Genomic DNA, 72,089 nt, shown 5'->3' with positions numbered 1-72,089 from the left:
TACTCACAATATTGGCTAAACATTTGGTTTCTTACTGATCTGATTGAATGGAGCTTCTAGTTTCAATATTTATTTGGTAGAATGTATAATATGCGGTGCCACTAACCTAAAGTACACCATTCTTGAGTATTTGGCTCTCACAGTGACAGAGATGGGAACTCTTTGGTTATTGGCCTTGCTATCTCTTTCCCCAAAAGGATCCTGCAGGAGGCAGGAAGGACACAGCTTCCTACAAGCTCCCCCAGCAGAAGCTCCTGGAAAACCAGAGGATGATTCCCTCAAAGTGTTGTGGATAACTCATCTTAGTACCCTTCTGTCTCCACCTGAATAGATCTTACCCATCTAAAATGGGGCCCACCCCCCACTCTCCCTCCCTGAATTTCTCTAAATCCCACACCTACATTCCCAGAAATACAATAAAATTAATCCAATGGCCTCACAGGAACTGTGTAAGTAAGATGAAGCAATCAGTACAGACCAGAATGGTCTCAGGGTCAAGCTGTAATAAAAAACCACCCTGGCTGCCAATGGGAAAACACTGCTTCCAAAACACGGTCGGCATCTTAGTACTCTTTTTCCGAACAGCCTCCAAAACTCCTTTTAAAGATGAGGCTGAGAATTGAAATTCATAAAGCCGCTTGATATGGAGGAGCACGCTCTCAATAGATGTGACTTTTATGATTAGACTCTCCTCCTACTCACCACGATTGACTCTTGTTCCCCAGGCTATAAACTACCTGTCTCTTCTTCCCCCTAGGTGACAAGCAGCTTCATTTAACTTTAACTTTCTCTGTCTCTCACTTTTCCTCCCTCTTTACCATCCTTTCTTCTCCACAGCTACCAAATATCTTCTCTTTAAACAAAGGCCTAATAGATACATGCCTAATTAACATCTGAGCATTTGTTCTCAGCTTGTATTTAGCTCTGAAAATTGCTGCTTCTATTTCAGACCTGAATAAGGGCTTGCATACCTGAAAGTTTGCCTAATATTTCCAGCAATTCCAGCTGATGCAATAAAACTACCTCTACCTGCAAACTCTTTCCATCTTAATACACACACACTGTATTTCCATCATCCCACCCACCGGGACGTCAGGAGGACACTATGCAAACCTCAACTGACCTCCCTGAACTGCTCTTGGGAAAAATTGGAGAAAGAAAGAGAAGCCAAGTGGTGTCCACGCTGACATGTCTGCAGCAAACCTCCTCAGCCAGTGGAAAAGTTAGCTGTGTTGTTGAGAAGGTGGGATTTGACCAGGGGTCTCTGCATTGCTGCAGTCTGTAGCTCCGAATGATGTTCCTGCCCTTCTGCCCTGAGGAACTCAGTTTTCTCTTACCCATTCGTCACCCTGCTCTGTTCTTTGGGAGGTGCAGGCTCATAAAAACTCCTTTACATTAGCCTGGAAATCATGGATTATTTATGCTAGATTAGCACAGATAGTTATTTAAATGAATATGGATATTTGCTGGCTCAGAGGAATATTGAAATAGGCTATTCCTTTTCAGCTCAGAGAATTAATGTCTGGGAGCTTCCAGTGTCATTAGGCATTAGCTCTCATAGCAGAACACACGTCACACAAATGTTATTTATATTGTTTATTTTCTACTGAGGTATGATCACTCCCTCAAATGAGGCTTGCACTAAGTGCTTTTTTAAAAAATCATGTTCCAGCAAAACACTCTGTTTGTTTTTGTTTTGGGGAAGGAATGCCAAAATCCAGGGAAAACAATAATGAGATGTTTTTATTAGAGAAGCAAACCAGATCTATCTCAGCTCTGCCTCCAACTCATTAGCTTTCCAACAGAAAAAGCCTAGGCTCTGCTCTGATCTTGGATCGGGTCATCTGTGCTATTGATCCCTTTAGTCCCGATGACTTTCCAGTCAGATACTGATGCTGCGGTCTCATCTCCACTCTCTTGGACCACATATTCGTGCACCCTGGGTCTCTCTGCTGCAAACACCAGTGTTGTTACCACCCATTTTACACCAACTGTGAAAGGACGAAGGGAGACCTGTGGGTCAGACCTCCTGCCCCACAGCTGACAGTCTGTCAGAGATGGTGGCAGACTGAATTTTTCTTTCCCAGAGGAGGAGGATTCACAAGGTGCTGTGAGCTGCCAGATGCTGGGACTATTCCGCATCACTCTTCAGAGACATTTGGTTTCATTTAGATCTTACCCTACTGTCCTTCTAAAGGACAGGCAATGAATCCCCCTTGATGAGGAAATACATTTATTTGGTATTACTATGAAGCCATACAATTTGTTAAAATAAATGCTACACCTTTTACTTTTGTCTCAGCACTTCTCTTGCATGCTGCAGCACCTATGCAGAAGCCAGTAATCTTCATGATGATTGCACCAAAAAAGTGATGGGGTAGCAATTCCTGCTTGAAAACTAGATTTATGTACTCTGGACTGTGTTATTTTTTGGTATAGAGCAGTCAGACACACTCAAACCATGCAAAACAGAGACTGTTTTGTTAAAATACAAGCAAATTTAGCAGCCATTTTTGTGGAGATCTGCGTCTTGGGAATTTGCAAGGCTTCTCCCTCATCCTCTAAAGACATCCTCACTAAGATCTGCTAATCAGCTAAGCCCTTCGATGCTGCCTTTGAAGAGGCAATACCTCAGCCTGAGCTCAGAATAAGTTTGATCACCGCTTCATGGTCTCCATGTGCGAAATGAACAACTCGCAGAGGACAAAGAGAGACACAGTGTCTATGTCGAGCCACCAGAATTCATCGGGGAGGCATCTGGGCTGGCAGAGGAACGGTTACTTTCCTCTACTCCCTTTATCCATTGCCAGGGCAGGGGACAAACACAGAGGGGTGACAAAGGTAGAAGTGCTCACCGTCAGAGTGGAACACAGCAATGTACCTTGAAGAACAGCTGTAACTGCAAAACAAGTTAAAATAAAATCAACCCTTTCTTCCTTAAAATTATATATGATGTTGACATCATGGATTCTGTCATATCGGGGCTATAGTTGAATTGTGCAATACTTGAAAGCATGAGGCAAGGTTTTTCTCTGGCACTGTGTTCCTGTGGCACAGTGAGGCAGTGTTCTGGTGAAGAAACATCAGCTGAGTATAATCAACTGAAGTATCAGCAATATGAACACAGCACCTAATTATTCATTACCTTCCACCTTAAGATCCTGAAAAGAACTGTGACATTCTATATTGTATTGTGCAACCAAATTTGAGGAAATTTTATAACTTTGTATTAAATTACAAGTCAAGATTCTGTTCCCTTTGCTCATGCAAAAATCTTTGCTGATTTCAGTGGGGTAAGTCTATTTTAAAATTATAATACCTTTCTTATTTGGTAGGACTGTCCAGAGTTCCAAATAAACATATTCCTTCTGAGGCTTCCATATTTTAATTTTTTTTTTCCAATGTATAAAGATTAGCTGTGTGCATTAAATGTGTTTATGGAATGCATGTAGTAAAAAGGATGGAACATTGGGAGGTGTCAGGGCTGGAAAGTACAAGGTAAAGGAGGCGGTGGCTGTGGTAGCACACCTATATTTCCACTGCTCTGATCTGGTAACTAATAGCTGAGGTCTTGGGACATCTAATGAGAAGACTTGGATGTCATATGTAATTTTGATAGCATTCATAAGAAGTTTGTCAAGGCCTTGAATATGTCAACAGACTCTGTAGCCACCTTTCTCTGCAGTGCTCCTCTACAGCCTCTTCCACCCCACACACCTAAGGGTTTACCTGCCTGCCTTTGAGCTCTGCTCTGATGTGGTGATGCTGTGTGTCTTTCCATCACGCTCCTGTGAAAACAGCTGAGTTGTGGGAAAGAGCCATAAGAAGCCTCATGTGGGCCCATTGCTCGTGCACCCCATGCTCCCTGGCTTGGGAGCTCCGTTACCCACCCCACAGGCAGGTAGACTGCCCAGCCCTTGCACCTCGCTGGCCCTGCCCTGGCTTCACTTGTTGGTGGGACCCTGCCTGTCACCACAGAGCTGTGTGGTCACCTGCTTTTGGCTGACCTGGTGATGGTCACTGCAGCTGCTCTGCCCTTTTTCCCCGGGTCCCATGGGGCTGGGCACCTCACTGTGAGGACCTGCCTGCCCTGCCCAGCTCGCAATGTGCCTGCCTGGTGGAGCAGCCCCACGCTGCTGCTCCTGACACCATGTGCTGCTGCCAGGCCCTTTCTGAGCTGCATAGAAGTCCTCAGTTTCCTGGAAAAACAGCTGTAGGGATTCATCGGGTTGTAAGAAAGATTATTTTGAGGGCAGATTTAAAAGTTGTTTTTAGAGATGCCACACACTAACTGGGTAGGATACCTCGTGTAGTTTCCCAGTGGCTGCACATTACAAAAAGGAACTATTTAGGAACCCATTTAGAAGTCCTCAGTTTCCTGGAAAAACAGCTGTAGGGATTCATCGGGTTGTAAGAAAGATTATTTTGAGGGCAGATTTAAAAGTTGTTTTTAGAGATGCCACACACTAACTGGGTAGGATACCTTGTATAGTTTCCCAGTGGCTGCACATTACAAGGAACTATTTAGGAACCCATTTAGTGTTCCATTTAGTCCACCCATTTAGGAACAGAGTTACTTGCAGATATGAGCGCAGTCCCACCATGAGGCAGCAAGGCACAGCATCGCCCTTGGGTGGTCCTGGCACAGGGGTCCTTCCTGCAATGACCACAGCACTGCTGCTGCTCTACATCACTCCCAGACCACAGGTGGGAGCATCCTTTACCCCAATGGAGAAGCCGGGCAGCCACTCGCTTTGTCCCACAACATGGGACCTCAAATAGTCTACCAAGTGGTCATACAGGGAAGAGAAGCCATTTGTCTTTATCAATCTCCATATTAGTACAGGACGTCACACCGTGGTACTGCTCCTAAGCAGATGCCTAAAGAAAATTTGCTGTGCCCGGAAAATTTTTAGGTGCAAGTCCTTTCCTGCTGAGCACCTGCAACAAAGTCACATCTGAACTATGCATACCTAAGCTGTGCTACTGCAAATAATGTTTTATTCCCCTCCAGAAAAGTTTTTTTTTTTCCCCTTCTTTGCAGATGCTTCTTTTCTCTCCCTCTGCCCTCAGTTTGTTGTCACCTCTCACAGCTTTGCTTGTTTAATCAGGAACCCAGATGCTTCAGAGCAGGTGCCCTGACTCCGCAGCTGCCAGTGAAGCTCCATGAGCAGCTCCATGGCACTGCAGAAATAACAAGGAAGGAAATCTATATCCCTTTACCCTCAGTGGCCAGACAAATTTTGCCCTGCATTGCAGATGTGATTCAATTATTGCAATGAACCCAATCACAAATAATTAATGAAGACTTTCTAATGCATATTGGGAAGATCATCCACCAAACCAGGGAGGTTTTCTTTCTTCTCTTGCTATATTGCTACACTCAGCAGCTTCACAGGTAATAAGTTACAAAGCCTTAGTTCCTTAATTTCAGCTGCTAATCTCTTTTGATAGGGCAGAGTTAGATACAATTAACGTCAGATGATTATGAAGTCATTGATGGTGCTCTGAAATGGAAACTGTAAGAAGAGCCATGAGCTATGGTTACCAATGTTACATTGCTTGAGTCACTCCTTTGCTTGTATTTGTTAATTTTGCCGTGGGGTAAGATTTGCCTGACAGATACCTATGGCTTTTGTGCCCTCTGTAGCTGCTTAATGATAAAAGTTCACAGTGGGCAAGTGAGTGACAGTGCATGCCAGCTCTCATTTTCTGTGTGTTTATCTTCCAGGGAAGCACTGCCTTCAGATACACTCGTGGGTCATTGACCAAGTTAATTCAAAACATCAGCTAAATAGCCTGTAATTGCAACGATTTACACGTAGGTGCCAGGCTGTAACTATACTGTTTTTCCTACCGCAGGTGCAGGGTGCAGAATATTCAGCTCACGCTGCCCGAGTTGATGTTATGCTGGAGACCTCATAGGGAAGAGTTCATTGAACTCAGTTTGCTCTGTTTTCTGTGTTTTCTGCTTTACAAACACAGTTGTCAAACGAATATAATTAGTAGCACAGGGTTGTTGGTTTTTTCCTGTCAAGCAGCAAGAAGACTTTATGAAGGCTTAAAGATCTAACTAAAAGGTCAATTGGCATAATCAACATTTAAAGTAATAAATCTATTATCAGGCTTTCAATTTCATTACCCAATTAATGATTCCTTCCCCTGGGTTACAATTGGTATTTCAATGTGCAGAGCATGGCAATTCTCAATAGCCAGGTAAATTTTTAAATGTACTTTATGGCCAAGATAATTTATAACACAAAAACTCCAGAGGACATAATGGTTACTTTTGTTCTCTAGGCATCAGTCATGTCCTCCTTTAAATTATAAATGTGTATAATGAACAAGGGAAATAAACATCTAATATGGAAATGGACTTGAGCTGGGATGTTTATATGCTTGCACATCTCTTTGCAGGATACTTATTGAAACCAGCAAGAAACGTATTCTGGCAATGCTCTTGGTCCCAGTCCAAAATAGTTGCCCCTCTTTTGCAGCAGTGAAGGAGGAAGGTGAACAGGGAGAAGGAGGGAAAGTTATGTTTCAGCAGCAGAAAGAAGCTGACTCTCATGTCTTTTCTGCTGTTGTAAACCGAACTTCATTCATTTGAAATGATTTTGTTTAAAGACACTACATTGAAGATCCTCTGGAGTGACTGAGACAAGGTGCTGGCCTATTCTGCTGATGGCTCTCCCAGGAGTCAAATCCTGCATTACCTTTTTTAGTAATCATAATTGCCTTTTCCCACTGAACCCCATATAGTGCTGATACATGGTGCATAGGTTAGCGATAGTATTTTGTCACTGCTTTTTAATACTGAATCTAAACGTGGTCTAAGCAGATAAGTAGCAAAATGTTTACAGATGCAGTACTGAGAGTGTAATTAACCATCCTGCTTAATGAGGTATTAGTAAGTATCACCCAAGAGCTCGAGGATATGTATACAGTATGCTTTCACCTACTCTCAGTCCTTGCCCTGATCAGTGCCTTGTCAAATTGAGCTCTCAAGAAAATCCCATTAGAAAGTAAAGCTTCAGAATTCATTAAAGATCCTGACTCAGCCCTACAGGCTAGTGCAGGACTGGCAGGGTTTTCGAGAGGTCTCACATTAGGCAGCCCTTGCCCTCAGGCCCTGCATTTGAAGGTTTTCTGCCTCCCAGAAAACCTGGGCATACCCCAAAGCCGAAGAAGTGCTGTGGCCTCTAGAGATGGACCAGTAAGAGGCATGTGCAGGGGGAGATTGGCACAGCCGTGTTCTGATATGACTCCACAACTAAGTAACTACATAGGCTGGTTCTCCACCCAAGGAGCAACTTGGGACCAGATGGCAGTGGGCACCCTGATGGTGTGCATTAGGACTACTGAGATATTCCTGCAAATACAGAAAATGTGCTAGAGATGGGTAGTATTTTATTTACTGTACACACGGAAGCACTTTTACTCATCCAAAATTTGTATAAAAATATTTTCCCATCTCTAATTCCATGCCACCTGGCAACATAACAATGTGGTATTGACAAAGCTAATGCACACCTGCAAACAAACAGAAAATTTCCAGGCTCTAGGTCAGAATCCCTTGCACACGGTGTCCAGAAACTTATATCAAATGGTTGCACTATGTTTCCTTGCATGGGCTGTATTTCATAGCTGTTCCTGAGGCAACAGAAGGATCTCACTGACACTGGCCCTCACTGAGCTGGGGACCCTGGTGACCTCCAGAGATCTCTTTTGACCTAAATTATTCTTTCATTCTATGAGCCTGTTTGAAAAATGAAACAAGGTAGATAAATGCTTAACTAAATGGCAATGTCCTCTGTAAAAGCAGCTAGCAAGTTTTTGGCCTTTTCTGGATAAGAGATACGTTATTTAATACCCCTCCCTTCCTCAATATCAGGTGAACTCATCTGTTTACAGTTGCATAACATCATTAAAGTTTCAGCTTCTGAAACTTTAAATACAAAGAGATGATGAACTAAATATTTAAGAGAACCTTGGATTAGATTCCACTGACCTTCACAAACTCCTTCGAGTAATTTATATAAATGAACCTACTTATTATTCATAAAAACAAAATGCCTGCAAAAATGTAAATCCAGGGCTACTACTGAATTCTGCAGCTGAGATCAGAGCTAGTTAGTCCATTAGGGCCACAGCCAGTGCTCCATCATGCTGCCAAGTCCACTGTAGTCCCAGAAGTGATTCTAATTGACTCAAAATTATTTTCTTTCTTATCATTTGAGGGACTACGTACTCGACTGTTGTTTTGGTGAAATCACAGTGTAGTAGTTAACCGCGAGACCCCTCTATGCTTAATTGCACTGGAGCTGCACAGGGACAAACAAACTACGTAAGAATGCATTAAATCTAACTGTGCTTTTTTTCTAGTCCTAAGTAACACAATGCAGCTATTTTTAATTTCTGTGCAGCAGCAAGTGTTAAACAAGCTACAGGTGACATAGCTTGCATTTTAAAGAGGGAGGATGAGAAGAAAAAATTGTAGAAGCTGCACAGTGCCAGACACATGGCGTGTGAGGTTGGAATTGGGGGATCCCACGGCTTGGCCTTGTTCTCATCCTCCCCCATTGCCATTCATAGAAGACTCAGGGGAAGGGCTTCTGCACCAGAGCTTAGGGGTATATCCACAATGGCTAAAAAATGACTTTGGGTGCTTCCCTTTCCCTCATCTAACTAGAAAGTTAAAGGAGAGGCAGCAGGGGAGAGAGAGAGAGAGAGACATGCTCTACTAGGATATAAATCAGGGTGGTCAGTTATGTCCTGAAATTCCCTCAGGGGAAACTTGTCCTTTCGTGGTCCACAAAGGAATCCCCAAGAGCCCAGACCCTGCAAACTCACCTTCTGGCAGTCCTTTGGAAATACCACCAAAGAAAACTCTGTGCTGAATAAAATGGCACTGCAGTGAGTCAGGACAGAGAAACACGTCTCTTTTGTGTTCATGAATCTATTTTAGAGTTATGTTGACCTTTTTTACTTAATAACACCTGAAATAAAGTTACTGGCTCAGAGAGAGAGCACTTTCTAGCAAGTAGAGGAGGTGGACTGGGCTCTCAGAAAAGTCATCAGCCATTAAACTGAAATGTCACTGTTAGCCCATAGGAAACAGATAAACGAGATGTTATTATTGGTAACACAGACATTGTAGAAGAGCGATGAAGGAAACAGAACTAAGTATTTCTTTCTGTTAAAAGTAAGGTGCTTTTAGTGAGGGGTCATCCATTCCCATCAGTCAGCTGGGAGTTGCTTTTATTTCCATCTCCATTTTTTCTCAATCTAAAAAATGCTAATAATTTCATTTAAGAAGTTCCAGCCAAATTAGCCGTACCTATTCATCGGCTTAGGCTTTTAGACGCTGAACATGCAGACCTGGTGTTTTCTTGCATACTTTGTGTCTCTTTTTCTTTCCAGGCCTCATACTCCTCTCAGCAAACTAACTGTTGCTGAAAGGAGATATTTAACTCAGTGGCACGGAAAAGGCTGTGTTAAAGTTGCTGGGTTTGGGCCTCTGAGCGTGCCCATTACTAAATGGGTGTTTCTAGAAGCCAGCACAGTCTTAGTCTGTTGTTGTCCATGAGGCTCAGAAATTTAAAAGTTGCTCATCTTATGTTCTCCTTGACTGTGCCCATTACTAAATGGGTGTTTCTAGAAACCAGCACAATCTGACTCAGTCTGTTGTTGTCCGTCAGGCTCAGAAATTTAAAAGTTGCTTATCTTATGTTCTCCTTGATTAGCTCAGTTTCTGAATATTAAGTAAATATCTTCACCTTCATAAGTGGAAGAGATTCCATTTTGTGAATAAACACAATGTAGGAAATAGGCCTAGAAGGGACCTCTTGAAGTATCAAGCCCACCAAGCTTGCTTCCTACCTCCAGCCAATGTAGTATGTAATATTAATTCTAATCAGCTTCTTTTAAAAACCAGGTACATAAGTGTCAAAAGGCCCCAGAAGCTGAGGTTGAGAACTCCAAAGCTTCACATATCAATCCACAAATACATTTTAAAGAAGGTATTTAGTAGTAGAGACAAATCCTCCTTTTTATTGACCTTCCTATGTGTGAGCTCTAACATGAATAAGGTTTTCCCTCTCCAGCTAAATGCTCGGTCTTGATCCATGCCCTAAGCTTGTCCACCCTGTGCAGCAGAAGCAGGGTCCTGCCCTCTGAGAAAGCGAAGAACCCCAACATGTATTTGCATGAGGGAAGAGCAGAGATGAAGTATGTTCACGTTGTTATCCTTATTTTGGCAGCTGCTAATTATAGACCACTTGACCCGGTGACTTTAACTTCCTTTTACTGGAATGCATTCTGTGTAATTAGCATCAATACAGCACTAAAAGGTTTCTGGGGTAAATGCAAAAAAAGGGTTTGAATGTCTTGACTCTTATTTTTTCCTGTAAAATATCTGGCAAAATTTGGGAGTGCTACGACAAAAAGATCAGAGGTTGTTTTGAAGCCTCTGCTCTGTCTAAAGATGAAAAGGAAATAGGGTAGAAACCTTTCTGAACTTCAGCTTTATACTGTTATAGAGACCAAGAAAAAAATAATAATCTAGTAGCTCCAGCAGTCACAGCAGCGGTGCTGGGTGGTGCACAGTGGAAGGGGTCTTGTAGCACTACCCTTCAGTTTTGGTCAAATCAGTTTTCTGCAGCTGGGGTAGGAAAGAAAACTGTGATCCCTGATTTTCATGCAGAGGTTAATACTGGCAGGGTTGTTACCCTTACAGTACACTTTTGCCCTTTTGAAGCTGGGAGCCTTCTGGAGCCATGGTCTGAATAAGGATTTAGGGTGTATAAAAAGAGGAAAAGGCTCCCTGAACCCTGATCCTGGTGCAATGGTCAAGTACCAATGAGACTGTCCTATATTTCCTTCATTTAATCCAAAAGGCACAGAAAGGGATGCTGAGCACAGGGAATTTTCCCTTAACCATGATTTCCCCAAAGTCACTGAAGTAAAGTAAGTGAAGGATTATACTTTAAACTTCTTTCTCTCTCCATACTGCAAGTTATAATTGTTGTGGATCTTTATAATCACATTAATTCCCTTGTCTGTACAGAGATTGAAAATTGTTAACTGATAATTATTATGTCTTTTTACCTTTTAATTAAAAAGTTAACTGCCATGGGTAAGTGCCAAGTAACATGTGAATGCTCTACATTTTCACATCCTCTGGCTCCTGTAAAACAGAGCCAATCAAAAAGTCAAAACCCACAACCTTCTTCAGGCTTTGAAAGGTTTAGGGAATTTGGCTTAAACTGAGAATAGCTTGCTTTACACTGAAGTTAAGGACACCTCTGTGAATTACATCCTTCAAATTTCTTTGGCCAGACTGAAGAATCCATGCTTATATTTGGGTGGGGTTTTTTGGGGGGGATAGAAGATGACTCACACTGTACAGTAAGTCATGTCATGCAAGTCTCCTGAGAAAAGATTAAATTTTTCCAAATTATACTCGATATTTTTGTGACAATAACAGCGATAAAATTTTTTGGAACCATTGACTCATTCTTCTTGCATGGGAACAAAGGTTAGATTGTAACAAAGGCCTTAGGGCCCAGATCTTCAAAGGTATTTTGTTGCTTAACTACCCACAGCAATTAGATTCCTAATTAAAAGGTAAAAAGGCATACTAATGGGAGTTAAGGCTGTGGAAACTGTCTTTTTTCTACATTTTAATTTTTTTACTTGGGCAAATTAGCTGATATGTATGATACGACCAGTCATACATCATAGAGTGTCTAGGGCTATGCTTGTTAAATCTATTACTATAAAGGAGCAAACCAAAGCCTATAATTACATCCTATTCTCTGTAATTAAAGTCGCGTTCTAGTCCCCTTCTATTTTCCAGTATTCAAAGACACACATCCTTCTGAAATGAAAGCTTTCCATTTGAAATCAACATCCTTGATTTCAGCTGCAAAACAGACTTTTTTTTTTTTTTTTTCCAGAAAGTGTGTGTGAAATTGTTCCTTCTCTTTAAGAATTCATAGAGTGTAAAACCAGCAAGAGGCATAGGCTTCACTTCAGTGTACCAATCTCAAGCACTGGGAAACTTCAGTTTTTGCAGTCACAGCCAAAATTCAAATATATTCTACCAAACAGAGTGGCTCTGCTCTGATGGAATATGGAACACCTTTCAAAGCACAGCCATATTTTCATTTTGTTCTTTTTTGGGTTTAATTTGAATCAAATTTTTGGCTGAAAAATATAGCAGCCTAAGCAGTCATCTTCCTCTGCACTCTGTGTTAGTGTCTCTTCTGCAGCGATTCTGCAGCTAACCATACTTTTAATAAAACCACTTCACTTAGTGGGCACCTTCAGTGGCAGGATCTGAAGTGAAGCAAGAGCGTGCAATTGTGTGTCCGTGCCAGTTACAAAGAGGGAAGGTACAATTAGCTCTTTAGTTACCTATATACAACACACAGCTCTCCAATTAGGGATTGCTCAGGCTTGCAGGGGAGAGCTGTCTTCAGTCCCCTTGAACAGGTGAAACTCCTTGGAAGCCTGCGAGCCTTTCTGTTTCAGGATCCAACTCAGATGCTCTCCTCTCTGCTGAGTTTTTCAGGTAAGTGGGAGTAAAAGGCAGTAAAATTGCAGTCATATGCCAGCAGACAAGATTGAACACATACTGAGTGCAGACATGATGAATAAGAAGGTGGTTTTTTAATAGTCAATTTTCAGAGTATAATGGCTCTTGAAAATAGATTAGAACATTTTCTCTATTTAGAAGTGTCACTGTTTAGCTGTGCACTTAAGTAAAAGCTGAGCTTTGGGGCACCTTTAAGTTAAAGGATTGCCATAGGTTAAAAGGCTGCCAGCAAAGGGGTACCTCAAAACTAAAACCCGATGCCATCAGACAGCATAAATGACAGAATATAAATAAAACAAATATTAAGGTTATCTTTATTCTAAAAGCCTTCCGAAAAATTCAGGTTGCTGATGCGTTTCCAGAACTCAAGATATATCAAACTAAGCTCGCTCATAAATTGAAATGTCAGAGCTCAGGCTGTACCCAAGATTAGGACGTATTTGTGTGTCTGTGCTTGTTCAAGAACTACTAAGTTCGGTCGGTCCACGCTAAGAAGCAGGAGAGCCACGTAACATTTCAGCCCACAGTTTATATCTAGATTGCTTTGGCTGGCTGTGGAAGTTCTCTCCAGCGTGTGATACGCAAACCTGGGAGGCAGGGAACCAGATTTGTCCAGAGGGAGAAGGAGAGAGAGAACAGATGCATCTCTGCAGGTCAAGGGCTTTCATCAGGGAGAGGGGCATCATCTGCTCACTGAGGGTGGCTTAGGCATCTTATACTGCTCCTGCGTGCTGCAAGACGTGCAAGTTGTCCTCAGAGCAGAGAGTCATTGCATGGAGGGCACTGCCATCGCCATCAGCATCATTGCTGTAGAAGAAGAGACCATGCCTGGTGCTGTATTTGAAAAGAGTGGCACCTGGCTATGCACTCAAATTTAACACAAGGCCCTGAGAAGGGAGGGATTTCCACCCTTCTCCGCTTTTCCCACTACTTAAGTTGCTCATTCCTCAAAATACCAGCTCACATCACGCACAGGTACTGAACTGAGACACCAGGGGTGTCCTGCAGAGGGTGGGTGCTGCAGTGAGGGGACAGGCCTGAGTATCATGGAACCTCTGGGCTTCTTCAGACATAGCTCAGTGTGCTCTCCAGTGTCCCTCCCTTGGAAGCTGTGAGCTCCTCAAAACAGGTCAGAAAATAAAAGCATTATATGTTCCCCTGCTGAATCTAGTGCAAAGAGCCTTCTCTGCTGATGTGGTGCTCTGTGCACAGTGGAGTACAGCCTGAATTACCACCAGGAGATTTTCTGCTTCAATTTGACACGCTAATGGGGAAGTGAGACCAACAGGACTCCTATCAGTGTCAATAGGAACTGAAAAGATTTTTCTCTCAGCGGTCTGTATCACTTACCATGTGCTTGTGAGCCCTTTGGTCAGAAATATCCCTTTAATAATTTGTGCCTTGTGCCCATAAGCTGACAGACCAGTGACACTCCTGTCAGAGTTATGAATCCTAATGCACTGTACGCACAATTATTGTTCACTGGACAATGTTGTCACATAATCCAAAAACTTCACTCAGTGGCTGAACTTCATCATATTCACTTTGGGTCCTTACACTGTACTGACACTCCTGAAGCTGCAGAACAAACTGCTACTGGTGCAATGAACTCTTACTGTGCTTATTGAGCACTTGGTCTACTCACCAGAAGGGGACAATTAATGTAAATTGTGAAAAAATGCCAGATACTGGTGGAGGTCCTGGGAATATTGCCATAATAAAAGAGGACCAAAGGTGATATTTAAATGGGGTTTTTCTCCTCTATTTTATTACCATAATTTGGAGAAACCTCAAAAAACCAAAACAAAACCCAACCTAAAAAAAACAAAACCAAACCACAAAACAAACTAAAAAAAAAGGAACCTCTATTCAGGCTTCAAATTCATAAAAAGTCGAGTCCCTGCAGTGTTGTGACCCCCAGTTGTGAAGAGCAGGACTTATACTTAAGCTATAGCTAAAAATCATACATCCATGTATTTGGTGAGATGATTGTTCTCCAACCACCTCGTGCTGTGAACTGTTTTTTAAAGGAACTATGCATATCTGCAAACATGACACTGGCTCAGGTCGAAGATCAAATACTCGTCAAATAATGTCACAAACTGCAAGTATGCCACTATGTTTAACAGGGCAAATGAAAGCCCTCCTCCTGCTGCTGGATCACCACTGCATGGGTTCACACAACACTGTCCACTCCTCTACTTCCCTGCAAGACAGAGATCCCAGACATCCTCACTGAAAATCAAGTCTGTGAAAGTCCTAGTGGCTGGCTCAGACCAGTAATCACATCAGTGACTGAGAATTGTCTTTCCTTGTCAAGAGCCAGCAAGTTTCTCCAGAGCAAGAATAAATCACAATGTAGCATTTTGTTCCTTCCCAGAAGTCAGGGCAGCAAGTTTCTGAGCTGATACAGGAAGATGTTTATCAGTCCAAGTAAATGGATACGAATGCATTCACAAAAGTAGGCAGCTTGGGTTTTGTCAAACTGGGAAATCGAACAAAATAAAAGGCAGCACTCTTTACTCTTCAGAGACAATTTACCTCCTTCTCTGGCTGAGGACTCCAGTGCCCATCTTCAACACATGCCCTCAACTTCCTCTGCTTTCTTAGCACCCTGAAGGAAGCAGGAGGCAAACCACACATCTACTATCATCCTGCTGTCAGTCCCTGCCCCAGCTTGTGTCACCACCATACCCACAGCCCAACGCGGGCCCTGGTAAAATGTCTCTCTACATCTTTCTTATAAGCCCCCTTTAAGTACTGAAAGGCCACAATAAGGTCTTCCTGGAGCCTTCTCTTCTCCAGGCTGAACAACCCCAACTCTCTCAGCCTGTCCTCATAGAGAGAGGTGTTCCATCCCTCTGATCTTCTTCATGGCTTTCCTCTGGACTCAGTCCATGTCTTTCCTGTGCTAAGGACCCTAGATTTGGGCACAGTACTCCAGATGGAGTCTCATGAGAGTGGAGTAAAGGGTCAGAATCACCTTCCTCAACCTGCTGGCCACACTGCTGTTAAATCAGCCCAGGATGCAGTTGACTTTCTGGGCTGCAAGTAAATCTTGTTGCCTCCTGTCCAGTTTTTCATCTACCAACACCCACCCCCTGAAGTCCTTCTTGGCAGGGCTGCTCTCAATCCCTTCATCCCACAGCCTGTATTGATCCTGGGGATTTCCCTGACCCAGGTGCAGGACCCTGTACTCAGCCTTTTTGAACCTCATGAGGTTCACATGGGTCCACTTCTCGCACGTGTCCAGGTCCCTATGGATGGCATCCTTCAATCCCTTCATCCCACAGCCTGTATTGATCCTGGGGATTTCCCTGACCCAGGTGCAGGACCCTGTACTCAGCCTTTTTGAACCTCATGAGGTTCACATGGGTCCACTTCTCGCACGTGTCCAGGTCCCTATGGATGGCATCCTGTCCCTCTAGTGAATCAACTGCACCACTCAGCTTGCTGTCATCTGCAAACTTGCTGAGGGTGCAGGTGATGAAGATACAAATAATACTGGTCCCAGTACAGGCCCTTGAGGGACACCACTCATTACTGGTTCCAGTCGGACACTGAGCCATCAACTGTAACTTGTTGGATAGAGCCATTCAGGCAATTTTTTACCCATCTAACAGTCCACTCGCCAAACCCATATTTCTCCAATTTAACAGAAAGAATGTTGTGGGAGACCATAGCAAAGTTAGATGACATCCATAGTTATTCCCTTGCCCACTGATGCAGCCACTCCATTGTAGAAGGTCATTAGATTATTCAGGCACAATTTGCCCTTGGTGAACCCATGTTGACTGTCATCACTTCCATGTCTTCCACATGTTTTGACGTCTTCTAGGAGGATTTGCTCCATGGTCTTACAGGGCATAGAGGTGAGGCTGACTGGTCGGTAGTTCCCAGGGTCCTCTTTTTTGAAAATTGCTGTGAGGTTTCCCTTTTTCCAGTCACCAGGGAGTTTGCCTGACTGTCACTGTGCATCTCCTGGTGGGTGGTACAGGAAGGTGAAGCTGCAGTGCCTGTGCCTCTGCAACTCAAAGGGGAAAGGTGATTTCCAGAAAGGTCTCCCAGAATTTGTTTTCATCATCTTTAGTAAGACTGGCCCTGAACATAGGTTTTGATGAAGAGAAGAGGCTGCTGAAAGGTAGCTCCTGGAAGTAGAAAGGTTTGGCAAGTTTCTCAGGCTCTCCAAAGTAATGCGTTAACTTTTTTATTGATTTGAGAAAAATTTGAGGGAGTTAAATGCATTCCCAGTGCAAATTGAATCTATATTTCTCCACAGATACATGAGTCAGAGCATCTGAATGTGTATTGCCAAATATAGTCATTGTGCTCCATCAAAAGATGGATGCTGGAGTAGAACAGCACACTTTCCAAAGTTTTGTTTTAATTACTCGTTTAGAAAAATTACCAAAAGGGCTCTTCTCCATATACCCATGAAAGCAGCTAGATGAAGAAAATGCTATATATTTCAACAGAAATGGCAGGGGGACTCACAGTGTGACTTGCAGAGCTCCTCAGTAATTAAGAACAAAGCCAGGTGGTGAAGAAAGCAGCGAAATTTTGACCATTTAATCTGAGCCGTGGGCATTAATACGCGTTTTCAGGCCCCCTCCGGCACACACTATTTGCAGGGCTGCTCCCACCCGGGCCTGGGCGTCCCACTCCATCCCCAGCTCCCAACCTGGAGCAGCAGTTGCTTCGGTGACTGTCCCTTCCCTTCTGCAGGGATGCTCCGGGACCCCTTACCCCCCAAAAAAAAAACCCAGGGAAGCGCTTGTTGCCGGGTCTGTGGGGAGAGCAGTACCCCCGGTGCACCGAATTTACTGAGGATGAGGGTGCAGCGGAGCTCCGGCCCCAGCAGTTTCCTGAGGCAGAGGAGAAGGAGGAGAAGGAGGAGGAGGAGGAGAGGGAGGAGAGGGAGGAGAGGGAGGAAGAAGTGGCGGGGGGGGGCATTGAGGAGACAGGGAACCCCCCTGAGGCGCTGGCTGCCGCGCCTCAGCCGCCGCCGCCACCAGGGGGCGCCGTGCCCTCTCGGATGGGGGGGCGCTGGGGAAGGGGGGCTCGTCGCGGGCGCGTCGCTGATTGGCTGGGGCGGGCCGGGCCGGGCGCGGGGCGCCGCTTCTTAACGGGCGGCGCGGGGCTTCGGTTGGGAGTGCTGTGCCGGGCGGGCGGGCTGCTGTGAGCCGGGTGCCGCTGCCGCGCGACATGAGCGAGGTGAGCGGCCGTTGAGGGGAGCGAAGGGGGGCGAGGCGAACGGGCGCAGCCCCTGTGAGGGCGGCCCGGGAGGCCGTAGGGTGGGCAGCGCTCGGCGTTGGGCGTTATCCGTCCCTTTCCGAAGGGCAGGTGGGGAGGGCAGGGTCGGGTTTCCCGGGCTGGGAGCCCCCCCTGAGGCTCTGCTGTGCCTCCCGGGAGAGCCGGTCTCTGAGTGAGAGGGGTCTCTTTGGGGAGGGTGTGTGGGGTCTGAAATATGTAGCCTTGGAGTAAAACCCCTGTCTTCTCATAAAACAGCTCTCCACAGGTGTGTGTGCTCCTTCAGAGCTTAAACCCAGGTGGTGTTTTACTGTTTGATGGTTCTTGTCCACCGGTGGAGAATCATTTAGTTACAAAAACCCTAGTAATTTAAAGATATATATGATGCCTTCCTATGCAGAAAGAAGGCCTGGCTAAGTTGTGTGAAAGTTATCTGCTGGAGTTTATGGAAAAAAATGCCCTGCTTCTGGTTGGATGCTGATGTAAACTTTATAAATAGTGGCCTGGGAAGGATTACAATTAAGGAAAAAATGTAAATAGTGCCAAACATGTAAGGATCACTTGTACTCTTGTAAATAAATAAGCTGAAATTTTTTTGCTTGTGGTTTGTGTTTTTTTTGTTTTAGCAGTGGAAAAGTTCTCTGGGGCAAACTAGCATTTTTGTTATTAAAAGTGTCATTAGGCAGGCTGATTATTTGACAGTGTAGTCTGTCAAATGCTGGGCAGGTTCAGCCAGCAGATCCCACGTTCTCTAGTGCAACTCTTTCTTTGGGAATCAGTAGAAATGCTTGTCATCATACCATACCCAGCTCCTGGTTTTGGAGACTATTTCCTTTTATAAAAGATCTGTGGTTTCATTAACAAATGGGTATTTTTTCCTTAGGAGCAAGGGAAGTAGCTGTTGTGCAGGTGTTAGACTCTGCTGTACGTTGACATGAGGTGTAACCCTGAGGCAGAGCAATGCAGTAGCACGGTCTCTGGTTCAGGGATTTCGGAGGAGACACTTACATCTCAACTTGCAGGTCAGGCTGAATGGGGAAAGCAGAGGAAATCCTCATTGTGCTTTTCTGCTTGCGGAGATTGGGCAGTCCAGGTGTAACGCACCAGGCTCTTTGTGACTTCTGCCTGTGCTTGTATCAACTGGATAGAGTTCATGCACTGTGGGGTTCTTTTTGCAGTCACTGTCCCTTTGTCACTCCGGCTAGCTGAAGTGTTAGGATGAGAACAGTGATGGTGCATCTCACCTTAAAGATAGCGTTTGGGGAAAAATCTTCTTGTGAGGAGTAATGATTGGGTGATACTGCTGTGCTTAATGTTACTGAGCAAGGCACTCTTGTGATAGCCCCGTATTGGGTTTTATTTGCTCAGTGATTACCCCTTCATAGTTTAAGTTAGGTTGTGTGCCTTGTGGATTTTACAAGTCCCAATGATTATCCTTAATACTAGCATAGGGGTTCTCTATTCATAATACATTTCCTTGAGCCTCACAGACCAGTGTTACTAGCAAACCCTCGCAGGTGGAAATGATGTCTCTTTCTCTGATGCAGCACTAAGCCCTGTACATATGACACTTAACACTGCACTCAATGTCTTTGGTGCTACTGTCACTGTCATTCAAGTGATGATATTGGTGAGTTTATCACTCGCAGCTCCAGGGAAGAAAAGCTTCCTTGCTGTTACTTGCCTGTCAGCTGTTAATCAAAAGATGATTCTTTTCCCAAAATGCAGATGAAAGCAACTGGAGCATCCCAAAAACACCTCGCTGCAAAAGACTGTTGTTAAAAAACGAGGCAAAAAAGATTATCAGAAAGCAAGCTCCTTAGACATCTGTTTGCTGTATTTGGATAGAGGTCTTGGTGGATTTCACTTGTAATGCTGTAACTGAAAAATATTTTTATTTTCTTCGTTCTAATCTGCTAGAAAATCCGAGGACAGGGTGATTGAAAAGAAGCTCATCTAGAGCCATCAAAAGATTATCCCAAATAGAATGGTGTTGGGAGGGTGGGAAAGCTTTTTGGTTTATGTTAACAATCGCCAGGATTTGAGTGGAGCTTGAAATGCGGTTGCAGAACTCTGAAGAGCGCTTTCATAGCTCTCAAGTTATTTGCCGAGACTTTGCACGGATTCTTATTTTACTGCTTCAAGCAAAATTAACTTATTTCCTGCTTATGGGCCATGATTACCAGTCTCCTGGTAGAGAAAGCTGAACAGGAAGCAGCTATTCATCTGACTATAGTGCTTTCCTATTTTCAAGCAGCTAACTTTTTTTTCAGAAAGGATAAAGAGCTCTTCTACAGAAAAACCCTACACTTCCTCCTCTGCAATATTTGTATGAAAATGCATTTAAGATGTTCCTACTTCCGGACAGAAGTCTGGCCCTGTAACTAGTTACAGTGGACTTGACTACTTGCTTTTGGTGGCAGATAGATCACTTGGCTATATGGGGCTCAGGAACGTCACTGTATACTGAAATGCATTCTTGGGTGTTGAAGTAGCTTTGAAAAAAAATGTCTTCAAATAACTGAGGAGCCTTCTCTTTAAGTCTGTAGGTGTTTTCTCTTATTTTTAATGAGCCTAGAGAGAAGGGTCATGCTGGAAAATATCAGCTACTGTCAGTGAGCAGCTGTGGGATGTAGTCCTTCTTCCATTAAAGCTCTCTGGTCATACAGGATGAACTGGAGGAAGTAATCTTGGGTTTGTCAATGTCAAATTGCTGTTTGCAGCCAACAGCTTTACCAGTGAACCTCTAGACACAACTGGCATGAACTCGATTCACCACAGGGAATCCTGTCATCTTATCTGTTGTTTATCTATCTGACATGTTGCCGATGATGTCTGGTCATGGTGACAGCATTCCCAGGGCATGAAGGTTCACAGGAAGCATTTCATCACACAGACATTTTTGCAATGGTCACTGCCACTCTTGCCTCCTGTGTTGAATGATTCTGGCTGTCATCAGGAATCTGGTCTGGACTTGGGAAGAAGCACACTTTTAAACAGTATGGTGTTACAACCCTGGATCCTGTTCCAGGGATGAAGCGCATGTGTAAGAAGTTGCAGCTCAAAACAGCATTCCCAAAGATTGCCTTGTTGGATGCATTTATTTCTTTTTGATATTCAAGGGTCAGAGTATTGCTGGAGTGGGGGAGGAGTTCAACTTTAATGTGTTTTTTAGGTGACTGACTTTGGGTAGATTTTCCTGAATGGCTCTCCAGTCAGTTCATGTGCCTGAAGGCATGTGATTTGAGAACTTCCATTGGAAGAGCCTTACACAAAGCAACTAAAGTGCTGTACTGACTGCCAGGGTCCTGATGCACACCACCTAAGGCAGGATTTGAGCCATCAGCTCGATGTGTTTGAGAAGCAGCCTAGCTACCAGACAGTAGCAAGAATATGCTAGCTTTCCTTTTGAAACGGGCATCAAACAACCAGACACATGAAGTTCCTAAGACAGAAGAGGAGAGCTGTCATGGGTTTGACTCTGTAGAGTGCATAGGTCTCTTAGTTGGCTAGGCTAAGAACTGGGGATGGACTTGATCTGTGCATAAACGTAGGGATTTTTTTTGTCAGGCTTTGAATACAAAGAACACCAGGTCGTCTTGAGCAACAGTAAGCTCTTTCTGTGCCTCATGTTGCCTCTGGGCTCTTGAATCCTACAGCAACTGCTATGTTGTGTCCACCTTCAAAAGGATCATGAAGGGTATGCACCTGACCTGTAGCAGGGGTGTGCAGAGCATTCATGTGGGATGAGTTGCAGGCAGCTCTCCTCTGCAGCCTGGAGCACTGAATCTTTGTTTTGGAGCTCAGATAACCCCGGATCTTTGTTTTGGGGTTCAAATCACCTTCACTGGGAGGTGCTTAGGCAGCCAAATCGAAGATGGAGGCTTCACTGCAGAGGTGACATAGCCTAATACTAGGGTCAAAGACTTTTTCTGAAATTTGAGCTTCACCAGTTGGGGTGGGGAGAGGTGACAATAATTACCAAGGCGGTCTCTGCTGTGGCACTTTCAAAACTGGTAATACCACGTGGCCTGATGGTTTGGGCATGTCCTTAAGCTGGCACAGTAAGGGTATCTGTTTCTCTCCAGGTTGAGGGAGAACCTGGAACACGTTTCTATCACTCCGGACAAGCATGTCACCACGAGGCTGTTAGAATAGGAGAGGGGCATGGCCAGTTGTGAAACAGGCATGTGTGCAAGCTTCTACCTCAAACTGTTAACTGCTTCAGGTAGTTAAATAGGAAAACTGAGGTTCTTTCGTGGGCTGCTCTCCTGAGCTCAGTTGAATCTGTGCTGCTGAAATGGTATTTATGGTCTTAGGACCAGATGTATTTAAACACTGAAGTGAGGATTGTACACCAATAATCCTGATAGTACTAAATCAAAGAGCTGGTGTTTGTAGGTGGAAAGCATGTTTGTTTTCTAAAATAATGTTTTTCTAAAAACATGTTTGTTTTAAGAGCAAAAGGACCTCCTGTGCTCTTGTGTGGTGTTTGTGGTCTTGGGGGTGTCTGAGCCAGCCCGTTGTCTTAGGGGGGCCCTTCTGGATGCGTTTTTCAGATACTGCCATGACCCTCAACTGTTATCTACTGGCCACACTGAGGTTAAAACCACAATAGGTATAAAACTGTATAGATATAAAAAGTGCAGCAAGAACATGGCAGGGTGGAGGAGGAAATTCTGCAGCTGTTATAGGGTGGGGGTGGGACAGATAAGGCACATGAACAGCAGTTTTTAATTTTAACTCACATCTATTTATTAGCTGAGTGGTAAATTGCAGCTCAAAAGAGGAGGAAGAAGGGAGAACAATAAGTTTTAGATCTGTCACTTTGCCTACTCCTTCCATCAATGTGGTTTCAGTGGGATCAAGCATCTTCTAAAATAAGACTTGGGTCAATTTCCAACATCGCTTCTTAATTTGGTGAAATTGGCAGACGTACTGTTTAGCAAGAAGCACACTGGTTTTCTTGCAATGTATGGAATGCCAACAGATTCAAACACAACACTGTATTAAAGGACAGTTAGCTTTAACATGCTTCAGATACTCTTTTACAGAGAACATGGTAACTTACAGCAAAAATTCTTGCACTTGTAAAAAGAGAAAACTCCAAGCTTGATACTGCAGTACTTGATAATAGAATACCATTTCAGGTTGCAAAGGTGTATTAGTTTCTAATCCAATGTCCCTAAATCTGTTATGCATTGGCAGGTTTGAGAGTCATCATCCAATAGTTTCTACATGAAGTAGGTCATGCTTATGATGAAATGTGGTGTATAGTAGCAGTTAACATCAGCAGGAACAGTTGTGGCCTTTTCATTAAAAGTGTTTTATTGATTTGAAAAAAATATTTGATTTCCAGGCCACTATTTGCTATTGTCTGTCACTCCTTTTAGGGATGACTTTGAAAATGTGTCTAACTGTTTACATGTTTTACCTCTTCTCTGTAACTTTGCCACAGAAGAACCTGTAGACACTGGGTATCTAAATCATGAGACACCCACTTCTTGGCTGAAGAGCATTGGGAGAAGGCAGCTGCATGCATCAGAGGAAAGCTATGCCTTTCTTCAGCCTGTCTGTTGCAACAGAGCCTTAAATTCACTGAGCCATGTAATGCTTTCTTCTCTGCAAGGCGTAGGATGGCCTAATGAAGATGAATAACATACATTCTCCCCCTTTCTAAGAAAAGGTGCTCTGTTTCTTTTTCTTCAGTTGTTTGGACATCGGTTTCTAAATAAAAGAAGACATAGTGGATATGTAGAAACTAGGTCAAATCATAACTAACAAATCCTTTTTTCCTCTTCTTCCTCTACTTTTAATTAAGAAAATCAGTATTTATTTCTTTTATGGAAAGAGATGGAAGAGACAAATTATATAGGCTACCGTCATAGGAAAATGGATGGCAATCGTGATGGAATAAGCTCAGGCTAAGCAGCTGCAGAAGAGTTGCAACTGTGAATCTTATTATTAATGACGCGATTTGAGGACACAATTTATCCCTACTTTCCATATGAGACCAGCCTAGTCTACTTATAGGGGAATTGGGCACGTGTCACATAGCACAAGCCAAAGACCCAGCCTATCTCATCTGATCAATTCATACCAAGTGGGATATAGCCTTATTTATACACTAACATGGAATTCAGAGGAAGAAGCACAAGTTTAGTCAGAGAAGAAATGAAAATTGTCTGCCTACATGCCTTGAATATTAGTTACAGCTGAACTGTCTTTCCTCTTAAAGAGAGAAGTATTATTTTACAGACACTGAATGTTCTTACATTATCACCTTAGTATATAGTGCATGAAACATGACCTGAAACTGTAGTGCAGCTGCTACTGTGAGTACTGTGACAGTAGACAGAATGATGTTAGGGATCTTCTTTGAGCAAAAGGAGGAAAAAAAACAAACTACAGCTGTGAAAGGTAGTGTCCTTGTCTGACTTTGGAGACTTCAAAGACTCCTGGACTGAGACAGCAAGCTGGTGAGAAGGGTGGCAGCAGGTATGAGGGCTTCAGATTTTCTGATGCATGGAAGGATAGAGCTATAACTATGGCAAAATGTAAGCAAGTGTATATTCAGTGTCTTTAATGCAGCCTTAGTGTCCAAATGCCTGACAGAACGATCTGAGCTGTTCTGTCATGAGACTTATTTGCTGCTCCGTGGCTGGCAGGTTTGATACTAGTTGTGCCGTAGAGCCAGCTGCCGGATAGTGCCAGCGGGACTAGAAAGCTGAAATAGAAACTTGAAACAAATTTTCAGGTTATAATGGTTTAAACTTTGAAGGAGCATGCAATGCTGTGTGCTTCAGCAAGGGAGGGTTGTGTTGAATCACAGCAAAACATGACTGTCCTAAAAGTGAAGAAGAGACCTGCAGGGGTCCTGGCTAGCTGTACACACTGGTGTAGATGTATTTGTAGGGATTTTAGGTGCACATTTTCTGGGAATGATGGAGCACAGTTTAGCAATGCCAAAGCTAGCACTGACTAGGGCTACCCCTGGAAGCAGGATAACTCCATGTTACGCTAAAACTTGTTGATCTTGACATGAGTTAGCAGGCTCTTGTAGAGTGAATCAGTGAGACATCTGGAACAGTCCTGTTAAGTCAGCATTTCTGGTAGGAACTAGCAGGATTGCATGAGAAGCAGTTTTTCACAGTGTGCCTTAGTTTTGTAGGAGGTGAAGGAGAACTTTCAAGGAAATTAGATTTCTGCACAGTTTTCAGAATCACTGGGCAGAGCGCTGGAAAGCGGACAATACCCATTGCTAATGCCTGGAGATGCTTTGCAGCTCTGTCCTCTGTGACATACAAAATAAGCCTTGAGACCCAGCAAGCACCACTGGTCGGGGGACCTGGCTGTCAACCTGCTTTGGTGATGCTTTGTTCTTTAAGAATCTAACACTAGAGGGATTACCAGGCATTGAAATAGTAGTTGGCAGCATTCTGACTAAAGGAGAAGATATATTTCAAGGAAAAGGCTATCAAGATCATAGGTAACTCCTAAATTGATGCAACCGGGTAACTAGGCAGATGAGGAAAAGCTGAATAGATCTGAACACATCTTTGATTTCTTGAATTTTGGTGATATTTGATCATTTCCTAGTAATACCTGGGATATGAAGGAAAACCAGTGATTTGTGGACGTGTTTTTATAGACATCATAGCACTTTCCCACAAATAGGTTGGCTTTAATGAGTTAGTATTTCTATGCCAGATGTATTCAACTGACCTGGTACCTGACTGGTGCCATTACCCACATACTACCTTACCTTTCCCTGACTACTAAGCAGCTGGGTGTATTTCAGCAAAGCTCTCAATAGGCAGTAGGGTGAGGTTGTGTTAGTCAGAGGAAAGTGTGCCCTATTCTGTGATGGAATGTGGGAGTTGGCCTTTGGATTTCCAAAGTGGACTTCTCTTCAAAAGGGACCAAACAGATCCAAACCAAGTGAGTGCAGACTCCATCAGACAGATAATCTGCTGAAAGAGAATCTTGCCTGTGATGAACCAGCGTGTAATGCCTAGCTAAATGTGAAAACATACCAGAAAATGCTGAAGTCCAAGTTAGGGTGGAGCAGCAGGGGAGAGATATAGAGACAGAAAAATAATTCTCATAAAAATCAGTAGCATATCTTTCATTTGAATTCCAGGGATTTTTCATATCCTGCTGAAATGTTTCAAGTAATGGGATTCTTGCTGTTTCTCTCCCTTTCTCTTGAAGAATATAAGCTGAATACTCTGGATGTTGACTTTTTAAGCACATAGTTTCAACACTAATTCAAATACTCTGAAGAATGCCTTTTATTTGAACTTAAGAGATACTATGTGGTGGTCAGGAAAAGGATGTGAATATTGAAATCTGGTTCCTTGAATGCCAAACATGTATTAGTAAAATGTGGAGTTAAAGGAAGACACAAGTTGGACGGTGCTACAGATTAGAAGTATTACCCCGGTAGGAATGAGGAGAAGAGCATACTAGATAAGAGGGGATGGCTAGGCAGGCAGTTTTCTGCAGATGACATGGTAGGAAAACAAGACGTGGCTTCATAGCTGCTTCACACTCACTACTCCACTCGGATCTGACAGATACACACTTGCCACTGGAAAAGAGAGCAAGCACATTGTTGGCTTGGCACACTTTAAAATGCATGGGCCAGCACACATGTGCCGTAGTTTAAGTGGGGCAGCCAAATCCCTAAGGCAGGCCAGCTTCATGCCAGTCTTAGTTTGCCAGTCGGACTTGGCTAGCTATCACTTCTTTCCTTCAGCATACTTTGCAAGCTACTGGACAGCACTAACATCCAAGCCAAGTTGAATGAACATCTCAAGTAAGATTACAGGAGACCCTCTCTTTGTGTCACAGGGTTTTTATTCTGCGTGCTGCCTTGTATTCTTTGGTTGGAATAAAAGCTTGGTGTATTTACACTGCAACTGGACTTAAGGATCTGCAAATGCAGAAGCATTGGTAGCAAAGGACTAGCATTAATGTTGTAAACTGCAAAAAAAACCCAAAAAACAACCCAACCCCAAGTTGCAAATTATCTGAATTCTAGTAATAGCTTTTGTGGTTATGCCATGTTAGCCTTTAATAAATGTTTTTGTCTGACTGCAGTGTGTCAGGTAGCACACAGCTGGATTGAAGTGAATGTTGTTATCTGCTTTCTGCATGAAACTAAGGAACCTATTTTCTGTCTAGTCATGACATGAGTATGTTAAAATATTAACAAAATGAATGCATGACTGTTTTCTGGAGGAGCACATTAGAAACCTTTTTTAATAGCATTGAATGATGGCTTGCCGTGTTCATATGTGAATAAGGTGAAAATGTCTAGTTGGGTAACGTTTTTCTTTCACTTCATATGCAAGGCACAAAGTGCAAAATGGAGCCTGACACGTAATTGGAGGCTGAAGACAGAAGGAATGACTGATGACCACTTGGAGTGGAGAAACTTGCAACTTTTCATTGAATTTGAATTGGAAAACAGTTCTGTGGAGAGAGAGTGTTGGAAACAATGCGGGGGAGGGGGCTTTTGCTGAATCTGTGTGACCACAAATTCAACAAATTTTTTTGCTGGACTTCTTAACTTGGCTAAGGCACTGCAGGAACTGTGGAACGTTTAGTTAGGCAAGGTAACATGGTGGGTCTGTCCTGGGGCCAGGGACCCTGGGGACTACTTACAACTGCTCAGTGAAAATTGCTTTCATCTCTGCTGCTATTAACAATGAAGTTGATAGCAGCATCAATTTCACTGAGCAGCTGCAGGGTCCTGGGAGCTTCTGATTTGTGGAAATCCTTATTTTTGGCCAGCTCTTGGACAGAGCTAGTGACCTGTTTTTTCTGCTTGCTGTATGTGAGTGTATTTGATTGCTGTCCCTGATTCGTGGCAATCAAGGTGACCTTGTGCATCACCCTGTCTGTTTTCCTTTTTAGTATGGCAGGGTTGTTTCTAATCGCTTGGCTGCTGTTCAAGACTCAGAGCACCAAGACAGCTTTGCTCTGAACCGCATCCCACTTTGAACACAGCAGCTCCCCCAAAGTCTCTCAGCAGGTCAGATCTAATACAGATTTGAACAACGTGGGACAAATCCTCTGTCAAGCGAGGCCCCGTTTTGAGGCAGCTTCAGCAGCCAGTTCAGGGCTCCCCTTGCACGAATCTCCCCGTGGCACAGAGCCAGAGATAACAGGTTTGCGTCATCCCTCTGTGCAGCCCCTGGGCAGGATGCGTTGCCAAGGCTGCGGCATGCTCTCAGTCCAGTGATTCCCCTGCTACTGGAATAGCCCTAAAGAAGTTACTGTCATAACTGCAGATGGCTCTGGGGCTGCTCGGAGCTGCTCTCTGTGACCAGACTGGCTGCCCGGGGGTTTGAGGAGTAGAGTAAGTGATGCGTAAACATCCTTGCAGCTTCGTCTTGCTGTTGTCTGGAAAACCAGAAGGCTTTTGCTCTAGGGTAAAGGCAGAAAGTTCCTTTGCGTGGCAACTTGAAACTGCCATAATTAATACCTTTTTAAAAGCTAGCTGGCCAGTTACTAGTACAATCTAACAGTGTAGTAGCATCCATTTACCTCTGAAGTATGTAAAGAAATAGAAAGAATATGAGAATAATTTTTTTAATTGTACAACTAGAAATAAAAAAAAGCCAAGAAGAAAAAAAGCCAGAATTTTTTGTAGTCTGGGAAGGAGCAGCCTGTTTTAATAATGATAGTCAATATGATCAGATATGAAGCAATTTGTCAGTGCAGACTTTTGCCATTAATAATCCAAGCTGTCCCTTGAAGACAGCCTCTAACTCAATTACAGCTGGGTTTGTAGCTCAGCAAATTAAATTACCCTAAACTTCAGAAGTATTTGAAGGAATGAAATATAAAGTAAATATTTGTTACAAAAACACCATCCTTAATCAGTTATATGATGCCTAGGCAAGGATGCTGACCCCTTAATTGGCTTAGGGCACTCTTCCTGTCTGGGGATGCTAATATTGAAGGATAGCCAAGATATTCTCTTAACCCAAATGCTTTTCCCAGATCCAAAAGGTTCTGTTTTGCTCCTAATCAGATGCCACAGTCAGTTGTCATTAACTAACTGTATTGCCTGCCCAGGTGGCCAGGGCTGCATGAATGTACCTGTTTTGCTCCGTTGCCGAGTAAAGATTGCTAGGAGGTAATGCGACATCACAGGGAGATACAGCATGCCATGTTTTGTGGTATGAGGCACTGACTTGTTCTGATTTTCAGTTCCCAGAACAAAATTTCAGTGTTGCATGGTATTGTTTGTTGCCTGTTCCCTTGCCATGGTACAACTGTTTGTGGATCAGAGACATCAACTACCAATACTGAAGTGATCAACAGAAACAATTAAACTATGTATTTTTTAGCTGGATAATTTCCAATGATTGTTTTCAACACAGCACTGCTGAAGGGTTATTTTTAACTTGAATAATTTTAGTGCTCCTATTTTCTGTAAAACAATTGTATCCAAACAAACAAAGCCTTGAGAGATGGGAAGGTGTGGCTGGATTGGGCTAGACTGGGAAGTAGGAATTCTTAAGGCAGGTTTCCTGCCCCAAAAATGCCCTTTCTGGAATTGTAGTGCTAGGTCTGATGCTACCAATAGATAAGAAAGAATAGGAGAAAGGAAGAGACCACCTTCAGACCCTCAGTCACTTTTCACTTAGGCCATCTAGCTTGATCAGTTTTTATGTAATTGAAATATTCCTCTTGGGTCACCTTGATGTTTTCTCTTTGTCAATTTCCACTGTAATTGGAATATGGGCTGTATCACCCATGTTCAAATGAGAGCTGAGGTAATTTTTTGGCAGGTGGTGTGAGAAGGCTTATTCTGTAGTTGATTTTGCCCTCTTTGCCCTTTGCTCAATAAAACTGAACATGCAATTTAGAGAAACTCCACAGTATCACACTCAGATTCTAACTTACTCATGCGAGTCGTTCTGCTGAGTTGAAGACAATTATTTGTCCACATATGAGTTACCCCTGTAAATAAGCCTTGCAGGATCAAATCCTCCATTTCCTGCAGAAAAGAGGGATTACTTCTCATGGCTGGCATGGTAATTAACAGGATTTGGGAAATACATTCTTGCAGCTGCTTTCAAAATTAACTTCAAAGATTCCATTAATCCCTGCCTCAGAAAAAAAAGTGATTACAATGTCTTTGGAGAAATATCTGCTTAATAATGTTTTAATTCAAAATATGCTAATAACCTAAATATTAAGCAAGCTACTGTTTGTGCTAATTATGTTGATTACATTTGGTGTTGGTGTAAATAGTCTGTTTAGAACATTATATTGAATCTGAATACAAAATCAGCAGGTTCTCGCTGTGCTGATTTATAAATTACAGCCTAGCATTGGCAAAAGTGGGGCACAGTGAAAGTTCTTCTTTGTGATATTAGAATATTTATAAACAGCACTGTAAGTTGGTTCTTGTATCCCAGACTGTGATTCTCTTTGCCCGTTTTCAGCAGGTGCCTCCTTCTTTAGCCTGGAAGTGTGCTGGCTACTGAAACTCTGTGTACACTCAGAAGTGCCTGTAGTGAGGACTTAACCTCAAGCCATAAAGCTGGGTCTGGAGGAAAGTGAACAAATTACACCTCTAAAATTGAGGCAAATGCCCTAACTCTGCAAGCAACCATGTGATTAAGGCACTCTGCCAATTGGGTAGATTATGCATTTTGCATAGACATTAAATAAAATGTGTATTTACATGGACGATGACCACATTGGAAACAAAATAACCCAAGAGCAGGGACTGCAACTGTCTGCTTTTCATGCAAGCTGCAGCTTGTATGGACAGTTATACCTTGAATACAGTGCTTTTCTTCTGTGTTTGTGATTTAATCTGCACCAGTGTAAATGACTGTCAAAGACACAAGGATATCAATGCTGAGGTTGGGGTTGTGTCCTTTATAGAAAGAAGAAAGGAAATTGCAGAGAGATTGTATCTTGCCCAGATCATTGCAATAGCAAGAGCCAGACAGTGGTCCACAGTGTTTAGAAGGAAAATAATTTATAGTTATCCACAGCCTTGTTGTTAATTTATGAGGTATATTACTGTGGTTTTTAGGATGACCGTGTGTATAATCATGTGCCTTCAGTGATTACAAAAGTCATAGAAAACCAGCACTGGTCACTGTGCTGGCTTCTAGCCACTGCAGTTTGAATCCTGTCAGTTTATCTCAGCCCACCTGTGGAGTTTTAATTTATTAAAATAGCTATAGGAGAGTCTTAATAAAATTAAGGACCATCAAGAGCTAGTCAAGTAGAACACTGCTTGACCCATGAAGATAATTAAAGAAATTGTCAGAGTGCCAGGGATCATTTAGTTTTGACAGCCAGTATTGAAAGATGGATTCTGGCACTCTCGCTCTGGCAATATTATGCTGCCCTGGCAACACAAGACAGCCAGAGAACTGGCTGTAAAAAACTCCCTCTCTGTAAAGGAGCATGCAGAGAAGATGCTACATATGGTGTCGCCTCTACTCTTGCCTAAAGAACTGGGAGATTCTAGGGTGACAGCAGTCAAGGAAAAGTGGTGGTCTCCAGAAACCTACTTTGACCAGAAGTGTAAGCTTTGTCATAACCAGGAGCAGGGTCCTTTGCACTCTGAAGTATATGTTGATAAATATTTTTCCTTTCTGTCAGGTGCCCAGAAAATGTGGTCTTGATTTCTTACAATAACGTGAAAGACAGAAGTAACAGATGTATTATCAGATTTACCCATCATTCAAACAAAATATTGGCCAAATGTTCTGTACCTGATATAATTACCTTAAATGTGGGCTTTGAGGGACACTTTCATCTCCTAAATACTCAGTACCATGCCTATAAAAATGTTGGGAAAAATGTGGAGGAACTTGTAAAGGAGGCACAAATAGACTAGCGAGGGAAGTTTACTTGTGTAGCTTCCAATGCGTTTTTCATTACTATATTCAAGCTTCTCTCTGGAATTCTTCAGTTCTGTCTGCAGATGTTCTTTAGGTGACTAGCTGTTACTGAAATGAATGAACCTGTGTGTCATAGAAGCTGGTTTGGGATTTGTCATCTGGCTGTATTGCAGGCCAGTTTTAAGAAGACTTATAATAGGAGAGAACGAGCAAAATGGCAGCATTTGTGTTCTCCAGCAGTACACTTTAACTCTCCCAGCTGTTCATCTTCATGCTTTTTGATATATAATTCCAAATAATACAGTGGTGCTAAAATTCCAGTCCTGTTACTTAGGCTGGGTATCCCTTGCAGCTTCAGTAGGCAGAAATCTTTGTCACAGCAGTATCATTTTTTTCCTACTCTTAACTTTTTATCTTAAAGGTGGTAATGTATTTTGTCCTTATTACCAAATTATTTACTGTTTTGTGGTTGAGTAATGGTTTTCACGCTTAAATGTGTGAAATGCTGAGTGCTAGAGTTTCAAGTCAAGACATGACATTAGAAAGAGGTTGTCATAGTGAAACAGTACTCTCCAGTAAACAAGTTTAACCTAACTAATCACATTGAAATCCTGAATTTTACAGAGTGTATCCACTCATCCCAGGTGATAGCTGCTTGGTTCTTGCTTCTACTTAAGTTTTGGATCTTCTTTTAGTTTCTGACATACAGCTTGTGTTCTCTGTTAGAGCGTGAAAGTAAAGCAATTGCAAAATTCCCATTGATTTCAGTCAGCTCAGAATATCACCTCATCAAATAATTATTTTCAAGTGGTATGTATACATAATGTATTGATCTACTGGCAATAGCTAGTGTTTCCTGCAACTCCTACTGATTTTTTTTTTTAATGTATGTTATGTTTCTGTTTTGTTTTTTTTTTTGGTCAGCAAATTTATACCTGGTGTTAAAAAGCCTAGAAAACTCTATGCTTTTAGAACTGGGGGAGTTGAATATAATATGCTTGGCTAGGAGGTATATGGAAAAGGAAGCTATAAAGTACGTTGCTCCCACATTTGATAGTCTTCTGTGGTTTTAATCCAGATCTCTCTAATTAATTCTTTAGTTTTTAGGAAGTGTGCATGCTAATGTAATGTCCTCAAAAATCCACCTAGGGGAAACTAAAAAAAATGTACTACGAACCTTCAGACAGTAATGCTAGTGGTACTAGTATGCTAGGATGCTTTGTCATCTATCTATGCCTGTAGTCTAATGAACTTCAACTGGGGCTTCAGTGGTCTAAAATGCTCGGTGTCTTCAAAGATCAGCTAACACTGAGTAAAGATCAATGTGTAAGTGCTTTTTCTTGTGTTGTTTCTGGATAAAGTCAACCTTAATTGTCTTAATCTGAGGAACTGTATAGGAGGTATTTAGTCCTGAAAAAAAGCAGGCAGAAATTGCTGTGTCTCCTGACTATTCTGCTGTTGACTAGGAAGCTTTCCTTACTTGGAAAACATGGAAGGTCCTTAAGCAGATATTTACAGTGGCATTTTTATTTGCAGGAAGGTTATAAACTCTATAAATTTGAAAAATGTATTTGTCAGTATTCTCTTCATTTTAAGGCTAAGGCAGCTGAACTCTTTAATTAAAAGCAGAAAGCTATGAAAAAGGCACTTATGAAATAATTTAGTTTGATTCAATTTATCTCTTATAGAGAAAACTTTGTATGGAGAACAGATGGTAGTGCAAAATAAAGGCTTGCTTGGCACACAGCTGGCTGACCCACAGCCACTTCTGTACTGCATTGTACCAACATGTGTTTCCTTCTGTTGCACATGTAATACCTCTTGTTAGGGATGGACCTGGTAGTGGAGTAATGCTTAAGAAAAGCTTAAGATACGCACAGACTTCACTGCTGTTCCTCTTGTCAGTGAGTACAGAACATCCTAATAACTTTTCATATGTGTAAATGAAAGTGTTTTTTTGTCCTCAGTCAAGTCTACACTGACTCTTTCTGCTATTCACTTTACAAGCTTTCTGTTGTTTCTATTCTCTTAATTCTGCCCTTGGACGCTATTTCATTCTTTGATACAGAAGCAATATAGTTTTGAAAACCTGCAGCCGCTGCTTTACTGGGACACAGCCTGCTGTACCTTGTTGGCCCTGCACTCGGTTGAAGCGGCAGAATAACGTCATTACTGTAAAGGGCCCATTTTTCAGAGAACTTTCTGGCAGTTTCATGTCCCTGATCTTGGGCTTTTTGTGGCTCATCAAAAAACAAACAACCCTTCTATCCCCCAAAATTCTGTAATCAACACCTGGCTATGATGCCTAACACTGAGGTGCTAATTGGAAGCATAACTGAAAAGGTCAGGCTATTTCAAGACAAGAACAGAATGTAAGACTAAAGGCAAAATTAGGCTTGGGGGTGCAGGAGGGGCTAGAATAATGAGTCGAAAAGCTGCTGCAGTAATTTAACATTCTTGAAAAGTCCTCTGGGCTACAAGTTCACTTTTGACCTTAGTTTGTACACCTAGGGGACTAATTTAGTACAGTTTTTCATACCACATTAACTAGCTGATGTGTATAGCACTAAGAATTTAACAGGAAAGTAAACCTGCTCTTTTCTTATAGGTATTTTGGGCATATGGCAGTAGTCCCTTTTCCTTCCTCTTCTGACAAATTGGGAGTGACTTTGATTTTTGGAAACATTTTTAATGATGTGCCTTTGATGTTCTGTAAAACCACCGAGTTAAAAATTAATACAGCCCTAAGCAGTCATAAACTATGTTTCCTCCTACACAACATAGCAACAAAATTGTTTATCATGTTTTACTCTATAATCATTATGGTTTTGTACTCCTGTTCATTTTGGCCCTGATCCTCCTTCTTCAATACCTAGTGGAAAGTTCATTCAATGCTTCTGCCCTAGTACTTGCCATAGAAAATGCTGGGGAATTTTAGAAGTAATCTTTGAATGAAGGAAGCTGGCTAGAAGTTATAGGAAAGAGAAAACATTAGACTGCTTTTATCTCTTAAAATATGGTCAACAACTTGAGGATTATCTGTTCAAAAACAAACCACAGAAATTAATACTGTTTTTCTTGTATTTCATTGATTTTAATTTGATCTATTGCATCTGAGGACAATATCTATAATATGAGCTTTTGGAGGGCTTTCATCCATTGCTTCTTGAAAATACCCCTAGTAACTCCTCATGTTTAATCCTCTTGTGCTCTGAAGGACACTAAAGCTTTGTTTTGCAGCCTGTGGTAGCATCATGAAATGTGATGAAAAAAGCAAGAAGCTCCAGCTGCTAATAATACGGGTATCTGGAAAACGTTTTTAAAAATAGGTCCACTGAATGTATTAAAATAAAAGGCTAAAGGCTTTGCAGGTGGATGATCACATTATATATGGCTTTTTCATAAGTTTCAATGCCTTGCTAATGAGAAACTGATTTTCACTTTCAAATCCATTGCAGTCATTTGGAATACAGCACAGTGCTTATAGATCAAAATATGTATATAACTGAAGGAAGAGCTATCACAAGCTTGTTTGGCAGACTTTCAGGCTTCATTCTGTATATGTGTAGTGGTCACCATAAAATGAATGGCTGTAGAATACTTAGGCAGATTTCAGACTTAAAGAAAAATCTTGACCCCATGAACAGAAAAACTTTTATTGACCAAAGCCAAGTTTTTATTTGTTTGGGGTTTTTTTGACAGTTTTCTCTTTTCCCTGGAGGGAGATCCTGACGTAATAAATGTGTGGATCCATATTCCAGCACTCCATCAATAGCAGACCAAACCTGACAGGTATAGCCTAGGGAGGAAAGAGAAGCCTTCATAAAGGCTAAGTAGCACAGCCTGAAACATGAAATAAGACAACTTGAAAAAGCCTTTAAAAACAGGGAAGGAAAAAGCAATATATAGCTGCCATATAGATAGGAAGAATCGAGTATTTTGGTTTTTTGGGAGGCCCCAGTAAATTAACACTAAAATCTTGTTTCAAATGTAGATTGAAATATGGAAATATTAACCAAACTTTAAATAAAGGCATAAAGGTTAATATCTTTAGCAAAACTGATTTTTGGGTAGATTTATTGATTTCTGTCTGTTGGTAACTTACGCTTTTGTAAAAAATGTTTATCCCTTTAGAATCCCATTTTTGATGTTATTGGCCACATTTTCTTTCTGCTCTTAGCTCTGAGGCTCCAGGGAGAAACAAATATATTTCCAATGTATGGGGAGGCTGTAGCTGTGGTTATAGACTCAGAGTTGTCTTCTCTAGGGATGCTCTGTCTCATTGCACATAGAGAGAGATGAGGTAGAGCCAGTAGAGCAGAGATATATGCACTGAAGTCTGCCATGGAGAAGATAAGTAACTCCACCACTGGCATGTGGATGCACAATAGACCATATGTAGCTCTTTTGTATTCTCCTGAGGAGTCTGAAGAGCTTTCTTTCCCCCTTTGGCTTCTATAATAAGAGCTAAGAGTACTCATGAAGGTTTTGCACATGTGATTAGCTCCATATACACAGCATACCCTCAAAATACCAGCACTGTGGGACAAAAGTATGCCTGTATGGATTTTCATAAGAGAATTGATATCTCTGTCCGTATTTTGGTACAAACCATTTGGTTTGCAGTTCTGTGCTACTGCAGCTGTTAACTTTACTGATGCATGAGGATGGGTTGCCTCTGATGGCTGAATGTAGCTAAATTTATTCACTTAGTTTAATACTCCTAGTTTTATACATGTGCAACCCTGGACAATGAATTAGTCTATTTCAGTAATACATACAAGTATGAATAATTTTGCATAACAAATGCAAGTTTTGCCATACTTGCTAAAGTACCTTAATTCCACCTGTGAGATGCTTTCTTTGGGGGATGGAGCATAATTTTCATGGAGTGACCATTCCTAAGCTAGAAAATTACCTAGTAGCATAATAGCACTAACACAGCTCTGTCACTGAATATTTATTTGGACTGCACTGGTGTTTGACATGTGTTACTTAGTGGGAAGTTTCATCTCCACTTGTGGCCAAAGTGGAAAGATAAGTCTTCTAGCCAAAGTCAGGTCAGAAGAACGATGGAAATGGAGGCACAGCAGGGACCTGAAGAGATGTTCTACTGTAGCTCTTACGCTTGTACTGCTGGAAACTTGATTACATGTCCCATCAGTCACATGATAATTATATACAGTTGCACACATAGTTATATACCTGTATCTAAATCATGGTATTGAGCATTCCTGCTCTAATTGATAGTGTTTCATAGCAATATTGCTTTGAGGGTGGATGACTATCCAAGGTATCAAGGAGAAATCAGGCTGTAAGTGCCAGTAATTCCAAGGGCAAAATGCATAATCAGGTTTGTTCTAACCACTTGTTTGGTTGTTTTGTTTTTTTTTCCCTAACAGAGACAAGGAGCCGGAGCTACAAATGGAAAAGACAAGACATCTGGTGAGAATGGTAAGGATAGACTGTATTTCTTGATGGAGAATACTGAGTCAACCTGAGCCAAAATATTTTTACTGGAATGATAGGTGTCAGGTAGCAACTGCCGTGTTTTCATATCTTATCTTTTGTATGTGTGTTAAAAACTGGATGGGCTTCAGTGGGGATTGTTTTCTTGATATTTGTATGTTCAAATCATCATCAGGTAGAAACCCGATTCTGAGCTTGTATTATGGTAAACTAAAGGACTCTGCAGAAGGCAGTGCAGATAAAATGAGGGTAGAAAAAGTGTTAAATATGTGTGAAAAAGACACCAAGAGACATGGTTAATCATTAGGAGCAGCTGCTATGTGAATGGGGGAAGGTGAACTAAACTAATTACAAAGGGCTTGCTCGTAATCATAGTTGCTGTGGTCTGATTGATCTCACCTGATCTTAGGCCTATAACTAAGATACCAAATTTAGAAGCCACTTGCATAGAGCTCATTTGAGTGTTGCTGGAGATTAGGCTGTGAATGGAGCAGTTCACATGGAAGGACCATATGGCAAATAGGCTCTTACCTTCGGCACTCCACATGGGCAAATCTGGACACATGCTCCACTGCTCTAAGGGGTGAGTTGTTTTTTTTTTTTGGACTTCTACAAAGGGGCTGGCAGGAACAAATCTCTGCCCCTTAAGTGATGCAAACAATTCTAACAGGAAAAGGTTGACTTTTTTTTTTTTCAACTGAAGGAAGTTAAACTGAATTTTCAGTGAAAATGACAATTGTTTTTTAGCTGAAATCTCCTTTTATTTCCTATAGGAGGCAGAAATGCTTTACACACAAATGATGACATGATTAAAATCCAGTGACCATCAGAAACATTTTTGAAAGGAAACCATTTTGATCAGCTTTAATTATATACCCAGCTGAACATAAGGCAGCATCAGTTTGTAAACATTCATGAAAAGGATAAGGATTTGAACTATACAAATATGCTCTCTGGTTCTGTTTGATCATGCAGTTCTAATTAAAATAATGTTTTGGTAGTCTGTCCTGTGCACTGAAAAGCAGAAAGAATGCAAGTAACTTCTCTGAAAAGAGAGTTTTCAGAGATGGGATATTTAAGCAGTTATTTTGGATATACATTTTGGCTTTTATGTGTTGGTCTGAATAGAATTTTTGGGCCCTTTGAGGCAACACATCCTATAACATTAAAAGACTTCTTTATGCTTAGTTTTCCTATTACAGAGGGGTGACTTTCCCATAATGGCTGTTTGCATATTGTTGCAGTAAATGAAATCCGTAGACGATGTTCCCAATATGATAAACCGCAAATTAGAGTGGAAAAAAGAAATAAATATTTTGGCTTGTTATAGTGTCTTGAATTAGTGGGAACAAATGTACCCTGACAGCAAAGCTATTTGCGTTCTCAAGTTAACAGGAAAGGCAAGCAAGCAAAATTATGTCAGCCATTTGGGCAGCATGGGAAGCATGTTTTTCTGTTTACTGTTTGAGCACATTATGAACTGAGCTCATTTGCCTTGAATTTCTTCACAAATAAAATTTTCCTGTTGTCAAGTTTAGCTTAGATTTACTGATCCTGCAGCCTCTTAAAAGCAAATTCTTTATTTTCTCAAAGGGAATTTTGACGGAGAAAGGGCTGCATCATTGATTAACAAATATATATGAATCTAGTTGTAGATAGTTTTTTTTTTTTATATATAATGTAAACAGGTTGATGTGCAGTTAATCTTAGACCAACAGATACCAATTATTTTTTGTAATGAAATTATAACAAAAAACCTGTCACCTACATAAAACAGAGGAGCAGCAGGGGAGATGGAATAGAGTCCTCTGATCTCCCCAATTTACATGCTTGCATGAAAAGAAAGCAGAATCTAAACTTTGAATCTGAGCTTGAATTCTAAATCAAAGAAGCAGAAACGTATGGCTCTTTGTAGTTAGAACTCAAGTAGAAGTGATTTATTCCTCTGAAAACTGGGGTTTGCTGTACCCCTACGTACACATAACAGGATTTATTGGGTTTTTTGGCCTGAATTCTGCATCATTGTGGCTGTTATCGGCCTCTTCAGATGTTTGCTTTTCTGTCAAAAGGAAGCTTTCCCTCTTGCTGGAAATAAGGGGAGCAGGAGGAGGATCCCAAACCCCTTTGATCTTGTTAAAAAGAAAAAAGAGTCATGCTATGAAAACGTTTACAAAGGCAAACTAGTCTGGTCCTTGCTCTTGATTATGAGATCAGGAAAAGTTGCTGAAAACTAGCCTTAACAACAAATAAAGACTATTAGCTGTGTTCAGTGTTTTTGATCCACACAGTGGAGACAATGCTATGGGTCAAGTTTATGTGCGTGGTTTGTAGAAAATGAATTTTGAGTCCATCTCAAGGCTGGCTCAAAAATGAAGAAAATAAAACTAATGACCATGGCAAAAAACATTCTCCCTCTTTGAAGACATGTGTGGCACTGCTATCACTGTAAAGCATTCAGGGAAATTAAATCTCTGAATATTCCTTTTAAAGTAGTGATACTTTTGGTGAACGCTTCTGAATGCATGTTCTTGTTTGACCTTCGTTAGATAGCGACATCATATCCTTAGCTGTATTTTGTTCTTACCACCACGGCAGTGGTCTCTCTTAGCTAGCCTCCCTTCAAGTGGAGGGGAATTTTATCACACAAAATGCAGGCTCAGTCCCAATTTCTACTGAACTGGCATTGCCTAGTTCTAGCAGCCTTGCTTGTTGGCTCAGGGGGATGAGCAATGGAACAGGCTAAGCTTGAGAAAAGACAGTAGCGTGGAGCAGTGATATGCCCACAGTACAAGAGCTTGTGATAATGGGAGAGGAAAATCCCATACATAAACTATACTGGTTGTCATGTTGGTGAATGGACTGTTGTACCTACATGTGACCTTCATTCATCAGCAGTTACCGTCTCTCAGCTGCCTTCTTGAGTAGTCTTCCAGACTGCTAGGTGGTAAGGTGTAGGAGACAAAGATTCTCCTCTTTCAGAGCACTGGTTATTAGCAGACAGGATTCCTTTCCACTGTATTTTGTATAATATATATGACCACATCTTCTTTGGTTTTGTGCAGCAACAAGCCTGGTAGTTCTTGAAGCTGTGTCATTATTAAAAATACTGAATAATCACTCATATTGGAGAAACTACTCACTGAGAGTTTTCCTTTTAGCCTTCAACGATGCTGGTGAAGCCCTAGATGACATTTGTCTATCTTGACCTTTTAAACAAGTTGTAGCTTGTCCTTTGACAGGTTATGATAAAAATCAGATGGCGATTCATATCTTCCTAAGGAAGAGCGACTGTTGCATTACAATGAGGTCTCATGGTACATCAGTGAGTCAGGCTAGTGAAGTCAATGGAAGAGCTCCTGGTGGCTTCAGTGGGCACTGCATAATGCTGAGTGGCTTTTCCATCCAAAACACACTATATTGTTGTCAGAGAAGTCTAAGTAATTTCATTCTATTGTCAGAGTGGAAATTGCAAAAATATTACTGGGAGTAAATTACATAAACTAGTTTTCCTGCATGAAAACTGGTCAAAGGACTATTTTTAAAGAAACACCACTCTTGTAATTAGCAGTAAAACTAAGTCTACAGAAGTACCTGTATAAAAACAACTTGTACACAACCATGTAACTATAGCTGTCATAAATCACTGGGTCTTGAAGGACCTCAGTCTGTCTGAAAGCCAAGACATACTTACTTGTGTATGCTGTGAGGAACTTATAAACACTATAATGCTTTTTGGTATGGTAGAAAATCCCAAGGGAAGAGAGCAGTACTGTCCGCATACACTCTCTCCAATATGAATCTGACCTGGTCTAATAGAATTGACGTGGAATAAGAAGGTATAATTTTCTTTTTGCTCACCAGATTTGATTAATCTGGTGTATCATATTTGCAAATGCATCCTAAATGAAAATAGGAAGTTTCTACCTTACTATTCTTGGTACCTTGGCAATGTCACAAAGTTCCTTTGTAGGCTAACACTTGTCATTTCTCATTCTGTTTCACATTACCCTGCATTTTTTGCTGTGTAATTTGCAAGCTGTTATCATACAAGCTACTTTACAGCCTAGTGCAACTGGCAGAGAAGTAATTGCATCAGAACCAATTATTTCTATCTTCAAATTTAGAATCACTCTTTTTCCTATTAATAGATCTCACCCTTTCTCCTGAAAGTACATAAGGCCATGTGATTCTTAACTGATATTTGTTAATAATTTTCTCAGAAAATCAGACATCATTCAGCAATATGAATTCTTATAATAACAAAATACATATTTTCCTATGATGAATTCTATAACTTCCTGGGTCTGAGTGAAATAAAAAATAATAGGTATTGCATAAACTTAAGTGTCGTGGTGGGTGAGGCGTACACAATCATGGCAAAGTGGCCAGTTGCATTGAAAAGTTGAAGCCTTTCTTTTTCAGTTTCTACTCATTCTCAAGCATTTGTCTTGTCTGTATATGATCTCTATTTTGGGATGGTCAGGAAATTATAAATGAATAAATGCTTTGCATTTCCTTCTCTCCATACAGTACATCATGGGATGCCCCTATGTAAGGATAAAGGAGCAGTAGAGTTAATAATGTAAATTCTTATCTTTTATATCAAAAATGGAATAATCTAAATTCACTTAAATCTGAATGCTTCTAGAAAACATCAACAGTAATGGTAAGGAATTGGAAAACATTCATGCATGGTATAATAGAGATGTCTCTAGTAAGCTTTCCTGGTAGATGGATATGCATCTTGCAGTGCAATCAACAGTCCATTCACCCATTTCATCTACTCAAGGAATTTGGGAAATTCTTCACTCTCTGCACACTACACTGAGGAATAATGAATCTTGCTAGGTCCGACAGAGTGAATAATCATCTTCATAGTTATTTATGCAGAGTGCTTAGCTTAATAGAGCTTTAATTCCTGGCTAGAGGCCAGGATCATTATTGTAGTAAGGTCTAATATAAATATCTGTTTAAGAACTTAAAATTAATTTTCCACTAATATTCTCCATTGACTATGTAAAAAATGTACTGGTTTTGGGAACAGCCATGCAAATAAACATACTTATGGAAAAAAGATTTTTGAAAAGAGAAGGAACACATGAGGCTAATTTGTATAAATATTCAAAGGATCTCATGGAGCATGGTTTGCTGTATCTACCCAGGTCTAGAGGTCACGTTCTTTAGTCACAGGGAAGGACAATGACTGAGCTGTAGCATTGCAATGCCTTGTGCATACTGTCTTTCCCACAAAAGATAGCAAAAGATGAACCGGGTCTTGCAAGCAACTGCTGAATCAATGTAAAACAAACCAAAAAAAAAAAAAAAAAAAAAAGAAAAAAAACAAACCCAGCCACAAAACAACCCTACTATTTCAGACTGCTTCTTTCGTATATTTCGAATTTTCGTATAACTGGAAGTTAGAATGGAGAGTATTGTATGAAACTAATTAATACTGAGTTTTCCTGGGTATTAGGTTGAGTGTTGGGAGGAAAATGACCTTGCCTGCTTGTCTCTTTTCACTATGGTGTTCTATTAAAATTTTCTTGTCACTTGAAAGTGGTGCTTCATGGAATACGATCTCCCAGTCAGTAATGCAGTCCCTCTGTTCCTCTTGTTTCAATCTGTGTCCAGAGTCAAATTCTGTCCTATCTCATACAGCCTAGCTGATATTAGTGGGAACTTAGGAAGTGAGATGAGAATTGTTTGCTGTACCTCATCCCCCATCTCTTAAAATAGGAACTCTCTGTCTCAGCAACATTCCTAGATGTATATGCAACCATCAAATAATGTAGCACCTTCACAAAGTCTAAATACAAAAGTGTTTGAACACTCAGCATAGTTACATAAGTTGTATTTGGTCATGTACAGATTGCCCAGGCTCAGAGGAAGGTGTAAACATCCTGTGTGAACTCAACACCGTGATCTGTAGCTGACAGTGTTTCAGATGAGGTAGGAGAAAAATTCAAAGCAAACAGTTCTAGACAAATCTCGTCTCAAGGCATAGCTATACATGGCAAAAACATTGCCGACAACCTTATCTGCTGAGTTTCATTTCAGGCGCTTTCTTGGGCACAGCTACACATAAAATTTACCCAGAACCAAACCAAATATGCCTCAGCCTCTCATGGGCCTATATCTCTTCCTTTGCCTAGACGGGTCTGTTTATCAAGGAGTCCGTTCGTCTCTTCAGGCAGCCAACATGTCTCAGCTAAAGACAGATTGAGCCTTTAATAACAGGGCTCTCAGATTGTTCACAGGTCTTCCCTAGAGAGGATGCTGAAAGGAAGAGAGGAGAATTGTACATGAACTTCATTTCCTCTCCTAGGTGAATTTCCGTTTCTTGAGGCCAGGGATATGTATAAGTCCTCTCCAGAGGAATACCGTGTGTTTGTTTACTTGGGGCAATGATGACAATGAAGGATAGCTCACAAAAATGCTCATAGCAACAACTTTTGATGCTTATCTAGCAACAAAAACTTGTAAAGCAACAATTTTTGTCCCTGTTTGAGATAAGGTCGATACCTTCTCTACTGAAACTTCACCTATCCTAACACGTGTCTGTGCATGTGAAATGGCCATCTGGTTTCATGAAGAGGATACTCTGGTGGAGTTTAAAGCAATGAATATACTTAATTTAAACTTAAGTAATACTTGTAAGAGAGCAGATACTGTTCTTATTTTTCTGTTATCTGACAAGTTGGGTTTGACACTGCCTTACTATTGCATTTCATCTGGTAGGGAGAAGCTTTCACTTTGAAATGTTTAGGCAGAAGCATCTTTAAAACTTGCAGGGGATTACAAAGACAGGACATTGGCCAGACTATATAAGCACTGTTGGCTCTGCTAATTGGTGAAACTTTTAATATGCTTTTTTTTTTTAATTTTGTGTGTCATTTATAACTACTCTTATGAGTACTAAGTTCATCTACTGACACATAGAATATAGCATATGCACATGAAGGGTGTCTATGTGTATGTTGATATATAATGTTAATTATTCAACTTTTTCCTGTGTGTTGTTTGGTTTTTGGTTTTTTTTTCTCCCCTCGGACTGCCCTGGAGAGGAAAAGAATGTTTTTCTACCTGATTAAAGAGTACCAGGAGAGCAAATTAAATGCAGAAGTCCCATAGGAAAAAAAAAAAGCAGAATCACACATCCATAGAAGAACAATGTCAGCATTTTAAACTCAGTTTTTAAGTATTTAAAAAATACAAAATTACTTCAAAATATATTTCTCCCTCTTTTTTTTTTTTTTTTTTTTTCCCTTAGAGAAAAAGGTCCTAGCTAGCTGTCACCTTTGAGATGGAAAAGCCCTCACGCTTAACGTTCCTGCTACAAATGAATCTGTCTAGGTACTTATATGGTCCTCACCACCATAGTAACTGAGTGTCTTCCAAGTATTTAAAAATAGAGATAACAATAACAATTTTTCCCTCAGTCCATCTCTTTCCAGCTTGCTACAAGAATAACTTGATTAATTTATGGGATCTTTGTTTATCAGTGTCTGCATACAACTTGGGAAACTTGTGCGCCTGCTTATATGTGGTGCTTTCAAACTGAGAGCTCAGCTGCATTTGTAAAAATGTGAGAAATAAACACCTGTATATAAGTACATACACTTACATATGGTCACTCATACAATCTGCTCCTTTTCAGCTTTGCATGAGGTAGAAATTAATAGAGCTGCAGCATTGAGATTAGAAGCAACCCAAGGGAATAATCATGAATTATGCTCACATAACTTTATTCAACATGAGGGTCATAGACCTCTTGTGTTAGATGGTACATGCCTATTTCCTCCCCACTCCTCCTGCCCCTCTTCCCCTTTCCTCCAAAAAAGAGCTTACTGTGTTGTCAGGCAAACCAACTTCAGTGAGAACATGGAGGAGCAATGAAATTGCCTGAAAGAATGAAGTTTGTAAAATTAAAGGTAAAAAGATCATGGTTTAATTCGGAGGCCCAAGCACCTTCAGGATACCCACAAGGATCTTGACACGTTCCTTTGTCCTTTCTGATATTTGTATTGACTGTGGCCTGTTACATTCTGGGTTTGGCCTTTCTGACTCCTAGTTTCTGCCCTTAGCTGACAGCCACTACTTCCCTGTTTTGTAAGATTTTGTCTCAGTTTCTTTCTCCTTTCAGCAATGACAGTGTGACTTGGATCCAGCCTCCTGCAGCACTGGGTTCCTGGCACTCAGGAGATGCCTAATTCAGTGGGTGTTGGAGCACCTTAAAGGTGGTGGATGCCCTAGTAAAGATCAGGCTAGGTCATTAGGAAAAAAAGTCAGTTGTAAATTAAGGAAAAAGATAATAAATCTTTGTTGAAGCTGGTGGTTTTTGCCTTTTAGATGACTCATAAATATGCTGGAGTTCCCGTCAGGTGCTAATGAGGAAAGGCAGAACTGAAATTATACCTTTGACAAGTGCCATATTTCTTTTGGAAATCAGTCTGTAATTATCAGTGTGCTGCCTGACTATGCACCAGGGAGAAGGAGACTTCTTTCCATGACTGGCACATAGCTGACATGCACTGGCTTGCTTCCACAAATGTGCACTCATTTGAAACTTTGCTATCATCAATATTCTGAAAGAGGAACATTTAGTTCTGCTTTGCTGCTGGTAGGAACCCTAATGAAGGATCTGGGTCAATCCAGTCCCTAGATAACCCTAGTAAAACCAGTAACGTTACCTCTGAAATGAATCTCTCCCTACATCATCAAGGGTGGTTTAAGTCTCTATCAGAACTCTAGTCAATGGCATATGTAAGCTAGCATATTTACACTGGAAGTCCATGGAGCTGGGCTGACTTGCATTTATCTCTATGTGTTCCCAGAATCTAACAACAGAAGATTAAAAGACTACAAGAGGTGGATGTAGCTCAGCAGCATGTTTTTTAATTTAGTGGAAGTGAAAAATGAAAAAGGAACACAATCAATGCACAACAGTGGTTACCAGGATTTACTGCTGCAGAAACACCACTTTTCTTTTTGACTGTATGCACTATCTGCCTTACTTCATATGATGGGCTTTTGTTTTTTCCTGTTCTGTTTCTTTTCCAGAAGACTTGATTTTGTAAATGAAATGAAAATGCTTTTCCACTTATGAGTTCCTTGTCTGTTAGTAATTCAGTAAATGATTAATCTTTTTTTCTGAAAGTTTTTAAGATTTTAATTTATAGCACACAGCTGTCTTAATGCACTTAGCTAGCTGCTCCAAAATTAGCTTGTAATTTGGTGTTATCAGGCTCCCTTGAGTAAGCAGGCATCAGAATTTAGAACAGCAGGAGTGTTACAGACATGATTAAAATTGGGCCTTAGCTGAGCTAGTGACCAGAACAAAGACCTTTTAAGACTACAAAAATGAATTCGATGCTACAACATGAACCAGCACAATACTGCACATTCAGACTTGATGCTCAGAGTGGATTTCAGGACCCCATGCAAAGTGTCTAGGTTGCCCATACAATGCAAGAGAAGCATGTCTCAGAATGAGACTTCAGCCCACATGAATCTGGAATTCCTATGCTGAACAGGAGCTCTCAGAATTAATAATAATAAATTCTGTCCCTCTCTATAGGTTAGGGGTGAAATTCCACTTACCTGGCTATATTGGTGTACATGTGCGTGAGAGACCTGAAGCTCCATTTATTGTCAACAGAGAGACACATATTGTGTTGTGACACGATACTTATCAGAATGAGCTTCTCTGGAGAGCCTGACGTTTATAGATCCTAATTTGATTTAGGTATAAAATGGCTCTGATTTGCTCATCTCCGTCAAGGCTGAGGAATCTGCATGTAATACTAAAATAAAAGTCCTATAGAGCCTGTAATATCTGTGGAGTTAAGTGGATGCTCAAGAGAGTTTTTCAGAATGTCGCTTTTGGACCTGGGCATTTAATTTCTCCTTAATCCTGTCTCAGGCAACTCCATCCTTATTTAGATCTGGCTTATCCTGGCTACCTCATGTCAGTGCTTCCAGCCATCTTCTCTATGGAAATCTGGATGTGAAAGCATCCAAGTATTTCCTGGCTTGAGGTCTTTGTTAGCTAGGATACTGGATCTGCTGAAAGCATTTGGTCAAGCACACTTGGTATTGGTTCATTTTTTCCCCAGACCACAGTGGGTTATGAATAGGAAGGACTGAGAAAAATATGTATTTTCCAAGTAGGCATTCTCAAGAAAAGAAGAAACTTGGCTAGGACTGGATATGGAAAAGGCATTTCAAGAGTCACAGTGGAAAATAGGGCATGGTGCTGTGGTAGCTCCTGAGATATCATGGGTAGTCTGGAGACTGGAACTCAGATCTCAGCACTACTCTAGGGTCTTACAGTAATGTTATTTAATCATGGTTGATGAATGAGTACTCTAACTGTATTATGAGTATCTCATCTTTCATTCTAATTTTTACCTAAAAACCCCTGAGACTGCTGGTTGACTCTAGGTAGGGAAAGCATTAATTATTTGTTAGGTTTTAGTGAAACACTGGCAGTCCACAGTGACCAATTTACTAGCTCCTCTAAAAGCTGCCAATAAAAAATGGACATGTACAAATGTATTCATTAGCACAAACTAATTAAAGTCCAGGCTAATAGCCAGAAAAACAATACATTATTGTAGGATTTTTTAATTCATTATGTGCTTTTACTAATCCAACAGTAACTGTCCTGGCTCTGCCATTTCTAATCTAAGTTACAGATCTCGTACTGATAGCCAGACAACTAAGAGTTAGCCTTTTGGATTGCTAATGGACTTTTTACTCTAAGTATTTTCTACTTTCCTAGGTAGATAGCACTCTTCTCTGAGAAGGTGCTGTAACAACTCTCTCTTTTAAAAACAACGTGTAGGACAGAGTCCCTCACCTGAACATCTTTAGTTTTATTGCACAGTGGTGGTGCATTAACTTTCTATGCATTGTGACTACAGTATTCTGTAGTTTGAGGCTTAGATTAGCCTTGATCAGTCCTTTCCTTTACTTCTCAAGGTTTTTTAAGGGCTCGTTCTGTTCATTCTGCCTGCTTGATATAGGCACTGTTTTCTTCAGCTAAACAATGCTGCACGATTTTATGTAAGTGCTTTTTACTAATAATTTTTCTATGTCAGTGTTCATAAAATAATTTAATTCTCATCAAAATTGGTAGCACTTGGAGAATTTGGGGCTGAGGTCTCTATTGACATTGCAGAGAGTTTCTATCCCAAGTTTCTGACAGGAAGGAATTAGCTACGGTGAAAATTCTGGGCTGCATTTTCTGGTTTGTGGCAGATGTGATAAAGCTAAACAGAAGGGTAGGAGGGGAGAGATTAATAAAGCTTGAAGACATTTTATTATTCTGGCCTTAGACTGATTTCACTGAGTTGAATGTAGGTTATCAGGTGTTGTACCTTTGAGAAAAGATGTGGATACACACGTAATACCAGACCTCCAGCATTATGTTTGGGTCTCATATCGGGGTCTGATGGGAGTGCTTATGCCCCCATCCTGCCTTATACAGATGGCTGTTCATACAGCGTGGATAAAAAGTGGATACCCCCCCTTCTTTTAATCTCGAATAATCAGGGGCCAAAACCCACATAGGGAAGGAGGATGTCTGGACAGAGTTGAGGCGGCTAGATTCAAAGCTGTTTGGCATCCTAAAGCAGCTACCTCTTGGTCTAGCAGCCATCAGACTAATTACTAGCAGACAGTGCAAAGCACAGGTGTATTATGATCTCATCTGATGATTTTGTTCATAAAGCAGACAGCTGTATTTTTCACTAGCAAAAAATTCTTGGTGACCTTTACGATGAATCTATTCGTAACTAAGCTCTGTGTTATCTCTTGTGAGGTCTGCCTCTGTGAGGCAAAGACATGTTGTACTGCCTAGGAGAAGCTGGATAAAAGCATTCCTCATTTCTTTTAGCCAAGAAAGTAAGAAGAAAAATGGAAGATGTGGTTTTGGACCTTTTTATCAATGGGTGATAGATGCTGTCAGTGGTAGGCACAGACACAGCCTTCTTCAATCAGTCATGAGTCATCTTTCTATCCATCAGCACCAGTTTGTGTCATGTCAGACGAACTTAAGCCTTTGGCTTAAGTTCCTTTCTCTGTCAAATTCAAGAGAAAGAAATAGTTCTGCTAAACTCCAGTGGAAAGAAATCTAGAAATTAAGGATCCATAAACAATACTGTATGTGCTTAGCACACTGGCAGACAGGCCCATGTCATACACCCGGTGGGAACAGGTGCAAGACTTGGAGCTGTTCTGCCCATGTCCAGGAGGTTTGATGGACCTAGTTTGCACTGACTGTTGGACCTCTTTGAAACTGTGGCTCTGTGGCAGAGGAGAGTGTCACAACTGTTGTTTAAGTATTTATGGGTTTAGAATGAGGGACCAAAAAAATAAAAAACAAGAGACTGAGTTGTAAGATGGATTCCTCTGGAGGTCTCTCAGCTGAAAACCATTCCATTATGGAAGAACATCAAAAAGAAACTGTAATTTTTGGCTATTCTCTTCATTCTGCTCATGCAACAAGCAGACCTTGTGAACAACACAATCTAGAGGCTGTTCTCAGTTGCAGCAGAATTAGTGTAGATTTTTGGTCTTTATTCATCATCTTGGGATGATTACAGCTGCTTACATTAGCATTTTTTTTCTATTACATGGTGGACTGGCTGAGGTCCAGAGTGCGTTTTAATTAGAATACTTATTTTCTCCCTTTTATGAGCTCTTTTTCTTCTTGCAGTAGAAGATGCTGCACACACACACATGCACAAAATCAGTGAAGCAAGCTGCATCAAGGGATACTAGTCCTTCTTTGTGGTTTCTCCCCCGTATATCTGTTTGTGTGAGCTTGTAACTCACACTCCATTTGGTTCTAAGTTTCAGGTTTTAATGAACCTAAATGTAAGCATATCCACAACTGCCATTATTTTTGGAGTGATCTATGCAAGATCACTAACAAGTTATTGTTTTCCTCTCCAAAGTACATAGATCCAAATTTACTTGAAGCTTGGCATGGAAAGATTGTATAACTGCCATAAATCTGACCCTAGTTTGAAGCTTCATACAACTCTTAGGATATCACAGTGATTTTTCTATGCCTGTAAGTAGTTTTCTCCAGGATTATGTAGTATCATGAAGATATTTAGGTGCAGATCTCTTGACTGTACTTGCAGAATAGAAACTAGCATCTAATTAACCTGAGCTGATAGAGAGCTTCTATGCTGCTGTGTGTTTGTGAGGTTTCTTGCCTAGCAGCAAGAGGCAGAGAACAGCTTCTACTATTCATCACAGCTTAGCATTTCAGTATAATTGCTGAGAATGTGAGTGATCCAGCCTAGAGCTGCCAGCCTCCTCTTCCAGTGTCAGGGATACCTTTTGTTGTTTTAAGTGATTCTGCCTGAATCTGACAAAACAGTTGATAGGCTTGACCCAGGCATGCCAGAAAACAAAACAAAAAGCAACGTAGACATTCAGTTCAGGCAGTTTAAAAAAAGGTGTTCCACCCCTCAGTGGCTTGTTTCAGGAGAAAGTCTGATCGATTTGGTTAAAAAAAAATATAAAATTGCTCTGGTTATTGCTAGTCAGCAGAGGTTGTACAGATTGAGGTAAGCAACAGAGAACAGACTCAGTTCCTCAGCTGGTGCACATTGCTGTAGCTATGCTGGCAGTGATTTCTGCTGGTTTATGCAAGGCCCAAGAGTCATTCACTATACTGAAGCTTTTAAGGAGTCATTGTCTTGTATAAGTAGACAGTTTTCTGACAGTGAGACCCCTTATTACCACAGGCAAGATGCGAGTGTGCCCATGCGAGTGGGATGAAGCATGTGATGCAGTGGGATGTTCTGGGTTGATTCCAAGCTACTGGTCCTCTCTGCCAGGCAGGTGAGGCTGTTGTGATGGGTCAAGATATTTCTTACTTTCTTCCCATCTTTATAAAGTTTAAAGTTTTCCTTTCATCTTTTGCTCAAGCTGTGTCTTCCCTGGCTTGCTTTCGCACTGTCTCCCTCTGTCTTTTTGTCTTGCTCCTCATTCTTTTGCCTCCCCCAGAAAATTTCATGTGTCTTTGGCACATCTAGGTCAAGTGCTACTTCTTCTTCTAACTGCCTAGTTTTTTTCCTTCCTCTTACTTTCCCAGGCAAAGTTTGGTCTGGGTCTTTAGTAAAGAGTATACATTCGCCAAAAGAAGGTTATTGTCTAATACTTTAATTTGGAGTCATGGGTGACCCTCCCCCGAAGTCTTATTTCTCTCCAGTCTCACAAAATATTTACTGTTTCCCAGATTAGATTTAATCAAGGGCCATGTGAGTAGGCAGCGAAGAAACATCTGGAAGAAAAGCACCATGTTTAAGAAAGAAACAAAGCAATCTTTAAAATAGCAAAACTGTAAACAAGACTTTTAATTGTTGTCTCTATCTGCCCTATTAGCTTGGGAAGGAAGGAAGGAGTAAATATGGGTTTCCTGAGCAAAAGAGAAGAACAGAATATTTAACTGGTTCTGTTTACATTCAGGTCTAAATTTTTAGCAGTGAAGAAAATGAGGTGGGTTTTGATGCAACAGGGACTAGTTCTGGGGTGTGCTGTGTACTGTGCATTCTGCTTATGACAACACTTGCTGTGTTAGGGATTTAACTCCTACCTTAAATCCTTCATTGTGCTAACTTGGCTTGTGTTTCCTGATGCAGAGGAAATGCATGAAATTTCTAGTCCTCCTTCTGCATCCTAACCTTGTAAGCTCATGGGACTTGTAATCCTCAGAAACAGGGAAGGAAAAATGAATCTATATAGATTAGAAAACATGGACTGGAGTAATGATCTGAGGTTGGTCAGCCATGTGTGTCAGCTAAGATGCTGTTTCTGATCAGCTTTATTGACAATCTGACATGTCTGTAAATCCAAACAGAACTCAAAAAGTACCCGTCAAAGCTTAAATTCACACTGGGGAAGATGTTTTCTAGAGAAGTTTTCAATGAGAAGCAGAGTTAAGTGACGGACAAATTGTCAAGCACAGAACATATATGAGAGAGCTTTGATTAATTTTTGTCTTTCATGTAATCATTGTGACTCAACTATTTTCTTTTTTTATTTTATGAGGTTAAAACTTGAAGAAATAATTGGCAACTCTCAAAAGACCAGCATAGGAATATTCACACTCCTTTTTTTAACCCTTTGTAAAGATTTTCCAGCTATCCATAAATTTTATTTTTATTTCATTTAGTTTACATTCCTTTACTCAGATACACTTATTTTGTTTATTACAATTGGGACTGGTGGCAAGGCCAATTAACATAGCTGCTGAACTCTGCTGGTTAAAAGCTCCCTTTTGAGTTGTACACAGCCTTGCCAAAATCCAATTGCTTAGGCTGAAATTTGTCATGTTGATTGCTTGCCTCAAGCAGAAGTATTTTGGAAGGGTTCAGCAAAGTCATTCCAGTTGTTTCCAAAAATGAGGCTTTAACAAAATGCTAACATGTCTAGTAATTAAAAACACTTTCTGGTGGCCTTCTTTTTCACTTTTCTGAGCCTTTGTCATTTTGAACAGAAATGTTAGATTTGCCATCTGGGATGTGACTTTTCTATCTTCAAAATGGGCCAAGTTATAAATGTTTAGAAGGACAAGTCTTACATTTGCATGTGTTCAGTGAAGCACTTAATTATCTTTTTTTAATAAAAACTCAACATCACTGAGCCAAATAGTAAGCTTCCTAAAACAACTAAACCAACACTATCTTCACAAGGCTTAAGGAAATTATAGTTTTCCTTAATTGTTGCTGCATGCTTCTGTAAGCTACACTTTCTCAAGGAACTGAAACTAAGAGCATGGCAGTGCCCCTTCTGTGTTCCCAGGACACCACAGTTGCTTAGAAGAAAATATACCTCCTTTCTTGGAACTAGATGGTCACAGAAGCTGGGGCAGGAAGGTCAAAGGGTGGAATGATGAAGGAGTTCAGTAACTCTCATCAGGAAACTAGAACCCCAGAGTATTAAGGAGGGTTTGATACTTTTGAATGAAAACTGGACTGGGAGGGAGGAATATGAATTGGGATGTGAGAACTAGAGGAGGCCAGGAGCCAGCTTGTTGTGAAGGGGCTGCCATGGAGTTCTGAGGTTAGGGGATGCCCTGGTACAGTTCTGGGGACTAGGACTAGCCAAATAAAGAAGCAGCATTGTTGAGGCCTACTGGGAATCATGATGAGGATCTAGACTGGGGAAGAGATGTGACTGGCCCTGAGTTTGTACAGATGAGGTGGAACAGAAATGGCCACCACATTTGAAGGCATCACTGAGCAATGAAGTCCCCAAGTCCATACCTTCCGTTGCTCATTGTTCCTTTCCTGACAGTTGTGTGAAACCCACTTGCAAAATCTGCACCTCATCCCATTTCCTGCTGATTCAAGTAGTAGACAACAGCCTACTACCACTGTCAGTTACTTCATTAAAAACAGGAGGTCTATGTGGTGGATCTAACAGTTCCAAGCAGTCATGCTGAGAAACTGTGTGGGTGTCCATATGTTGCAGCAGAATATTTTTTTTTTCTTTAAATCTAGGAAACAGGACATGCTTCTAAGACTATGAAGGTTGCAAAGTCAGGAATGTGAAATAGGATTTTCCGGAATTAAAGTTGTCAGTGCAAAATGAACTGAATTAATTGCATGATGGTAGTGATGTAGCTTGTTGTTTGCTAACTTTTCCATGCTCAATTTTGCAATCTCAATATTATTTTAAGATAGCTTTATGTGTGCAATAAACATACACCTTAAGCAAGAGGGAAACCTCTATTCCCTGGCCTCACTTAGATTTTCACGTCAATTAGACTATCCGGCACTGGGTTTAATAACTCTCTAATTGCAATTGCAGTACTTTGCTAAATCAATGCCCACCCTTCCTGATAAAATTGTTTTTAAATAGCAGTTGTTAAAAGGTGCCAGGTGAAAACTTAGTGAGGCGAAAACAAAGATAGAATGAATAGGAAACCTTCTTTTCTTCCAGGCAACCTCACATCAATAAAGTTGGTTTGTTTGTTTTGTTTTAAAAAGTTTTTATATTTTTTTGTATTTAAAATGTTTTATGCTTAAAAGCAAACCACTCTACCACCTTCTGAGTTTCAGACAGACCTTGTGAATTTGCAAGGATACAAAACATTTACTAAATATTTTTAGCAAATAATTTATTTTGGAACCTTGTGAAAGTTTACTGTGCTAGCACTTCCCAGTTTGTTGCCTGGAAGTTGTGTAGGGTTTTTTTGTGATTGTGCTTGAGGTAAAGGACCAACACGCACCCATCATTTTAATTGAAAAACCAAAACAAACCAAAAAAACCAATCCACAAATGAATGAGCATTTGCAGTGAGCACCTGCCAAAATCCCTGCACAGCTTAATGCTATTTCTCTCTTTTTCACTGTCACTGTAAGTCTTTTCAGCACAAGGCAGAGATCTACAAGGAGGACAAAGCCAGTCACAGACATACAGGGGAACATGTTGCATGCAAATCCACTGTTGCACTCTCGCCTTCCTATTCATCTTGAGGCTATATATATTGTAAAGGGGCATGGGGCTGCACTAAGGGGTGGTTGTGCATGAACCCTGTTAGGTGGGATTCCCAAGCAAAAAGAGGTGCTGCTGGACCAGGGTGGGAGGGAGAAAAGGGAGGACAGTCCCTTCTGGAGAACAAGGAAGCAGGGAATTCTCCAGGCGACGAAAGTAATTTGTTACCACTCGGGGCTAGAAGGCAGCTTGGGTAGTGGACCAGTGTGGTACTTCATAGTCACCATTTCCACTGGCAGCTCAGACATGCACTGTGCTTCAAGCATGTACAACCTTTCTCTGTGTTCGAAGTGTACTGTGTGGGTTTGTTAAGTGCACCATCTGTCAGGATAATGAGACCATTTTCCTTTCCCTGCTCCGTAACCTCCCGATATATATATATATATAAAGAGTTAGGAATATGGGCCTACCTTCTCCCTTCACTGGGACTTTATTGGAAAACCATGCTGCTTTTACCAACATTTAAAGAAAAAAAAGAAGAGATGTGTAGGTGTGATTAATCAATACATAGGTTATAAAAAGGTGTGTAGCTTCTCCTTGCTACACACCTGAGAATAAGCCCACTGCAACCCAGCCTTAATGATCTTTAGTCACTTAGTCAGATGCTTGTCAGAGCATATAACTGCATTCTTATGGGAGAACAACCCCTCCATCCTTGATCTGAAATAGCATCAAGTTCAAAAGAGGGTGCTGCCAAGTCAGGCCCTGGGACTTAGAAGGTTTGGAATTTTATTTTTATATGAGATGGGGAAAAGTTAAAAAAAAAAAAAGTAGAAGCAGGGTTTGAAGTACTGTCTAGTGCCTTTGGTGGCTGACCTTGCTCATTAATCTCTGCTACTTTGAAAAGGCTTGGAAAATTACATTACCCTGTACCATCACTCCTCACTCAATAAATACAGACGCTAAAGTCAGGGACAAGAAATCCCACAGAGCTTTGGTATTGACTTGTTAGAATTCCAGGCTTTAGCCTCACAATACAGTAACGGTATATAAGTAATGAACAAGCTGCTGCGAAGGACACCTTGCCCTTCTGGACTCATTCCCCACTCTTTTAGAGAATCTATTCATTGCCATTTTTTGTTCCCTTATGCCAAACAGTAAATTGTCCTATGTGACAATAAGGTCTGTTCTATTACTCTGTGAGAGGAAATTTGTGGAAGACCTGATCTATGCTCATGTTCTGTCTCAGAGCCAATAATCATATTAACCTTACTATCAGTGTCTACAGTAGGGGAGGGGAAAGAAAAAAAGAAGACAAGGATGTATGGGGGGGTTATATTTCTTCCATTAAGGAATAATGAAGCAGTAACTTGTGTGCTGTGGCATTTAAAGAACATATGTGCATACTTGTCCTGTAAAATCAGGATTCTCTATTGAGTGAACATCAATCAGCAAAGATTTTAGAGCCATGCCTGCTTCTTACTCACAGGTGCTGCAGAGGACCCAGGAAGGAAGGAGAGAGAGTTTGTGTTGGGGAACTGTGCTAGGAGGTGGTCACTATGTTTTTCTGTGCACTTCATGCAGGCTATAGTCCCAAGTCAGTGGGGACCTTCCTTGGCTTGGATCAGCAATGAGAAGCAAGTCTAGCAATACCTTTAGAAGGTGTCTTCTCTAGTACATGCAGTACACCTGGCTCATTCATTTTATTTCTTCTCCTTGATGTAGTCTCAGTCATGCAGTGGAGCAATGGCTGCCTTTGACACACACTAGGTGCAACAAGGATTCTTTGAGCATCTCCACTCTGCAGTAGAATGGCAGCAGCCATCACCTGGCTCATTATTAGCTAAATAGCAGAGCAGAGATTTGGTGTTTGCAGTAGCTTGCAAATTCAATTATAGTTCTCACAGCAACTGTCATTTGGCTTCTTTTTCACATGGAGTGTTTGATATCGCTTGTCCTGGTGTTAACTGTAATCCCTTATTAGGGAAATATAAGAAGTCTTACTAATATACACTTAAAATAAAGGCTTTTGAGCATGAAGTAGTGTCTCCATAGCACACAGACACACATACATACACAAAATTTCACTATTCTTGAAATAAATTGAAGGGATAGCAAGAGGTGCTGATACAGGTTTTTTGTCTGTTCAACTATATATCTATTAAAAGAGAAATATATGCAGACTGTTCAGTCAGCTCTTGAGGAAACATGAGAGGATCCGGATCAGGTGCACAACTGGCAGGTTCACTGGCAATCTCAGCAGAGGCAACAAATGTTCGTTTCGACCCTCTGTTGAAGGTGAACTGTTCTCTTCTTGCTAGCAATAGGGTGGAAGCACACAGATGGAATAGCGTGAGAAGGCATGCCTCTCTTTATTTTATTGTCTTCCTTCCTGAAGCAAATAAGATTTCTTAGCTGCTACAGTTTCAATGCAGTACCTTTCATAAGGGCTAAATAATTTATTTGATGAGAAAGAATTTCACATGAAATAGCAGATAAGTGTGTTCTTATGAAATTCTACAATGTGTAGTTTAGGCACCACTTAGGCTCAGGGAATGTTATTCATTTGATTAAGTATCAGTATCTACATTTGAACTAGTCACCCTGAGCTCCCTTTATAGGTAATAGAGAACTAGCCAATATAGGAAGGAGATTCAAGGGTGAGATTCATCCTCTCCCTCTTACTGCTATTTCAGTGCTATCATGCATTCTCCTGAGGTGCCCCTTTCTTCCTAAGCAAACCAGCCTGCAGGGGAAATAAACATATAATGTGGCTTTTTATGTTCAATGGAGACATGGTAAACTCAAATTAATGATTCTGTTCGGGTAACAGTCCAAGCAAAAGGAAACAGCGGAAATTTCCTAGAACCCTCCTGCAACAGAATTTCTTTGCTTTATTGTGGAAAACTACAACTCAGTAATTGCTTTCGGGAGTCAGAGACATTAAAATTTTGTACCTTTTTTTGATAAACCTTTCACTATACAGAACATTCAATAAGACCAGTCTGCATCAATCCAGCACTACATCTGGTTGTGCTTGTGGATGGTGGAGCAGAAGTTACAAAGCCAATTGATGCAGGAAAATGTAAGATCTACTGGCAGGCGAAGACTCATTGTTAATCAATATCTATCAAGAGTATGCTGGTATTTGCTCAGACTGACTGAACTACCTTGGAGCTGCTCCAGAATCCTAGGATCTGCATCCATCACATCTCTGGGGCTCTACCTATGGGATGTGTTTGGTTTTATGGAGGGATGACAAACTTTCTTTTGCCAAATACATTCCCAAAAGAATCTCTTAGAGCACGATTGTTCAACTCAGGCTGTGGGCTGGATCGGGTACCCTGTTACAATTTTCTTCTCTCTCCAAAGGACTCCAGATGCTTCCTTGGGCATTTTTAAACTTGCAAGCTCCACTTCTATCTGCAAGACTGTGAGAATGGCCCAACTGCCTCCACAAGCACCCGCAAGGTGGCATGTAGTACAAGATGTTAAAAAAACCCACTGTACATACCTGTATTAAAGCAGTGGCTTTTTCATGGTGGAATTGAGTAATTATCCTATTCCCAACACAGCCCACTGCCCATGTTTGTGCAAATAAAAGTTGCAGTATTTAGACATAATTTAAGAAGTTTGTTTCTTGCATTTAATCTATGTAGTAAAGTAAGTGATTCTCACAGGTAATCTTATTTACAAGACATTTTTAGATATTATGTGATAAGGCATAGTAGATAAACTACTTCTTTGCTTAAGAGTGCAACGTTGAATGGCAAAGCTCCATTCCTGTACCTTACAATGTTCACTGCTGAGTGCGTGGTTAAATACTCTGAAATTAAAACCTGGTGATGGATTTTACAAGAGGATAGTGTCTCCTCACTGTGACTTTCCAAGCTCTCATGTAACAGTTTTTATTAAAGTTACTGTGAAAACTTAAAATAGCTCTCTCATTAGTTGCTAACAGAGATCTGCCTGTATACAGTGACGTCTAGAAACTGCCTTTACTTTCCACTTTGGAGATAAGCAGGGCAGAAGCTCGCTCTTCATTTTCTTCATTTTGTGTGTGAAGAGAAACACCTTCTGACTGAATACCACAGCTCTTTTGATTGACTCTCCTCCTTTTTCTGATTGACAGGTTTTCCTTTGTAACCTATGCCATCTTCCCCAGCTCATCTCATTTTGGCAGTGCATGAATTTGAGCACCTTTTCTGCTACTTCTGTGTGGCATATTGTGATCACTGCCATTTCTCTGAGCTTATTCCCTAGCTACTCTTATAAACTGCAACGGGGTGGTGGGGGGAAAGTGTTCCTGGAAAGAGAGGCTGTTATGCAACACAAGGGAGGCAGTACCACATTGGAAGATCCCACATGTTCCTTGTAAGGGCTCTCAGGTGCTGTTGGTCATCACACAATTAATAGCAAGTGCCAACTCATTTTGAGTCAGTTCCCCAGCAGTCTAGAGCTACAAAGTGTTTTGAAGTGCGGGCAGCTACATCTTTATTAGAAAATAAAATGAACTGAATCCTTTTCTTTGACTTTGATGCAAAGTGGCACAGCATGGCTTGCATCAATGGGGCTAAACTCTCTTTCCCTCAAAACCCCAGGGTGTCCTCATTCACCCTGCCTGCACGGTAGGGTCCTGGCCATGCTCTGCGGCCAAAACAGCCAGGCAGGAACAGTCCCAGACGTGCCAGAGGCTGCGCCAAGTGCTACATGCTCCAGACAAGCTGTGGATGGTGCCTGAGTCATACTGTGGCCTTGCGTTGTGGGCTGGTGTAGCCATAACCTAGGAGGCAGCCTTGAGGAAGTTCTCCTGTTGTTATTTTAAACTTTATTGCTGGAGACACTTTTGCAAAGGTCACAGTACTGAGGGGTAGCGGAGGGGAGGAGAATTTATTGTTCTGCATTTGTAACCACATTAGGGTTCCCAGCCATGACTTGGAGCGCCCGAATGCTACCATAATAGGAAAGTCACTGATCATATATTAATCAAGCAGCTGACTCGCGAGGCAAGAGGGTGGCTTGCTTCACGCACCGCTGAAATGCAGCTCTTTCCACAGTCGAACAGCAAAGCTGTTTAAAGGCACAGTCTTTACCGAGGAAGTGAGAACTGGAAATTGCACAGGAATTAAAACCAAATCATAACAATTCCCAATTAAAACTTGGCTGGGGCATTGGGGATAACGTGCATGCAGCTGCAGGAAGAGACTCCCGTAACTTTGGACTGAAATTGTGAGGAGGATCATGGCACTCTCTCCTGGAGGAGAGGGCTTTATGGCTAAGTGTATTATCCCTGCTGGTGCAGCATTGTTCTACTGTGACAGAGGGACCTGACCGTGCCAGCACTTGATCCCCAGCACCACTTAGTTTTAGCTCCCGGAGACTTCCATTGCATTTGCCAGTCAGTCCAGCACTCCTCAGATGCAGCTTTAACTAGTAAGAGATGAGATTATACAGCTAAAATCACCATTTTAATTTGCTATGTTCCTAGTTAAACTTCCACAAAGTTTGGTCTCCATATGAGGATGTGAATTATGGCTTCTAGTTTCATGCCCGGAATACCTTGTAGATCCCCATTAACACTGACGTACCTGTCTATGCATCAGTTATGCATTTGTAAGCCATTTTAAAAGACTGTGATACATTAATTATTTTGAAGATGAGGAATAATTGCTTAAATAATATTAGCATTTAAATAAAACCAATTTTGTCTCTATTAATTGTTGAGCAAAAGCAATTCATCTGTAGCTGGGTATGAATTAGTTGAAAATATAATTTTTGTAAACTGAATTTTATTGCTGTTCCTTTCTGTTTCATTTTGTTACCCTAGTATACATACATAGACAATTTTGTGCTACTTCGTTTATCTTATGTCAGAAAGAGTATTGCTGCTTTCCAACATTATTAAAACTAGGAAAAAAAAGATCAGTCAGATACTTCAAAAGCCTCATGCTGAAACAACGTTTTTAAAATAATAAAAGAGCAACCACTATTTTCTACAGCAAAATTAATCTTTCAAATTTGAGATTAACAACACTGCATTACAAAAGTAAAGGTCAATTTGAAGAAGAATAGGTCTAGTTCCCTAATGAAGTCCTCTTCTTTATACCAAATTGTAATTTATAGTTGAATCAAATGATGTTAATTCTTTTTGGGCTTGCTTTGAGTGATATTAAGTGGCCAGTTGGTGTGGTTCAGACACAAAAATAGCTGATCACTAATAATAACCTTTATTTCCCTTCACACTGTGCTTTTGAAGTCACAGGATACTGCTGAGCTCCAGGGTTTGCTCTTCAGTTTCAGAGATGGGTGCTGTATGGGCATTACATTTCTCCAGCACCTACCACCTTCAAATAACTGACCATGGAAAATTAACACCATTGTATAAACCCATAACCTCCCTCACCATCGAGTGCCTACCTAATGACAAACGGAACTCGCAGCCCTTGACTTTGGAAGGTGGCACTTGAATGTCTGAATTCATTATGGAATGAAGAAACCAGAACAGATGTAGTCCTTGTCACAAAATGAGTATGTCACACTGCAGTATTTTTAATGAGTAGGAAGAAAAACTATTGTGTTATTCCTAAACTAATTAGGTAAAATTTCTGTCCTTAAAAATGAAGTAGCTGAATATTTGAGTTGAATTATCTGTATAACTGTCAGATAGTGATACTCCATTGCGCAGATATGGATAGGAATGGGAAGAAGACAGAATTTCTTTCTTGCATAGTCCTGTGGTTGCTGCTCAGAAGACTGAAAGGATTGTGCCTCTTGTGGCTGAGGAGGTTGTGGGACGATAAGACTTGCACTGGGGTGATTCCACGGAGGCCTGATTCTCCGTTAGCATTATGCTAGTGTGTTGGTAAAGCAAGTAATTACAAGGCTCCCAGGGATTCAGGTCTATTGCAAATGACCACCCAACCAGAGATTAGCCAGTAATACCACAAGAACCAATGGTTTTAAATTACTGCATCAATCTAGGAAAGCTAGACAAAAATTTCATAAAGTTTTCTTTCGTGACATCAGGTTCATACGTGTGAAAAAAATAATCTCTGAGAGTTTTGTGCCTAGACACTAGCACAGGAGACAGACAGAGCTAACAGAAAGGCCAGTGATATCCTCATGCAGTAAGGTCATTCTAGACAATGGGAATATTGCATCATACCACCAGTATCATGGAGTCTGTCCCTCAAAACACGTAGGTACTGTGCTAATGAGTTTTCATCAGCCCTATGTGCTATAACAAGCTCTTCATAGAAATAATTCTTTTTGGGTCATCCCATCACTGGAGAGCGCTGAGGCAAAGTCCTCACAGCAGCCTGTTTCCACAGATCATAGCTGCGAGCTGTATACATTAAGCTAGTGAGGTCGCAAAGCAGTGCAAGGCTCAAGGCTCTGGGGCATGTTTGTTCCTGGTACCACAGAGAGCAACGAACCGTAGGTGCTGAGCTGATGATGCCAGAGAGGCCTCTTCTTGGCATTTCATTCAGCAAAAGAAAAGGCTAGGAAATAAATGAAAGGAGGCAAGGTCAGATTCAGGCTGTCTTCTGCATGCCAGTACTACTTCCTTTCTTCTCTTGAGCTTGGGCAACATCCATTGTCCCAACGTTGCTATCTTTTCAGCTGTTTTGTGAAGTGAATCTGCTGGGGAGCAGCAGGGTGACCAAAACAAAGGCTCAGAGCCAGCCTACTGGCTAATGTGGCCCTAGCTACTGACTGGAGATTTTTTATTGTTGAGAAGTAGATTGTCTCCTTTCTTCAGCCATAAAGTCAGATACGGTGTTAATTTTCCTCCTCTTGCACAGAAGGAAAAGTTTAGATTGACTGCCCTAGAAGAAGATGAGACCCTGTCTTTCACTTCCTCACCCGTCAATTGAATACAGAATGGGAAGAATGGTCACATCAGTTCTTGCCTTTCAAAACTGGTACTTGCAAGGAGTTAAATCCATACACCTCAGCAACCATATGTTTTCTCTAGCTGACTGGTTGCTTTGTGGAGTCTAGTCAGATAAAATGACTCTTACCATCGCGTAAAGATAATGCTGCACATGAATGTCAGCATCCGTGAGATTCCTGCCCATTTTGGTCCTCTTTAATTAGGGACTGTTCTGCCTCATTGGACAGACTGGTGTAATAGCTTGGAATCAGAGTAGCATAAAGATTGTCACAGCTTGAATGATCTTTTGAGCAGTGGGAGGTAATGATCCTGCCTGAGGCAAAATACCGCTTCTGGCATGTTATGGGATACTGTGATTCGGTCCCACACTTCATTTAGTCTTTTTCCAAGTGCTGCAGTTTAGCCCCTGAAAAATGCCGTATTTTTATGAGTATATTCCATCTTCAGTATAGTCCCATAATTCCTGTTGGATGTGGGCTGGGTGAGCAGGGGCGGAGGATATCACTTAAGACATGAAATGTCAGTTAGAGGCTCCAGCCCATGCAATTTTTCATGCTGAATATTTTTCCAGAAGGTGACAAGCAATCTCTATTTCATCTGGAGGATGGAGAAATTCTGAGAATAAAGAATGAGCCCTCTTTCCCCCCAAGTCCATTGCACCAGCTTTTGCCCTTCCATGAACACTTTCGGGAAAGACTAGTCTGTTTAGCCTGCTTCAAAGATCACAAAAGACTGCTTTAGGCTTTTGGCCCATATGGAATTAGCAGTGTTTTCTTTTTCCAGTGTTGTCACAATTCATTTTACTTTATAGTTGAAAAGTAAATGAAAGAAATAGCTGAAGGCATATTTGTGAATAATTACACTTGCACCATATTTCTTAAGAGTTTGCTGGGTAGATTTGTTGTAAGATTTGATTGTTTTCCTTGTTACAGGCAGCTTCATTATCCATCCAGTGTTTGCAATGGATTATGAGGCAGTGTAGCAGATTGCAGAGACAGCATTCTAATGTTTCATCTGGAAATGGAATAAATAGATCTTTTTCAATTGCAACAATGTGAAATGAGCTTTCAGGATGTTAGATTCGGAAAACAGCTCATTAGATGCTGTTTCAGGCTCTCCTGCTGGGATGACTATTGCATATACTGAAGTAAAACCTGCACCCTGCAAATTGTCTTAGTCTGTAGCTCCAGAGTGGTGCTGGAGTGTGGAGTACTCCTTTATGATGGTGGGACTTACCAAGCAGTTGATGTTCCACTTCAAGGAGTTTGTTCCACCACAACTCAGATTTGCCTGAATTCAAACGTACCAAGAGTCAGTCCACATTAAACACATTATTTTGAAAAACTCATCAGATACTAGAATTTTGTTATGGCCGTGACTGTTGGTGTGAGATTGTTCTGTTCACCTCCCCTGTTGGCAGTGATCAGAACCCAGCAGGAACACATACTGGCTGCCCCTGCTTGTCATGGCATGTTCAGAAGAAGAGTGGGAGTCACTATCTAGGAGAGGGCATTTGGACTGAGTATGAAGAAATCTTTCAGGGAAAGCCTTGAAATAGCAGAGTGTAGTGAGAAAGGTTAGGGGGTTGGGTTTTTTTATGGTGCTAATGAAACCAAATCCCCACAGAAAGCCAAAAGTGGAGGCCAGTGCTTACCTTATGCTTTTTGGTTTCTCAGTCCTCAAAATCACAAGTAGTTTGTGAATCAAAGTCTACTGACAACAGTCATGTTTCTCCTAGTTTCCTCATGTGGGCCTGCGGTAGTCCAGGGATCCTCAGATATCCATGTGAAAGAAATCTGTGTGTAGTCTAGAAAGTGTAGATATCAACAAAAGTGTTCATGTGTGGCTGAGGATGGGGAGATAATCCAGATCTACCTTTATTGCTACACCTTAGAAAAAGGTGGCTTGTTATCAGACAGAACCATTGGCCCCTACCAGCAGGCAAAAAAAAAAAAAGCAATTCCAAGAGTAAAGCCTGTGCAAGTGCTTATCTGTGTTCTGGCCTGCTGAGAGTGGAAATTTCCTGGGTTTTTAGATCGCTTCCAAGCTAGTGATCCCTTGTGAAAGGAAACCTAGGAATAGGCAACAATGAATGAAAGAGGGACATAAATGTGGACTTGCTTTCAATTCTCTGCATAAGTTACATAATTTGAGCATTCAAATTCAATAGCCTGCATGTTTGAGATATATGAATAACTACTGACAGGTAAAAGCTAGTGTGGTGCATATAGAGTAGAAAGATTCCAAAAAGGCTTTCAGTTACTCATATTGGTGCAGTGAGGTCATCTCTAGCTTGTGCAGGTCCCAAGCACAGGCTGGGTTTTCACTGTACTTAAGTGGGTCAGTTCTTAATTCATAGAATCGTAGAATCATCAAATGGTGTGGATTGGAAAGGACCTTAAAGATCATCTAGTTCCAGCCCCCCTGCCATGGGGGCTTGGAACTTAGGCTCTTAACTAACTAGTAAAACAAAACCAATCTATTTAGTAGGGTTTGATCTATTTTAGATCATTAGGCTACTTTTAGTAAAGCAACTCAAGATAAAAATGAAAATCTTTTTCCCTTAGCATAGGCAAAGCCAAAGAAGGCACACCACTTAATTCTCTCTCCAGATTGACAACCATCTGTTAAAGGATCTGTGTTGTGACAGTCATTAATAGAAAATGTTTTGGGGAGAACTCCAAGAAGATCTACTCCCAAAATATAGGAAATACCCCATCCAGCTCTTTTCAGTTTAACACAGGACTTAAAACTCTTTAAGCAAATATGTCTGTGCATTTCTATATATATTCATATAGCTTCTCTCTGTATTCAAATGTGGATATACCATACATGTGTATAGAAAGATGAGCATAGGGAGAAAAAAAATACAGGTATGTCATATACCTTATATATAGATGATACTCATGGTTTCTTATAATGTATGTTATGCATCTATATGTAATCATTATATATATCTATACCATCTGTACGCTAACAATGAATTTCTTCATTACCCGTATAAATGTCTTTACCCTTTTGAACACTTCTGATTTCCTAATCTACAAGTCTAAATTATGGCTAAAAACTTCTCCTCCTACCCTTTCTTCTTAGTAATGGGAAAAAGAGAAATACAGAAAGAGTTAGTAAGCAATTTTGATTTTGATTTCAACAAGAATGGGTCAAAATATAAAGGAAGTCAGATAGATCTTGAGATATGGTAAATTACTGTAGATCTTATGGTAAACTGATGTAGTAGAGTTGATTTTAAGGCAGTGATGATGATTCACATCAAGCAAAGATTAACTGGCCTGGAAGTTTTAGAGAAAAATTGTACTAAATTCTGTGTTTTAAAATCTATAAAATCCTAAAGTTAAGATTGCTGAGTCACTACTGCAAGTGAACATACTGCCAAGACTTGGCTGTAATAGGAAATGAGTTTTACAAGCCAGATTTCATCAAAAGGTATGAAACCAATTGTGTCGACTCATCCATCCATCTAGCTTTCCCTGCTGACATTTCCAAGGGACAGTAATTTATATACTGAAAAGCTAAAATTGATGCATAAATTCGACTCCATAAGTGATACTCTTCTCTTTAGGGTAAGCTAATTGGACCCTATTAATAGAGGAAAGTTTGTGACATATGGACAAGTTAAACAGTTTTCATTTTCTAATTACTAATATCACAAAGTGGCTACTTTAGAGCTAGCTGACTAGACTATTTTTTTCACTCAAAAATTTCAAATGAAAAGTCTATATTTACATGTTCTGATTGAAAATTCTTAGTTTTTACAGTATTGTTTAAAGTCCTTTTTTTCATTTGTTTCCATCTAAAATGTTTTGATTTCTTGTCTTAGTTCCCTTTAACCCATAAATACCAAATCAACACCCCCCCAATACCAATAAAAAGTACTAAGTCGTTGTGAAAATGATAATTCCTTTTGAAGTTTGATTAATAAAATAATCTCAGTTTCTCTGCTGTGTACACAACAATGTGGAGGAGGTGGTAGCTGGCAATAGGAAAATTTTCACAAAGCACTATCTTATTAGTTTAGGAAACTGCTACAGACATTTCTCTTTCTTTAACAAGCTACTTTAAGTTTCTGTATATAACATGGCTTTAATGGGAGAGTTCAGTTTTCTCCTTAGCTGTGTCAAAAGCTTGTGAGCATAAGGAAGTCACTTTCAACCTTCACCTCCCTTTTCCTATGAAAAATAATGCAATAATTGTATTTCTTTGCTTAAGGTGGCTGTGTTTCTTGAATAGTAACACAAACCATGCTGATTCTTAGATCAGATAATAGTATGATTAATTTTGCCTCTTAAAATCTTCGTTTTGATAGCCTAAATTTTCATTATACTGAATAATCCAAATTTTGGAAAGCTCTCAAGCTGCTCTTTCTCTCCAAACTTTCTCTTTCTTCTTACATTTTCGTCTTTCTTCTGAAATGTAAAACAAAATATTAAGTGAACATTTCTTTTATGTTAACATAGCTGCATTGATTTGGTTATTGTAGTTAAAATAAAATAGTATGGAATATGCCAATCTTTCCCTTTAAGTATTTGCCTAGAATAGAGTGGAACCTGGTCATGGACACAAAAATGGAGTTCTGAATAAGTGCAAGAAGTAAAAGCAAGAAATACATGCTAAAATCATGAAATGGTATCCCTGTTCTATACTGGGAAGAAAAGAGACAGTAGGGAATAAGTTTCTTTTCATTTTAGTAGTACATTGGAAGTGTTTCCCTTGATTTGCATTAACGGTACTTCGAGTTGAGCATCCTGGAGGTATTAATCTCATGAATAAAAAGCAAAGTGGTTCAAAATGGGTGAATTCCCACAGGTGTGGTAAGTAGAGCTGTCTGCAGAATACTGGCATGGCATTCACTGCAGGACTGGGATTCAGCAATTATATAAGTGAGTTTAACAAAGAAGTTTCTAGACAAGAGAAACTCAGTGGTATGACAAGGTTAGTGGAGTGAATGTGCGTTCTCCCTTTTTTAGTCCAGGCAGATCAGGGTTATCTTTGCAAAGAGGGCAGGATTTTTCCCAGTGCTGCACTGTTAACATGTGGGTGGATGGAGCAAAATTCAGCAAAGTCAGCTGGGTTGTCCATGTGGCGGACGAATGCAGTTGAACCAAAAGCTGAGGACTGGGAATAAAGGAAGGCAAAGAGCCAAGGATTGAGGCTGAAAGGCAACAACAGAGCCCAAAGACAAGTGAGGGAAGCGGCACAGTGGCAGAGAGTTTGAAGATAAATGATTCAAAGGGGAAGAGTGGTACATGTTGAAAGGGTTGAGGCAGGAAACAAGTGAAAAGGATAGAAATTTGCCTTTGGAAGTATATGTCTTCCTCTAATGCAGGGGATGTGATAGGAACAGGGTCTCAATCCTGACTTTAAAATATTTTAAGGTTCCTTTGTTTTAGTGTAAACATGGGGATAAGGAGGGTCCCTCTGCCCCTCACTGTTGGCTCTCCACGCAGGAGGGGACTTACTCTGGCATCAGGGTGATGCCCAGTGACTGCTGAGCATCACTTGGATGTCACTCCTTGGTGCCTAGCTACCAACAGGCTTTCACAGACTCTGCCGTTGGGAAGGAGTGAGGGATTTATCAGCTGTGTTTGCTGAAACTAGTCCCATATTTTTTTCTGAATATGCTTCCCATTGTCATGGCTGTGTCTGGGAATGAGAGAAGGGCAGGGTTTTTCATTTGTGCTGTCCGGTGATTATCACTGTTTGAAAAAACTGTTGATGTTTTGTTTTGTTTTGTTTTCTTTGAGCAGATGGGCAGAAGAAAGTTCAAGAGGAATTTGACATAGACATGGACGCGCCAGAGACAGAGCGGGCGGCTGTGGCGATACAGTCCCAGTTCAGAAAATTCCAGAAGAAAAAAGCGGGGTCCCAGTCTTAGTAGCTACCTCACGGCTTAAAACAAAGTAATCCTGAAATGATTTATCAAGAAAATCAGAAATAACACAGAGATGCATGTACAGAATTTATCAATATTTAAAACCCCATTGGCAGAAAACAAACCATGAGCTTGTGTGTGACTTCATTCCAGATGTTTCACGCCCATTATCCTCTGTAACTCACCAGTTTACTTGATGTTGTAATAAAATGTTAGGGTGAAGTAATTAAAGTGTCTGCCTTCATCTGTCTTTTCATATTAATCCAGCAACCACAGCATTACAAATGAACCTAGCCCAGATGCCTGTTTTTCTCCTGACGTAAAGCTTGGAGACATAAGAGCACCGTATGTTACAAGGTTTTTGCTGGGGGATGAGAGCACGCATCTCAGCCCCGCTTACCTCATTTGGAGAATTCCAGCTGCCAGCCAAATGTGACAATAAAATTACTTTATTGTAATGAGCTGAGAGTAAAAAGTTGCAGAGAGAAGCTGGCATGAGGGGAAGAGGTGTAGAAAGCAGCGAGCAGTTTATTTTTGTCTTGCAATTATGACAATAAAGTGGTTTAAGTGGGGAAATTGTCCCTGTCCTTCCTCTTGTGCACGGTAACATTCAGAATTACCCAGCTTGGACCACATTGACTATTACGGAAAAAAATAATGAATCAGACACAAAATACAAAAAACAACCCAGAAACCTTTGGAAGTTTTGGGTTTGGTGGTTTTTTTTGTTGTTGTTTGTAAATATAGAAACTAACCCTCTAAAATCTCTTTTTGATGCAGCTTTTCACTCTCTATATAATCAGTAACTATTTCTATGCCATCTCTCTTTCTTTTCGTATTATTTTCAGTATTTGATGAGTAAATCATAACAGACTCTTGTCTCCATTTGCACTGTTCTGCATTGCACTTTATATGAGCCCCTTACTTTATCACTGTACTAGCCCAGCTTTTGATTAACAAAACCCAGCCACAGCAGCGTCTCTCTTAAATTGGGAAGTGCTTGTATTTTTTTCCCTGTTGTAAAACAGTAACAGACCAGTTTCAGGCAGGATCTAAGCAAGGATCTTGCCTGGTTTCTGACCTGATCAGGAAATGGCTGCCTATCATAGCACAGGAGGAAAGTTGAGAAAAGGTTTAAACACATTCCTTGTACTAAGAAAAATGAGCTATTTAGGTTGAGCAAGCGGGAAATGGACTACACAGAGATTTGTAAAAAAGTCTCATCCTTTTCTTGGCTTCATCAGCAGATTTAGGGGCTCCAGTAGGCATCGTTGTCTCTAGGGAAATCAGGGACAGAAGCGTTTTCTGAAGGACTGGTGTTTGCAGTGGTTCTCCAAAAAGGCAGCATGAGCCTCCCCTCCAGGGAAAGGAAGGATCTCACATGGATGGCAATCATTTTCCATGAGGGCCCGCCATAGCAGCAATACTGAAGGGGTGCAGAGTGGTGCTTAAAGGTGGGCTGCAAGACTGCAAAGGGAAGGCCCTCAGCCTTATGCAGGTTAAGACACTTAACGGTGCTGGGCAACAATTTAGTGAGGAGCCCAAACCATATGGTGGGTGATAGGAATTCTGAGACCACGCTGATTAGGTGGAGCCCTCTGAGATGTTGAGCAGAGGAAGCCTTATGGGTCCTGGGGTCAAGGTAGAAAGCCTGTGCAGAGATGGTATGTGAAGTGCTTAATAAGCACAGCAAGACTGGGTGGGAATGGACATGGTTTTTTAGATCTTAGTTTGGGGATAAACATCTGAATGCTGCCCAGGCTCCACCTTAGGCACCTCTGTCTGTGTCAGGTCCGGCCCTATGCATGATATATCACCTGCCAAGTCAAGAGTGCTCCAAGCTGCAGCTCAGTGCTTTCTCTCTAGGAGCATATTTGAGCAGCACTGTTTCTCTGCATTTAGGAATTTTACAAACAAACCTCAAATAACGCTGCTGCTGTGCTCAGAGTGTGGTTTGTGGAGGCCACGGATTCCCCACTTGTCTTTCACAGAGACTGCTCACCATATAATAATCACCTTAGCATAATAATTTAAAAATTGTAATGGGTTTGGATTGTGTTGGTGCCATTTTGTTTAGATGAACTTATATCTGTAATAAAAGACTGCATTTGCATTCTGCATTATGTCATTTGAAATAGCATGAGCTCTGTAATGGCTACTTAATTGAATAAAAACTATGGGTAAGCACTAGGCTTTTATATTTGATCTGACATTCCTTGGACTTAAATTTCCTACACAACAGGAATAATCATATGGTTGGGACATGGAGAAAACGATTACATTATTGAAGCACAGCAACAAGGGCTGTTAGTAAATGAATTACGGCTCTTTTAGCAGCAGGGCTATACTTTAATGTGAAGTTCAGAGTGGATCTTACAAATATAGTCTTAATATACATTGAAACATAATGAGGAGATAGTGAACTGGCATGGAATTTGGATTAATTGTGGCTGCCCCATCAGACAATTTCCTTTTTATGAGAATGTGTTTGCATCACAGATTCAGTTCCTGTTCCCAAGAGAGGAGAGCTTTCTCACTCCGAGTCTCGCTTGTCATTGATCCTTTGTTCACATCCAAAGTGGCAGTTTTTAATTTCCTTTCTTACCATTAACTCATACTTTTCAAAGACCCATCTGGATATTGCTGAGGTGAGGAAATGAGCTTGATTCAACCAGGAACTTTGCAAAGATGGGTAAAAGAGGACACTTAAACATTCCAGATATTGTATGTACCTTTTAAATTCCAGGCGCTCACTGAGCTCTCTAGTTAACTGGCACTACCTAGCTGGGGGTAACCAAATCATGGAAATAAAAATTGAAATTAGGTGGATATCTCCGCCGATAAACCAAAAGTTCCTTTAGGTAGCACAGAAGATTATTCAGAACAGTAGATTTTGCAGGAAACAGGGTTATCACTCCCACCACATACACCCACACCCTCCCTAGACACATCCATATTGCTTCTGCTCCAAATTACTGTCAGATTGTCCCAAAAGAGAATAACCTACAGTTGAACAACCAGAACAATTTCCTGAGCCTTAGAAATCCTTTGTTCACATTGTTGCCTGGACCGTAAAATAACCTTTAGAAGTAAACAGCAAAGGAGACTATTAGAAGTAAAGAAATGCCATCAGAAAGCACAAGAATGCCCAAATGAGGAAAACAGCAAAGGATGTGAATGCTATCAAGCGAAACACAGAAAGGCAAGCCAAAATCGACCTGTGGCTTGCTGAAGATACAGAGTTATAAATGAAACTTTTTTTCAAACACTGCTCTGACTGGTGGCCTACTGGACAATTGTGGGGATATGGGGAAGCAGAGGTCTTGCAGAAAGTATGCAAGATGCTCAGAGCAGAGGCTCCCACAATAAGGGTACAGGGTTCTTTTCTGCAATACATCAACCTGAGGAATTCATTGTCAAATTGAAATGCCAGTAGAAGAGGGTTTGGAGTATCCTGGCAAAATTAGTAACAACAGAGTAACAGTACTGGATGAGGTTCACCTACATCTTGTAGAGGAGCTCTGATACACAGCAGCTGCCTTGTTCAACCCATTGCTCATGCTGGCCTCAATTCCTGGGGAGTAGGTGGTGATGAATTAATAACAGACTGTAGAAAGGGCTCTAGAA

General features: G+C 41.0%; 1 protein-coding gene across 1 annotated transcript; it reads left to right on the top strand.

Moving 5' to 3' along the window:
- The first annotated feature begins 17,730 nt into the window (after positions 1 to 17,730).
- On the top strand, positions 17,731 to 70,660 carry PCP4 (Purkinje cell protein 4). Its single transcript, XM_014938257.1, has 3 exons — positions 17,731 to 17,815; positions 37,146 to 37,197; positions 68,338 to 70,660. Exons 1-3 carry the CDS (start codon positions 17,807 to 17,809, stop codon positions 68,463 to 68,465), a joined length of 189 nt encoding a protein of 62 aa, XP_014793743.1. The 5' UTR covers positions 17,731 to 17,806; the 3' UTR covers positions 68,466 to 70,660.
- The last annotated feature ends 1,429 nt before the right edge of the window (positions 70,661 to 72,089 follow it).

The sequence above is a fragment of the Calidris pugnax genome, unplaced genomic scaffold, assembly GCF_001431845.1.
Source record: "Calidris pugnax isolate Ruff unplaced genomic scaffold, ASM143184v1 scaffold25, whole genome shotgun sequence".
NCBI lineage: Eukaryota > Metazoa > Chordata > Aves > Charadriiformes > Scolopacidae > Calidris > Calidris pugnax.
This window is presented reverse-complemented; position numbering and strand designations above follow the sequence as displayed.

Coding starts and splice junctions, on each gene's coding strand:
- PCP4 (XM_014938257.1), top strand. Junction 37,198..68,337: donor CAAGACATCTGGTGAGAATG/GTAAGGATAGAC, acceptor TTCTTTGAGCAG/ATGGGCAGAAGAAAGTTCAA.